Genomic DNA, 72,089 nt, shown 5'->3' on the forward strand with positions numbered 1-72,089 from the left:
TCCCTGGGAAACCGTACTGAAAACCGTCACCCGAACGGTTACAACGTCTCCTTCTCAACCGTCTTCCAACCCTTCTCATGCTGACACGTGTCCCCAGCAGACCAAAATTCCCTATATTTCACTCCTTGAGCCGACCACAGACCTTCCGCTCTTTTGGCCCGACTTCGTCCTTCGTCCGACCCCACTTGGGCCGACCTCCATATCAACCGCCCCCTGTCTTTGATCAAAGGCCTCCGCGTTTGTCCGACTCCTCCTTCTATCCGACCTACAGTTTACCCGACCTGCGGATATCCCATCTCGACGACTTTCCGTCTCGAGGACCTCCCGACTTGAAAACCTTCCGACTCATCGTCTTTCCGTCTTGCGGACCTCCCGACCTGAAGACCTTCCGACTTGAGGTCTTTCCGTCTTGCGGACCTCCCGACCTGAAGACCTTCCGACTTGAGGTCTTTCCATCTTGCGGACCTCCCGACCTGAAGACCTTCCGACTTGAGGTCTTTCCGTCTTGCGGACCTCCCGACCTGAAGACCTTCCGACTTGAGGTCTTTCCGTCTTGCGGACCTTCCGACCTGAAGACCTTCCGACTTGAGGTCTTTCCATCTTGAGGGCCTCCCGACCTGAAGACCTTCCGACCTGAGGTCTTTCCGTCCTGAGGACCTACCGACCTAAGAACCTTCCGTCCTGAGGTCTTTCCGTCCTGAGGACCTACCGACCTAAGAACCTTCCGTCCTGAGGTCTTTCCGTCCTGAGGACCTACCGACTTGAAAACCTTCCGACCTGTATTTTCCTTAGAAATAAATAAATAAATTTATTTTCCTTGATTTCCTCACGGTGTCCTTCAGCCAGTTCAATCAACCCTATTGCCAGGCCCATTCTTCTTTTTACCTTGGGCTTTTAACCTAATTCTAAATTTCGTACGTAACACTACCTAATATAATAAATATATCCTTTCAACTTACATTATATTACACAAATGACATTACTTTTATATTATACAATATTAATAGGAGTATTTTCGTCTTTTTCATTACAAACCATTATAATACTAATATTAACAAATTTACATACAAAAAGTAAACGACAATCTTGCACCGGGACGGAGGGAATATATATTTTTAATTATTTGTTAATTATACCATTGCCTAAATTCACGTATTTATAGAAAACCAAACAATTAAAATGAGATAAAAGAGAGTATTATTTATTGACCAATTTCCAATCAACCTTATGATTAAAAGTTTAAAATGCATAACTAAACTTGTAAAATTTAAGCGTCGTGTATTTGTTTTGTATTTTGGTTTAAATTTTTCTTTTTTTTTTTTTTAATATGGGATATAAGAAATTATGCAAATAATATAAAAATAATAACAATATGTACTATATTAATTTATTTTTTTAAAAAAAAATATGTTAGATTTGTTTTGAGTAAAAGAATATATACTGTTAATGCTTTGTTCTTCTGCATTTTTTAATGTTTGTATGCTAATAAAATAAATACTAAATTGCATAATATATCATTGTATTTTAGTATAAATGCATAAAATATTTTGTTATAAATATGCACTTAATTATGCAAATTTTATACAAATAAAAAAAAATAAAACATCTTAAATAGTCTTATTTGAATAAAACTAATAATTTATCAACCACCAATATATAAAAATTATACTCCCATCATCCCATATACGAAAGTATGCATTTGAGTTTTTATATTGATTGAGAAATAATACCGCTCCTCCCGTCTATCTCTAAATGTCACATTTACCTTTTGCATAATTGTACTTAACATTAAAAATATTCTTATATTTGTATAATTTTTATTTTGTACAAATGTCATTCTATTAGTATTATAAGACACTAATGAAAGTATTTTTGCAATTTCTTCTTAATTTGTACTATGTTTTGATATAATAATTAATATTTAAAGACACTACAAAAAAATAGTACATTTGTAATGGAATTCCGTTCCTAAAGTTCACGTAGTTAACGTAATTCCATCCCTCATTCCGTCTCTAATATCATTAGTAACGGAAAAAGTGGATTTAAGAACGAAAAAATCTCGTTATAAAATTGATATTTTTTTGTAGTGAGAGCAACACGAAAAAAAGTAAATGAGACCCTTAGAGCCGAACAAATGTAGTATTATTTTATTGATAATGTCTACGAAATCTTGACATTTTTGTCCTAAACACTTCTGTACTTTATATATATATATATATATATATGTAATTATGTTTTTAATTTATACAAAAATTAATATTTTATCCTTCATAATTTAAATATCATTTTTACTATTTTCATATGTTCCACTCAAAAGTACATATTTTTATTTTTAGTAAAAATAATTATACACTAATACCAAAATACCCGTAACTTTTATCTAAATTACAAACATAGCATTACACATACAATTACTTTATACAGTCAAAAGCAAACATGTTAAAATCTCTTACATACTTTTAATAATCAATAAAATACTATTATTTCTTAATTTACTATAAAACCCGTTTGTTTAGTTCAAATGAGGGAAGGGGAGTGGAGGGATTTTAATGGAAGGGATGGGAGGAGAAGTGAGGGGAAATAATACTATTAAAATTGTAATAGTGCGCGTTTGGTTCATAGAAGGAAATGGAGGCGAGACGAGGGAAAATACTATTCTTGTGTTTGGTTAAACAGCGGAGGAAAGAGAAAATATAATAATTTTACTATTTTGTCCCTATATTATTTAAATAAAGAATATTTAATAAAATTCGATTAATTTATTCATAAAATATGATACAAAATTTATTTGTCCAATATAATAAAAACAAAAGTTACATTATTAGGTATTAGAGGAACCAAATACTATATACATTATATATTTATTAAACTTACCAATAAAGATAGACAATATTTTACGTATAAATAATAACAATGTAACCAAAATTATATAAACTAAGTATACTATAAAAATATTACAAAATATACTTAAACTGGGTTACTTTGATTCATTTTAATCATAAACTAAATATTTATTGAAATCAAAATACATATAAATAATAACTTTCCGTCTTGAGGACTTCCCGACCTAAGGACTTCCGTCCTGACCATTTCCCGTCTTGAGGACGTCCCGACCTGACCACTTCCCGTCTTGAGGACTTCGGGACCTGACCACTTTCCGTCTTGAGGACTTCCCGACCTGACCACTCTCCGTCTTGAGGACTTCCCGACCAGATGACGTCCCGACCTGAGGATTTCCGGACCTGACCACTTTCCGTCTTGAGGACTTCCCGACCTAAGGACTTCCCGTCCTGACCACTTTCCGTCTTGAGGACGTCCCGACCTGACAACTTTCCGTCTTGAGGAAATCCCGACCTGACCACTTTCCGTCTGGAGGAAATCCCGACCTGAGGACTTCCCGACCTGACCACTTTCCGTCTTGAGGACCTCCCTACCTGAGGACTTCCCGACCTAAGGACTTCCCGTCCTGACCACTTTCCGTCTTGAGGACCTCCCTACCTGAGGACTTCCCGACCTAAGGACTTCCCGTCCTGACCACTTTCCGTCTTGAGGACCTCCCGACCTGGCCACTTTCCGTCTTGAGGACCTCCCGACCTGAGGACATCCCGACCTGAGCGCAAATTTTTCTACTTTTCTGCCCGACTTCGGGTCCTACCTTCGTTCAAGACCCTGCTATCCTTATTTTTATTATTATTATTATTTTTTGTGCGTAACAATTATCAAAGTTGAAATATCCTTGTTATTTTTTACATTTCAAAACCTCATAAAGAGATGCAGGGTCACCCTTCTTATCTCAAACATTTCATCTACATTCTCCTCTATTTTATTTTTTATTGGTGTTGATGCAATTTTTCAACAATAAAAAGTAAAATCTGAAAATAAAGTGTTGATGTATTTTTTCGACAGACAAAAAGTAAAATTCAAAGATATGGAAAATATCCTTAAATTTGATTATTTAGCGCATGAGATTAGGAATCTCTAATTCCTCCTTTATTGACACGTGCCTTGCACCGTCGCGCCAGATGCTTCCATCAGTTCCCGAACTCAACTTGCCCGACCGACCATTCCAGAGACCAATTGCTAGACCAGCCGACCTTCTTTATCCGACCTGCTGACCATCAAACCTGTATGTCCTACCTGCTGACATTCAGACCTGCAGACTTCCCGACCTGATCACTTTTCGTCTTGACGACCTCCCGACCTGAGGACTTCCCGTCCTGACCACTTTCCGTCTTGAGGACGTCCCGACCTGAGGACTTCCCGACCTGACCACTTTCCGTCTTGAGGACTTCCCGACCTGAGCGCAAATTTTTCTACTTTTCTGCCCGACTTCAGGTCCTACCTTCGTTCAAGACCCTGCTACCATTATTTTTATTATTATTATTATTTTTGTACGTAACACCTTAAATTTTATTTTTTAGCGTCTGAAAAGTCTATCCTGTCCTTCATTTCCAAAATAACAATTTCCCCTGGAACTGTGGTCGCCTCTGCATTTTTTGGTCGCCTCCCAATTTCTCCTAACCCTTATAGGTCTATTGGCTATGCCTTAGCCAGATTAACCCCGAACTCTTCCTGTCTAAAATCCTCCGACTCTATAATAACCCAAATTTTGACCGAAGATCGGAACAATTCCCGTTTTTTTGTATATACAACCTTAATACAATATTCGACCGATCTTTTCTTCCTTTATCCCGACCCTACCTATCCTTTAACTCGGCCAGATCCTCTCCCTCACCCGACCTTTATTTTTTCCTGGGACGCCGCAATAAAACCCCGATCTTTGTTTTCTAGCAGAAGGTCGGATAAGAAGAATCGTAGAACACTTTTCACTTACAATTACCAACCTCAATTTTTGTCGAGGCAATTTGGTTGCTGCCAGGGCATACCAGGGCCATTAGCCAGTCCTCACCTCATATTTCAAAGCCCCGAGGGTCTGGTGATTCCCGAACTCATCCCGACCTATATTTCTCAACTCACCACCTACATCACCTCGAATTCATATCTCCCGTTCTGCCCAAAATCTTCGACAACCGAAGATTTCCCTTCCTGGTGGTCGACCACCTGGTCTTTACTTGCCCCTTCGACTGACCAATTGGTCGGGAGACTTGCTCCACCCCCAGCTCTGGCTCTTGGCTCCGCCCGACTGGCAGTCATAGGAAGGAAAAGGCCAGCCCCTACGGCAGGTGGGTCGGGAGCAAAAAGACAAAAAGCAAAGGCCACTCCTGCTATCGATAGAGGCAGGCCATCGAGGAATATCTGGCTTCTCTGCCAATAGATACTAGCGGGATGCCAAAGTATCTAAGGCAACAATTTGGTAAGTTTTTGTTCCTTTCCTTATGTTATTTTCATGCTGCCCGTTTGTAACTCTAATATGTCTATTTCAGAAGATCCTTCAATGCTCCTGACCACTGGCCCTACCACGTCTCAACCGACCCACCAACAATCGCCCGAACCACAAGTTCCCATCAATTTATCTTCATCCCGATCGACAGCCGTCCCGATCATAGAACAATCATCTATGGTCCGGACCACCGATCGACTGGCCATAGTCCCGATTACCACACAACCGACCCACTGACAATCAGAGGTGAAAGATAGTTTCTGACATTCCTTAGAGACCAACAAAACAAAATATATTAATTTTAAACAACAACTTCGAACCTTTTATTGTAGGCACACCGACCAGGCGAATCGATGGGCAGGGTACCTCCTCCCCCAACGTCGGATATCGTTGCGGTGATGCCCGACCAACTTGTTGTCCTCCCCGACCAGGCTCCTATTGAAGATGTGGTAGTGCCCGACCCCGACCAGGTCGTGGCTTTACCCGACCCGCTTGTTCAGCAAGTTGATGAGGTTCCTATTGTTGGTCCCGAACCAGTCCAACCCGAACCAGTCCAACCACCCGATGAAGTAGAGGAAATTTCCTCCTCAAGATCGGGTGAAGCTTCTGTTAATTTATAGAACAATTAATTTAGATTAAGCTTTACGCATTGGGAATGCGAATATTAAATATTTAATAGCACCAACCATATTTTCACCATAAATGATTATTAATTACAATAAAACAGTACAAAATTCAATTTAAAGCTCTAATGTTATTTTTATTGGATTGGATCAATTTGGCCCAATTGCTTTGGTATTGGGCCTGTCTGGAGCCCAAAATATGGTTTAAGAAGCGTAAATCTAAGAGGAGTATGGCCGCCGAATTATTTTGAACTTATTGTTTCAATAACAGAAACCCTAGGCTCTGCTCTGTCGTCGTTTCCTACTGCGAGGGCGTCTGCTGTTGATTTCTCAGGAGCTTCGATTAGATTGAGATTTCAAGCTACGGAATTGTAGTTCTTCTATAGGAAGATGCCTCGCTTTCGGAATGTAAGTGTGAAGTTGTTAACGAGAGCGCATGTTTTCTCATTGTTTTGTATTTTGTCTGTCGCAAGTTGAGGAATGGGATTCGTTTTTTCGGTTTGCTGTTTTCTGAATTGTTTGTTGATGCAGAAGAAGAGGAAACCGTTTGTTAAACCGACTATAAAGAAACAACCGATCGTAGACCATGTAACCGGGGACAAGATCCCGAAGAGTTTTGTGTTTTCTCGGGGAAAGTCACCCGACGTTCTTCGAAAATTGCAGATGGATTTAAGAAAATTGATGCTTCCATTCACGGCTCTCAACCTCAAGGTGAGTATTTGTCGCGTGCTTTCTTTCTCCTCCTTCTTCTTCTTCTTTTAATTGTTTGTTTCTCTGGACTGTATTGCTCTCCACATGATTCAATTGATATTAAAAACTTACTATAAATTTGGATTGTTTACCAGTCCTCAGTTGACGCATCTACTTAGATTTAGATTGTGCATTAACCTTTCCCAATGCCTGAATCTGCTTTTATTTGTAGGAAAAAAAGAGGAACAATCTCAAAGATTTTTTGAACGTGGCAGGCCCAATGGGTGTTACACACTTCCTGATTTTATCGAAAACTGATTCTGCGCCGTACTTGAGGGTTGGTAGAACACCACAGGGCCCAACTCTAACCTTCAAAATTCTTGAGTATTCGTTGGTTGCTGATGTTGTCAAGTCTCAATTGCGTCCGAGAAGTCATAAAGATCTTTTTGATAACCCGCCTTTGGTAATGGCTGGTTTATGCCTTCTTCAAATTCTGAGTGTTTTACAAATGTTTGGATTGGCTTTAGCTGCTGCAACTATTCTGTTTAATGCGTTGTTTTAGCCACTTTAATTATTACACTAAATATGAATGCTGAAGTTTGTGAGTTAATTTGTAGATTGTCCTTTCTGGTTTCGGGACTGGGGAGCAGCATCTTAGGCTTACAACTATAATGTTTCAGAACATGTTTCCTGCCATTGATATAAACACTGTAAGTCTTGAAACCTAGCGTCAGGAGCTTTGCATGCCTAGTGGACCGCATCATATTGTTGGACTTGTTTCAGGTCAAGCTTTCTTCATGCCAAAGAATTGTGCTGCTAAATTACAACAAAGACACCAAACATATAGATTTCCGGCACTATTCAATCAGATTACAACCGGTTGGGGTGTCACGACGAATAAGAAAATTTGTACAGAGCCATCTGGCCCCTGATTTGAGAACTCTTCAGGATGTCAGTGATTATTTAACAAAGTACTCTCTCTAAGCCCTGAGCTCTTTACATCACACTTGCATGCACTTGAATATTTAGCATAAGAATCACTGGGTCATGGGAGCTATAGTTTTTCATTTTGTTCTGATATCTTTTATCTATGAGACATTATATTGGAAGCCTGTATTACAACGGGTGTATTTCTTGATTAACCTCCATCCTCTCCTGTTTCCAATGAACTAAAATGTAAAATTGTTTATGGGGTTACGATATGCAATCAAGTAGATGTTGAGGTTATTAGTCATGAGCTTGTATTGCTAGCATGTAATTCTCTTCTTAGGCTATCATAAGTAAGGTAGATGTAGTTGGCAAGTCTTTCGGGCCTTAGTATCTTATGAGTCTAATGCTTCTTATCATTCCTATCGGTATGTTCCATTATGTTCCTAATGTTTTGGTGGCTTCCATAATTTCATATTTTAGGGCTGGTTATGGATCAGAAAGTGAAGTGGACGACGAAGCAGCAACTGTAAGTCTACCAATGGATCTTGGAAGAGTTAATAAGGCATCAAGTAAGAGTGCTGTCAAACTTCAAGAAGTTGGACCTAGAATGACACTTCAGTTGGTAAAAGTTGAGGAAGGATTGTGCTGTGGAGGAATCATATTCGATGCATTCGGTAAATACAGTTTTTGCTTTGGCTTAGTTAAAATTCAATTTTTTGAAAGACTAGTTCCTGTTTTCTGTGGATGCATGTTTGGATGACAAGTCAAGTATAAAATCTGCTACTAGCAATTATTATTATACTTGGTGTGTTTGCTAAATAATCTCACCCGACCCAATTCCATTTAGCAAACAATTAAACATGCCCCTGTGTGTTTATTCGTGCCCTCGTTATAAATGAAAATGTACTAGAAGCCTAGATGGTTCCCTTGGTGTTATAGCTTACCAAGTTTCCCACCCATATCCGGTTTCATTTTCAGTTTAATTGTTTGCATCACACATTATGTCTCAGTTATTCATCTCATTTTTACGGATGTATTTGCATTAAATGAACTCCATTTCACGCACTTTCATCTTATTTTAATTTAGGAAATAATGCACCGAGCAAGAACAAGAAATCGGACGAGAACGACGAAGAAGGAGGTGATGGTCATGAAGAAACAGATCAAGACGAGGAACTAAGTGATGGTAGCGAAGGCAGCGATGAAGATAATGATGAATAGGTGTGAGAAGATTAAGATTAGTGTGTTATAAAGGGAATTGTTGTTAGCTTGCGCTGCCATGCATTGTAAACCGATGACTCTATATTATCTGATTCCTATTATTTTAAATTTAAAATGGCATAATTGGGCTTATGATAGTCTCTGAGAAAAGTAGGGCTGCCCATCGTAGGTTATTAATTAATCATATAATTTAATTATTCGTATATAGAAGCTGAAAAAACTTGGGCTGGGAAGCAAATTATTTTTTGTCCCAATATAATTAAAATTTATTAATTTTTGGTCTCAATATAAAAATTCTATCAATTTTGGTTTCAATATAATCAAAATTTATCATTTTTTGTTTCAATATAACTAAAATTCATCATTTTTTGTCTCAATATAAAATTTTTATCAATTTTAGTCTCAATATAACAAAGATTCATCATTCTTTGTCTTAGTATAATCAAACCTTATTTTTTTTGGTCTCACCGTCAACAAATTGACGAAAAATGCTAACGTGGACTTGCAAGATTGTGTAAATTCTTCGTAAAGTTTGCAACAGACAACAGTTCAACCTGTTGCAAGCCTTCCTGTATATTAAATAATTTATATTTGGACCAAAAATAATGATTTTTTGTTATATTGAGACCAAAATTGATAAGATTTTTATATTGGAATCAAAATTGATGAATTTTGGTTATACGAGGACCAAAAATAATTTTTTCAAAAAAAAAAAAAAAAGTTATTGATAATTCAACAGATTTGTTTTGCCCCCATTTAATTTCCTAGTAATATTTGGTAAGTTTTTTTATTTTTATTTGGTAAAGTTAAGATTTAGTTAATTAGTGATGACAATGAAGAATGAGTTGTATTGGCTGAGTTGGTTCAAATTTTTATTTTGTAAGTATATATAGATCCATTTTTGTATCATGGTAGCAACATAATAATTTCAATTTGACTAAAAATAAAAAAGTTCATATATACAAAGAAATTTCCATTTATACTTCTCTCAATGTTTTACATTCGTATTTTTTATTTATTTTTATTCCACATAATTTATTTTTTTATTTTTTAGAAAATAATTATGTATTTTAATTGCATTTTAAAATTTATAATTTATAATTTTTTTTAAATCTTAATTAAGTTTTTTTATTATTTATTTTAGTTTTAACCTATAGTTACTTGTATTATACAATAACTATTTTTATATATACTCCCTCCGTCTCATTGAAAGGTTACCATTTTTCATTTTCGTCCGTCCCAAAACAAGGTTATCATTTCCTAATTTAGTAATTGTACTACCTACCTAATATAATAAATACCCTTCCAACTTACACTATATTACACAAATAACATTATTTTTATATTACACAATACTAATAGGGGTATTTTCGTCTTTTTCATTACAAACCATTATAATACTAATATTAAAAAATTTACGTGCAAAAAGTAAACGACAACCTTGCACCGGAAAAAGTATATATTTTTATATTTACAATATTATTATTATTATTATTATTATATTATTATTTGAAAATCATTCCAATCATATCATATCACATCGTATGTTCCTCATTGTAAGAACATGTAAACTGAATTGTCATTGCAAAGACAAACTACATCTAGTCTACAAGATTTAATAGTATTTTGTTTGTGAAATTAAATTAATTGTCACATTCAGCATTAAGTTATTGTCCTCGTAAAATTTGTGTTCCTTTCATATATATATATATATGGACAAAAAAATCGATATCTGTATATGTAATGTATATAGAGAGGAAGCCCTTTGCCTTCTTCAAGAGACAACTTCATACTTAATTTTCGATTTCAAAATATGTTGTCATGTGTATAACAAAGGACCACTTCATAATATAAACAAATTATATCTTCAAATCTCATAAAATATATTTTTATAAAATAAGTATTGTAAAAGAAATGAAAACAAATTCCAAGTAGAAATAGTAAGGAAGGTACGGATGCATGCTTTGCTTGGAAGTGCCATAAACATAGGAATGTCAAATGGGGCGGGTTAGCCCGGACCCGTCCCGGACTCGGTCTTAATGGGAAGGATTCGGGTCTAAAAAATTTGGTTTGGGGCGGATTGTGGATTTTGAATTTTAAACCTGGACGGATTCGGAGCGGATTACGGGTTTTACTATAAAACCGGTCCACCCCGGACCCGGACCCGAATCCGGATATTTTATAATTATTATAATTTATTTATATTTTTATATAATATAAATTATATTATTTATTTATTTATTACATACCAACAAAAGAATTTTTATTTTTTTTTAAAAAGAATTGCAAATTAAATATTTATATTTATATTATACTAAAAATAAAATTTATATTAAAATATTATTTTTTTATTTATATTATATCAACGACTATTTAAATTTTATTTTATTTATTATTCAAAACACAAATATAAACTCCGTACTTTCAAGCAAATACAACCCAATATAATTCTATAAGAAATGACCTAATAATGTCAATATTGAATTTGTAACTATGAGGTTACATATTTAAATTTCATCCAACACCACTTAAAAAGATTCTAAATTCCCACGTTATTTAAATAATAATAATAATAAAATATATATTTTTCAACTCCATTATTATTGCTTAAAAAAAATTGTAAAGAACATTATATGTTCCCATAAGCAACATATATATATATATACTAGTACTCATGTGAGTGCGGTTAAGCCGCAAGTTTTTGCTATATGGTAGAATATTTTTTGTAATTTTTTTTATATAAATATGTTGTATGAGTTCATGCGGTGCATATTTTACATTTTTAATTTCTTGAAAAAAAAAGATAATATAAATATATTTTAGAAAAAAAAAATTGACCGATTTAGTTTTACGAAAGAGGAAGAGACCGACAGAAGGATAAAACGGCCGATACGGAGGTCGGGCAAAGAAAGGTATGTTAATTGGTCGCCCATTTAAGTGAATAATAGTTCAGTCGCTTGATTGGGGTGACCAATGAATCGCCTGGACGAATGGTTGTTCGGCATTTGAAGGGACCGTATGGTGGTCGCTTGTTTAGGCGACCAATTAATCATTTGGACGAATGGTTGTTCAGCCGATTGAAGGGACCAGATGGTGGTCGCTTGATTGGGCGACCAATGAGTCGTTTGGTCTAGAAAGATGATAAATAAATTATATAAATATATACTTTTTATATTTGTGTAACCAACCAATTTTAAAAAAATATATATTTTTCTTTAGATGATGTTTTTTTTTTATTTTATTAAAAAAATTATTCTCTACAAGATCATATATATACTGAATTGGTCGGATGACAAGGAGAAGAACCGTCTAGTAGGTATATTAAAAAAATTATTCTCTACAAGATCATATATAAAAAAAAATTTTAATTTTAAATTATATTAATTAGTTTTCTCAACCTTAATTTATAATTATTTTAACTAATACATTTTTAATTATTTACTAATCATACCTCTCGTAAATTTTTGTGTCTACAATAATCTTGACATTATACGCGGACGGGGAATATTATTATTATTATCACAAAATATTACCTACAAATAATTATTCAAACCAAAATTCAAAATTTAAATATAAAACAAATCCATGTATTTGATTTATTTTTTTTCCTATATGGCAATAATTTTGTCAATGTGTATGTTTCTCAAATATTATTTGTACTAGTATTGTAAAATAGTAAGGTTCTTTTTACATACATATTTTAGAAAATTTTGAGAATATCTATCAATAAAAATTATTTTTTTTTAAAAAAAAAATCACATCAAATGCATATTTTTCAGTAACAAGACACATTAAATGGCCAATCTTTATTATTTTCACAAATTTTCCAAATTCCAATTTCAAAACCTTCTATATAAACAGAGTCTAAAAATACTATGCATCTTGCATGTATTCATTTTGTGTTTTTAAATGAATGTTTGTGAGCATAGTTGTGTTAGGTGAAAAGAATCATTATAATTATGTAAATTTAAGAAAAATCATTCAAATAGCCTAATGATACTTTAGCATATGACACTCCAAAATAAACTAGATATGTTAAGTTATAGATTCAGTTAATTGAAGGGCTTGTCTCACATATTATTGTATCAAATTGTAAAGTTAACATTGATATTGTCAATAGTCACATCAAGTATTGAAATATATAGAAATTCTCATACTGAATGTACAAAATTCAACACACTGAAGACTAATCCTCATCCTTTATTGCAAAATAATATTTTAATTAACTTAATTATCCTTGATTAATTAATGGTCATGATTAAGCACACGCTGAATTAAAAATATACCTTAGTGATCCAAATGCATAGAATTATACTTTTTGCCAATGAATATTATGGAAATCATTTAATAAAATCCGTGACCAAGTTTTAAATGATTTGATACAAAAAACTCAAGAAACAGAATATAGCACAAATAAAACGGAAAGGTAAGAACAGAGCACAAAACGGGTATGTGGAATTAATCCTTTTTCATTGATTGAATGGAAGAGAGAAAACATAGATTATATATACTCCAGACTAATCTATAATAGCCGTACCAAGGGAATCAAATCTACACTAATGAAATCTAATCTATAATAGCCGTACCAAGGGAATCAAATCTACACTAATGAAATCTAATCTATAATAGCCATATCAAGGGAATCAAATCTACACTAATGAAATCTAACAACCTAACAAGGGTGAGGACCACTGAGATTGTGATCCTATGTACAAGGGTGCACTGCACCAATACACCCACCCCACGTTTGTTGCATAGAATGCATCGACATTCTTTTACGCCTCTCTTGACATAAACATGAGGATAAGCTGTCATGATCTTCATCTATTGTCAACACAGCCCCCTCAAAATGCACTGGAGGAAAGTCCAAGTGAAGTTTGGACCTAAGAGAATTGAAATGAGCATTTGACAGAGATTTTGTGAATAAATCAGCAGGTTGCACGGCTGAGGGTATGTAGACTGGTTGAATGAATCCTTTGGAGAAGTGATCACGAATAAAATGACAGTCAATATCCATATGCTTTGTGTGTTCATGATGAACAGGATTTTGGATCATGTGTATGGCGGACATGGTATCAGTAAAAACAGAGACAAGACAAGAAATTTGTATCTGGAAGTCCCTAAGGAGGTATAAGATCCACAAAAGATCAGTCACAGTTTGAGAAATGGCTTTATACTCTGCTTCAGCCGAGGATTTTGTAACTGTAGACTGCTTCTTTGTTCGCCAAGAGATCATAAAATTTCCAAGGAAAACACAATAACCAGTGGTGGATTTTCTTGTGATAATACAGTGACCCCAGTAATCATCACAAAAGGCTGAGAGAGAAAAGCAATCACCTTGTTTGAAAAACAGCTGGAAATGAAGAGTGCCCTTTAAGATATCTCAGCAATCTGTGAGCAATCTTGAAATAGAGAGATGTAGGAGTATGCATGAATTGAGACAACTGTTGAACATCGTACGTGATGTCAGGCCGAGACATGGTTAAGTAGAGCAGGCGACCAACCAATCTCCTATAATGATCAGGGTATTGAAATTGTTCTCCTCCATCTGAAGACATCTTCACACCCGGAGGTAAGGGAGTATAGCAGGGATTACAATCCTGCATATGTTCTTCATTGAGAATATCAAGGAGATATTTTGTTGAGAGATGTAAAGGCCATGTGAACTTTGGGTGATCTGGAGCCCAAGAAAATAATCAACATTACCCAGGTCCTTCACAATAAATTCAGAGTGAAGAAAGCCCCTAACCTCCTAGATAGTGGAAGGATGATTACCAGTCAAGAGAATATCAAACACGTAGACAATGAGAGCAGTGAACTGATAGCCATGGGTCTTGAGGAATAAGCAATGATCATGAGCTGATTGAAGGAAACCAATCGAAAAAAGCTTAGATGTAAGTTCTTTGTACCACTGGCGTGGAGCCTGTTTGAGACCATACAAAGATTTGTCCAGTTTACACACCAATCCAGGAGGATGACTGTAGCCTTGGGGTGGCATCATATAAACCTCCTTATCTAAGTGTCCATGGAGGAAGGCATTGTTGACATCTAGCTGGTGGATATGCCAATGTTTGGAGGTTGCTACAGCAAGAAGAACTCTAATGGTTACCATTTTTGCAACAGGTGCAAAAGAATCAGTGTAATCCACCCCAAACTGTTGAAGGAACCCCCTAGCTACCAACCGAGCCTTATATTTGTGAATGGAGCCATCAACATTCGTCTTGATCTTGTAAATCCATTTGCAAGTGATAGGCCGTTTTCCAGGAGGTAAAGCAACCAAATGCCAAGTTTGATTTCTTTCAAGAGCAGCAAACTCTTCTTTCATAGCTTGCCTCCACAATTCACTCTTACTAGCATGGTGATAAGAAGTAGGTTCCTGCAGTGTGATAGTTAGTGCATCATGCCAAATAGTATGTTCAGTCTTATGGATAGTGGGGGAAACATAATCTTGAAGATATCTGGGAGGCTGTCGGACTCTACTGGATCTAAGAGGTGGTGGATTTGAAAGTTGGGGAAGGATTAATGGTTATTGTGTAGAGGACTGGTCAGAGTGGTCAGGTTGAGAATAAGATTCTAATTCTGAGAAGGCCTGTTGCCAGGATGGAGAAGTATGAGCAGCAGGTGATTTATGGGTGTGACCTGGGCTAGAAGCAGAAGGTTCATCAATGGGATTATGGGTGAAGACAAAAGGTTGAGGAGCATTAAAGAAACCAGGGACATGATCAGAAGTTATAGAACAAGGAGGAGAAGTACCTGGAAGTGCTGAGGAACCTGAGTTCTGTTGATGATCTTGTGATTGCTTTGCCCAAGGGAATACATCTTCATAAAACACTACATCCCTGGAGGTAAAGACAGTAGAGGTATCAAGGTTGTACAATTTGTAGGCCTTTAGGGATGAGGAGTTTTCCTAGGAAGAGGCATTTAAAGGCCCTTAGGTCTAGCTTGGTTTTAGCAGGGGAAGTGTTGGTAGCATAACAAAGGCAACCAAACACTTTGATGGAGGAGAAGTCAGGGGTTTTACAGTATAAAAGTTCAAAGGGAGTTTTCCAATAGAGAACTGGGGTAGTCAGTCTGTTTATGATACATGTGGAATATAGGAGTGCTTTCCCCCAAAATTCTTGAGGTAAGTTGGCTTGGAAGAGTAATGACCTGGTTACTTGGAGAAAATGTCTGTGTTTCCTTTCAACCCTTCCATTTTGCTGAGGAGTGTAAGGACAAGTAAGCTGGTGCTGGATGCCGAGACTCTGGAAGAAAGTTTGACAATTTGTACTGAGGAATTCAACACCATTATCAGATCTGATGGATTTGATAGTGGTGTTGAAATGGGTTTGAACATACTTGACAAACTTGACAAATGCCTCAAAGATTTGGAAGAGATTAGCCTTAGAATGAAGTAAGAAAGTTCATACATTTCTGGTGTGATCATCTACAAATGTTAGAAAATACTTGCAATTATTTAAGGTGGGAACACTATATGGACCCCAAAGATCCATGTGGACAAGCTGGAAAGGAGAAGTGGCATGAGAGTAACTTTTATTGAAAGACATATGAGTTTGTTTAGCCTTGTGGCATATATCACAAGGTTTGGTTTTATAACTAGAATCAAAAGGTAGATGAGAGAGGACTTCAGCACTTGGGTGTCCTAGCCTGAGGTGCCACAACTGATCAAATTGAAGTTTGGGTGTGGAGAGAGTATGATGGAATCCAGTGAGTAAATAAAGATGATCCTTCTGCAAAGCAATCCCAAGAACTTCTTTAGAACTCTGGTCCTGCAGAACACATTTGTCAGGGAAGAATTTCAATGTCAGTTTGAAATCATTAGCTATGCAACTCACAAAAATTAAGTTAAATTTGAATTTAGGTAGGTAATAGACATTATGAAGGACAAGAGTTGGGGTAATTGAGACTGAGCCAATAAATTCAGGGTGGGATATTGTGCCATTAGGAAGACATACTCCTGCACATGAAGAGATTGATTGTAAGGATTGAAACATAGACTTATCAATACATATGTGGCATGATGCACCGCTATCTACCTAACCAGGACTTGTTGATCATATCACTGGGCAAATTCTGATGAATGTTACCTGAATACTCAATCACTGAGTTTGCAAAGGACACATGGGTCTTTGAGGTTTCCATCATCTTCTTCAATTCAACAAGGAGGAATTGCACATCAACCTTTGAAGAGGTGTCTGAAGGAGTTCCATCATGTTCTGGAACAACAACATCATTGACTTGAGTCCTTTTCTTTTCATTCATCTCTCTAAACCAGTCCGGAACACCATGTATTTTGAAGCATGTCTCCTTTGTATGCCCTTTCCTTTTGCGCACCTCGCATATCTGACTCATTTTGTCAATGAACAATTTCTTCTTGTCGTTTCTCTTAAAGTTGATAGCAGGTTGAGTGATTTTGTTAGCTTGTTGATGGACAACATTAAAGGCCTTAAGGTCCACAGGAACAATAGGAGTGTTTTGTTTCTCAACTTGGAGTAACATAACAAATGCCTTATTGACTGTTGGAAGAGGATCCATCATCAGGATCTGGTTTTTGATGGGCTGATAGATTTCATTCAGGCCGGTCAAGAATTAAACGAGGTAATCCCTCTCATAAATTCCTGCTAACACTTTGTTATTGTCACATCTACACTTGCCGCACTTACATTTAGCTCCAGGTTCAATTATGCGAAGCTCATCAACCAATTTCTCCAATTTGGTGCAATACGTTGTCAGCATACCACTTCCCTATTTGAGATCAACTATTTGAGCTTTCAACTGGTAGACTAATACTCCATTGGCCTGGACAAATTTCTCTTTGGCCCGAAGCCATAACTCCCTAGCAGAATTAACATAAACGAAGCCTTTTTGCAGGTTGGCAGAGATAGAGTTACGAAGCCAGGATCTGGTCATAGCATCACATGCACGCCACTGATTGAATTAAGGTGTTCCTACAAGAGGTTTAACAAGGGTTCCATCTATATACCTCACCTTAGATTTTGCCATTAGAGTTGTTTCTATATTAATGCTCCAAGAAAGATAATTGAAGTCATTCAGATGGACTGATGTAAAAATCATACCTAGATGATCTCCAACACCCAAAAACAATGTAAGGTTTGGAGAAGATCCATGGTGTGTGGTACTCTGTGAGCTGGTGTTAGGGCTCTGATCAGCCATATTATATTCTCACTAATCAAACACCATGAACAATCATTGCTCTGATACCATGATGCAAAAAACTCAACAAACAGAATATAGCACAAATAAGAAGAAGAGGTAAGAACATAGCAAAAAATAGGCCTGTGGAATTAATCTGTTTTTATTTATTGAATGGAAGAGAGAAAGTATAAATTATATATACTCCAGGCTAATTTATAATAGTCTTACCAAGGGAATCAAATCTACACTAATGAAATCTAACAACCTAACAAAGGTGAGGACCACTAAGTTGTAATCCTGTGTACAAGGGTGCACTGCACCAATACACCCACCCCAAGTCCGTTGCATAGAACGTGGACATTCTTTTACGCGTGTCTTGACATAGACATGAGGATAAGCTGCCATGATCTTCATCTATTGTCAACATGATTTTTTTGCATATTTTTATTAAAAAAGATATACGACCGTGATATAATAATTTTTTTCTATATTTAAAAATATATAGGAGACAATGATAATTTATACATTCCATTAGTTCATCGAAATTCAAAATATGTTACTGCTCACTTGTCTTTTAAACTTATTCTCAATCAATTTATAATAAATAATTTTAATCCCTCACAATTTTATTATTAATATTTTAATAAATAATAACTAATTTATTACTACTTTTTCTATTTATCCAATTATTTTTTCAATCAATCTTTTAATAAATTTTCTATAATACCTTCATTTTATTTTTTATTTATTTTATTTTAAAATTAAAATATTATTATTTCTAAATTTTCTGTTCAACCAAACCTTCATAATTTGATTAAAACTTGAAATTAACTAATGGTTGGATCTACCACTACATTAAACAGTTTTATATTTCTTACATACTATAGATGCTAGCTAGCGTAAAATTGAATATAGTTTGATGAATTAAAATATAATAAGATCTGTTTCTTAAATATTTACCAAAATATGGATTATGTTTGAAATTATAAAAATGCAGGTATTTTGTAGTCATAGAAGCATGACAAAATTGCAAAAAATATCACACATGTATACATCATTATTATTTTTATTCTCTATTTATACCATGACAAAATATATTCCACATGTTTGCAAAAGTCGCTATTTATATCCTTTGATCTCACTGTCACTGCACATGGTGGGAACGTCACGCGCGGCTAAAGGACATAAATAACGATTTTTGCAAACATATCCTACCATAGCAGCGACGGCGGTTTCCGATTCCTAGCCGACTGACCCGCACGCAAATTCCAAATACAAATAGTAGTACGAGAAAATTGCAAAAAATATCCTACACGTATATCCAATATCATTTTTATCCGATTTTTATCTATACCCCACGTGTTTGCAACAATCGCTATTTCTGTCCGCGTGACTTTCACACCAACATGCGGCCAGGCCAAAGGATGTAATTAGCGACTCTTTCAAATATGTATGATATATTTTGCGAGCGAGATAAATATATGACAAAAGTGATAATATGATATATGTATGGGACAGTTTTTGCAATTTTCCCGTAGTAGTATTTTGCATGAAGCTGATGGTAAGTTGGGAGATTCTGTGTCTGTCTGGATGAACAAGTTTCTGGTCATGGTTAACATTAGTAATCTGTAATCAAATCTGCAGCATGCATGCATAAGCTAGAAGTTTTTATAATATCATTCACAATTATCTAATCATTTTATCAACTTCCCTCTAAACATTTTCAATTAGAAAAACGCACCATGAATCTATAGAATTCCAGCATCAAATGCTCGATGATGCTTTGTAAACTACGATTGAGTACAAGTTTCGACAGTTGTTTCTTGATCCAACTCCTTGACAGCATTTATAAGACCCCAAGTTGTACCATTAAGAATCAAGCCATTCTTCCTCATCTTCTTATTGGTAGCCTCGATGCTTCCAATAAAATTACTCTAACACCACGTGTAGCAAGTGATGCCAAGGTCGATCCACAGGGACTGTGAAGTTCAATTTTTGTTTTGTCACAATTTTAAATATTGGGGGATGGATTAGCAATTCACTAAAATAATTAAAATAAACGATGGAAAATAAAATTTTGATTTCAAAGAGATTAACTTCTAGCCCAAGGAGTGAATAAGAAACCGGATTAAAGATTCGATCATTGATTTTAAATAATCTTGTTATTCAACTGATAAATTGGTTATAGGCATTAGATACGATCATAATACCCAATTTTTCCTTACTTTATTGACGGCAATGGTACGACCGATTAACCGCACCCCTAATCAAAGAAATAACCTAGGTACGACCATAAATTAATTTCTCCAATTGAAAATAGCATGAGAAAAACCCAATTCAAATATTTAATCAATTACGAAAAGATTAAATTATTTGATCATGCGATTCCTAGGTTAAGCTTGTTAACCTATTTACCACTTTATTAAACACATACACAATTACGGATGTAAATGTTCAATTGGCATACAATTGCTAAACCAATCTAAGATCCGGCCACGATAAAAGATCAAATAAAACAATTGCAGACATGAATCACAAAAATCACACAAATATCAATTTACTTAAACAAGATTCAAATTAACTCATAACACAATCTCACAAATCTCAATCCAAAATCTACATTCAACCTTGGACTAGACTAGGAATTTAACTACTCATACTTATAAATAAATAAAACAATAAACTTGATGATCATCCAAAAGTGCTTCCTCTCTAAACGGCCTTCTCAATCCTCCACTTAGACTATGAAAAGTGAGTATGAATTGTGATACCACATCCAATGTCTTGGCCCCCCTTTTATAGATGACCGGGTCCTCAATCACTCCCTTAATTGCTCCTTATTAATCACGATGTCAATAATCAAGCTTTAATTCCGTAATCCACCTCTTTCCTTACCATTGGAGCTTAATTCAAGTCTTTCCAAAATTCTTTGATCGAAAATATGGCATGGACGTGAATCGCTCAATTACCTCGCACAAATCAATACATGCCAAAAGTGAGTATGAATCTATCCAAAACATTAATTAAATCTTATAATTTATTTCTAGAAAATATATAATAATATATTTTTATCACTTCTCCAATTTTTCGGCAGTTTTCCAATCCACAGCCTCAAGGCAAAGACACTTGATCAGTTTATTAAACTCATCGTGTGATGGCTTAACACCATAATTCTTCATCTGTCCTAACAAATCGATAGCCTTGTCAAACTGTTCAATCTTGCAAAACCCGCGAACGAGTGTATAAAATGTGACGGGACTCAATTTACAGTGTCTCTGTTTCACTTCCTTGAATATCTTCCATGGTTCTTCCATTTCACCAATCCTTACATAATCACACTAATGACAAAATTGAATACATCATTTTCCGGGAGGCGGCCCGATTCAATCATCTCAACAAGTAACTTTTTCGCCCTGTCAACAAATTCAAATTCAATCCAACACAGCTTCTTTACAACATCCGATCTTCCACTGAATAATCATTCACCATCTCAAATGCCAATGACACAGGTTTCTTTTTCCGATTCCTTTTTTCTTACCTTGTATGTTCCTTCACCCGATTTCTCAATCGGAGCAAGAGATCTAATAAAAAATGTGACAGTTGATTGCATACTGATAAACCAAATGTACATCTTTTGACCTTCCTCCAATGCAGAAATATGAAATTATATTCTCAACTTTCTCTGCATTAGGCAATTCACCTACACTCAGCATTTTCTCACTAATCGAGCACACCTCAACAGTTAAATAATATGTATCGGCATTTGGTGACAACCAAACTCATCAAACTTATTGAACACCTCAAATGCTGCTTTCCCCTTCCCTAACCTTGAAAGTTCATCGATCAGTTTGTTTAACATCTTTGTGCTGACCGCCCCTCCTCCAGCCTTTTCCCCTTCCTCCTCCAGCAGTACTTATCGGTCAGACAGTCACCGCAGCTGAACAAGGTGAAGAAGGAGAAAGAAACGAAGAAAAGGGGAAGGTAGAAAAGGAAGAATTGGGGAACAAGAAGGAAGGGGAAAATGGGTGGCGGCGGCTGCGAATGTGTTATTTGGGGAAATTTTATTAACGTTATATATATTTTTTTAAATAATATAATAAAAGTGTGTAAGAAATTTTGACAATTTTGTCCTTTAATTTTATTTCTATAAATTATATATGTAATTATATATTTGTAATTTAAATAAAAATTAAAAGTATTTTTATATTAGTGTGTAATTGCTTTTATTAAAATCGGAAAGAAATTTTTTTAAATGAAACATACTTAAGTACTCTTTTTTTAAGATATTAGTGTATAATTAATTGTAAACATTATATGTCAATAATATACTCCCTTCGACCCATAAGTAAGTATCAGTTTATTTTTTTTTTATGGAGTTTAACGTATATTAGTATTATATTAATATGTAATATGAATAAAGTAGAAATGACTAAAATAACTTGTTAGTATTGTGTAATATAAAAGTAATAACATTTGTGCAATATATTGTAAATTGTAAGGATATTTGTAATTTTGGATAGATAGTACAGTTACTAAAAGAGAAAACAAATATTTTATTATGGGACGGACCAAAACGAAAAAATAAATATTTTGTTAAGGGATGAAGACAGTATATAATATGGATATCATTTTATAAAAAATAAAATTTATATAATAAATAAAAATATATATTTATTTATCTATAATTAAAATAAACTAATTTTATTAAAAAAAAATGAGAAATTTTAAATATATTTAAAAATTATTTGTTTATTGACGAAAGTGATATAAATAAAAGAGTTTAAGTGGATCCATGGGTAATATGTTTGTAATTTAATTAAATTGATTCATATTTGTTAATTATGTTTAAAATTGTTAAATTTACCAAAAATCATCATATGTGTTACTGGACTAAAAAGGAACATGAGTCATTCGTGGATGAAGTATATTTTTCAATATCCGTATAATTATAGATATATTCAAAATTTTGCAATCGAGATATCATTGATTAGTTCTTTTTGTAAAAAATATACTAATATATTTGCCTAAGAAAATGCTATCTCCGTTCCAGACCGGGTGTCTTGGTCACTGTAGAACGGAAATTTAGAATAATTATAAGTAGTAAATAATTAAGAATGTATTAGTGAAAATAATTAACTTATAATATAAATTATTATAGATTAAGATTAAGATAACTAATTAGTTTAATTAAAATTTAAAAAAATTTAAATTAGAAAATTTAAAATAAAATTAAGATGGGTAATCATTTTCCAAAAAATGAAAGTGACATGAGATGTGGGACGGACAGAAACGGAAACATAGACATGGTAAGTGGGACGGATGGAGTAATATATTATACATATTCATTATTTTATATTATGTACGCAATTTCTATAACTCACGTAAAAAATACTCCCTCCGTCCCAATACAATAGTCATGTTTACCATTTTTATTCGTCCCAAAACAATAGTCTCATTTCCATAAATAATCGTACCATTATAAAACTACCCTTACTTTTTTATTATTATTACACAATTGTCACTATTTTTTACACTAATACACTCACAAGGGCAAAAAAATCTTTTACTCGTACTTTTTACCCATTATCAATATAATATCAATATTCCTTAAATCCCGTATCAAACACAACCCAGACTATAGTTATGGGATGGAGGGAGTATTATTTTAAACCATTTCACAAAATAAGCTCAAATTAACACTATCTAGGACAAATAAAAATTAAAAATTGTATCTTTCTTATAAAGTAGATGGAGTAAAAAGTATGTGTTTAGTTTGAATTTTAAACTTAAGTTAAAACTATTTGATTTATTTTAACTTTTATAAAAATATACTCCCTCCGATCCAATACAATAGTCTTGTTTATCATTTTTGTCCGTCCCAAAACAATAGTCTCATTTCCATAAATAACTATATCACCATAAAATTATCTTTATCTTTTCATTATTATTACACAATTGCCACTATTTTTTACACTAATTGGGCAAAAAAGTTATTTATCCTTATTTGTTATCCACTGTCAATATAATATCAATATTTTTTTAAATCTCATGCTCAATACAATAAGCCTATACTTTTGAGACGGAGTATAACTTTTGTACAACATCACATCAAATTAGTATTTAAATCAAATTATGAATTTCTAACCAAACTAAACAAACATAATACTATATTAAATACAATAAAATGTTACCACTACTATTATTTCTAATTTGCTATATTCCAAAATATTTGTATGTTGTTTCTTTTTCTTTTAAACATAATATATACAATCATGTTAAAAAAAAAAAAAAAAACGTATAATTGTCAATAAAATAATAATAATAATAAAAAAAAGCAAAACAATATATATGTACACATGAGTAGTGGTACGAATGCCTACCTGATATGACTTTTGTACCATTTTTTCAATTATTTATTGTTTAGCTTTGTTGTGTTGGGTTGTAAAAATGCAAGTTTTCGAAGTTTTAGAGTGTCATTTTGCTTATATTTTGTACTTTTGGTTATTGATATTGTGTGTTCTTGGGCATTGTGTTTTTCCAATTCTATTTGTTATTTTATAGTGATTTACTTGTACAAAATATATTGATATGGATATCATTTTGTAGATCGTAACGTTTTTTCTAATACAATAACTTAGTTATAATATTCTAATGCTATGATATATAAAAAAATGCATTTGAAACTAACGGAGAGATTTTTGAATTTGTTGGGCACGCGAAACAAAAAAATTTTTGGTCCGACTGGTCAGCTGATCTCAAGTGGTAACCGACCAATTCCCTCAAATTCAAAAAATATTTAAAATAATTAAAAATTACTTTTAATAAATTAATTTTTTTAAAAAAATTAGTCAGTTGCAATAACTTGATTACAATATTTCTTTATTTCCTCTTTCTATCCCAACCGACTATCTATTGGACGGTTCACCTCCTCTTTGTCATTCGTCCAATTCAGTATATATATCATTTTGTAGAAAATAATTTTTTAATAAAATAGAAAAAAAAAATATCCAAAGAAAAATATATATATTTTTTAAAATTAGTTGGTTGCACACATATAAAATATATATATATATAATTTATTATATTTCTTTCTCTCATTTTTCTATCCCAAACGACTACTGTACGGTTCTCCTCAACTTTGTCTTCTGACCAATTCACTGTATATATCATTTTGTAGGGAATAATTTTTTAATAAAATATAAAACACTTATCCAAAGAAATATATATTTTATTAAATTGGTTGGTTGCACAGGTAAAAAAAAAATATTTATATAATTTATTATATTTTTGTCTCTACTCTCTCTATACCAACCGACTATCTAGACGGTTCTCCTCTTTGTCATCCGACCAATTTAGTATATATATCATTTTGTAGGGAATAATTTTTTAATAAAATAAAAAAAACTTATCCAAATAAATATATATTTTTTAAATTGTTTGGTTACACAGATATAAAAAAATATATATTTATATAAAAAAGTAGGGGTAGTTTTAGTAAATGTACTATTTACCTAATATTACAAATACCCTTACAACTTCCAATATATTACACAAACACCATTACCTTTATATCGCACAATACTAATAAGATCATTTTAGTCATTTCTACTTTATTCCTACTATATTCCAATATATACTAATATTTCTAAAATTCCGTCCAAAAAACAAATGGATACATAATCATGGGACGGAGGGAGTACATAAAATTCAAATATTTGTTTAGGTAAGAATTTTGAAAATTTTAAAAACAATAAAATCAAATATTTAATAGTATAATATTCATAAGAAAAATAAATATTTAATATAATTTTTAAAATAATTATTAATTAATAATGATTGTTAGTTTTTTTAAAAAAAGCTGAGTGCAAACTTCTATGGGAGAAAGGTCAATTACGCAAAAATTTTAAATGATGGAACACCTAATTGAAATGAATACAAACAAATAAGGAATAGAAGCCCAATATTAAAAATGGGCCCTAAGCCCAATTGAAATGTATGCTGGGCTGGACATATTAAAAGAATCCCACCCCATGTCCAGTGCTTAACCTTCCCTATCTCTCTGTATTTCATATCGAACAGCTCGGACACCTATATATATATATGACGTGCGGCTAGGGTTTCTGTCGTGTCGCCTCTGCCGATTCGAATGCTCCATTGACGGAGACGCTCTAGAGTGGACAAAAACCGCAGATCTTCGCATTCACTACCACCATGGTCAGTCTACTGCTCCTCGACTTCGACTTGTTTTCATCTTCAGCATTTTCCTTGTTATAATTTACTTTTTGTCGAAATTGTATTTGGTTTTGCGATCTCTGTAGTTAGCCAAGTGATTTATTTACCAATTTCCCTTATATTTGATACGATGGTGTTTTTTTTGGGACATGCTTCGTTAATACGTATACACGCTACTATCGTTAACCGCTATATCTTTATTGAAAAATCATATACGAATTTTACTAATTAATGCAATGGCGTATACTTGGGGTTTATGTTAACGATTGTTGATGAGTTCTAATATTTGAGCTGTTATTTCTTGTTGGAACGGGGTTAATCGGTAGAAGTGAGGCTGCATTTTTACTATAATATCTCATTTGATTTTTTATGTACAGTGGGTTCATCGCTCACACCTTAATTTTCATATTTTTATATGTACAGTTGAAATTAATATAAGTTTCATTTAAAAAATCTAAATATTACTGTTGTGGACAAAAAATAATAATAATCATAATGATAATGGTAGGAGAGTCTTAAAGGGTATAATTGCATCTGCACTTTCATTCTTACGTTGTTGCTGTTTACGCAAACTTCGATAGATTTGCAATCTTATCACTTCAATTCGCCTTGTTTTTTAATTGGTTGTTGTACTCTGTTTTAAATGTGTTTGTTGGATTTTGGTGTGTCAACTCAGTTGCTCAATGGCTTAACGTCTTTAATAATTATTTGGTTATTTTCTTAAATCTTTTATTTTTTCAATACTTTACGGTGCCAGCATGTATCATCTTTGGTTATCCGGGTGGAATTGAAGTATATGCAAGAGTGGTTAAGTGCTTTTATTAATCATCATATCTAGGTAAATGCTGCTGCTAATTTTGTTAAGATTTTGAACGGTGATTCGTGAGTGTAATGTGTCCGTGCGACTTAGGGTGCGAAGGATTATACAAACGGAAATCCAGAAGCAACTTACTTCAGTTGATACAGGATAATGGAACTCGGCTGCGCCGCGCCCTCAGGGCTTAAATCTTACTGAACAAAATGTTTATTCTCTTTTTATGTGTAAACAAGCATTTATTCTAAAGATCCTGAAGTTTGAAAAACTGTCATCATTTGTTGGGTAAAACATGCACTGGTGAGGATGAGTTGGGTATACTATGTGACTTGTTGCCAATGCTGTGTGATTGACATTTGTTGCTTATCAAATCTAGAAGCATCTTTTGTACTTTGTTTATGAATATTCAAATTTTAAATTCTAAAATTACTTTCCCACTTATCTGCCTTGTAGGGCTCTTGAGTTGGTTCTACTTGGAACAGTTTTGATGATAATTTTTCTTATTGCAGTCCGCCAATGGAAGAAGATACCCCTGTAAGTTCTGTTCCTTTTACTTATACATATATATATATATATTTTTTTTTTAATCTTCTTGCAGAGTTTCTACTTGTCCTAGTTCTAAATTCCATATGTATCATGGAATTTCCAATTGATCTCTTCACTATGCAGTAGTCAAGTAGTCAAGTGTATCATTAACATATTATAGGTTCTATGTTAACAAATATATTGATTTTCAGTGTTTGTTAAAATTGACTCTTAACCAAGTACACCCTCTAATTCACAACCTTACCAAAAAGGGGTTCATTAATAACTACTTAATTGACTATTAACCAAATAACTTGTCTTTTCTTTTTTAAAATATAATTATATATTTTAATTATATATAAAATTTTATATTTTATAACTTTTTAAATTTTAATTAAATTATTTAATTATTTTAATTTTAATTTATAATTATTTTTACCATATAATAATTATTTTTTTTAATATATTTCTTAATTACTTATTAATCTAACACGCTCAATTATCTAGGACGCTGGCAGCATTATTTAATTTATAGAACAATTAATTTAGATTAAGCTTTACGCATTGGGAATGCGAATATTAAATATTTAATTGCACCAACTATATTTTCACCATAAATGATTATTAATTACAATAAAACACTTTTACAAAATTCAATTTAAAGCTCTAATGTTATTTTTATTGGATTGGATCAATTTGGCCCAATTGATTTGGTATTGGGCCTGTCTGGAGCCCAAAATATGGTTTAAGAAGCGTAAATCTAAGAGGAGTATGGCCAGCGAATTATTTTGAACTTATTGTTTCAATAACAGAAACCCTAGGCTCTGCTCTGTCGTCGTTTCCTACTGCGAGGGCGTCTGCTGTTGATTTCTCAGGAGCTTCGATTAGATTGAGATTTCAAGCTACGGAATTGTAGTTCTTCTATAGGAAGATGCCTCGCTTTCGGAATGTAAGTGTGAAGTTGTTAACGAGAGTGCATGTTTTCTCATTGTTTTGTATTTTGTCTGTTGCAAGTTGAGTAATGGGATTCGTTTTTTCGGTTTGCTGTTTTCTGAATTGTTTGTTGATGCAGAAAAAGAGGAAACCGTTTGTTAAACCGACTATAAAGAAACAACCGACCGTAGACCATGTAACCGGGGACAAGATCCCGAAGAGTTTTGTGTTTTCTCGGGGAAAGTTACCCGACGTTCTTCGAAAATTGCAGATGGATTTAAGAAAATTGATGCTTCCATTCACGGCTCTCAACCTCAAGGTGAGTATTTGTCGCGTGCTTTCTTTCTCCTCCTTCTTCTTCTTTTAATTGTTTGTTTCTCTGGACTGTATTGCTCTCCACATGATTCAATTGATATTAAGAACTTACTATAAATTTGGATTGTTTACCAGTCCTCAGTTGACGCATCTACTTAGATTTAGATTGTGCATTAACCTTTCCCAATGCCTGAATTTGCTTTTATTTGTAGGAAAAAAAGAGGAACAATCTCAAAGATTTTTTGAACGTGGCAGGCCCAATGGGTGTTACACACTTCCTGATTTTATCGAAAACTGATTCTGCGCCGTACTTGAGGGTTGGTAGAACACCACAGGGCCCAACTCTAACCTTCAAAATTCTTGAGTATTCGTTGGTTGCTGATGTTGTCAAGTCTCAATTGCGTCCGAGAAGTCATAAAGATCTTTTTGATAACCCGCCTTTGGTAATGGTTGGTTTATGCCTTCTTCAAATTCTGAGTGTTTTACAAATGTTTGGATTGGCTTTAGCTGCTGCAACTATTCTGTTTAATGCGTTGTTTTAGCCACTTTAATTATTACACTAAATATGAATGCTGAAGTTTGTGAGTTAATTTGTAGATTGTCCTTTCTGGTTTCGGGACTGGGGAGCAGCATCTTAGGCTTACAACTATAATGTTTCAGAACATGTTTCCTGCCATTGATATAAACACTGTAAGTCTTGAAACCTAGCGTCAGGAGCTTTGCATGCCTAGTGGACCGCATCATATTGTTGGACTTGTTTCAGGTCAAGCTTTCTTCATGCCAAAGAATTGTGCTGCTAAATTACAACAAAGACACCAAACATATAGATTTCCGGCACTATTCAATCAGATTACAACCGGTTGGGGTGTCACGACGAATAAGAAAATTTGTACAGAGCCATCTGGCCCCTGATTTGAGAACTCTTCAGGATGTCTGTGATTATTTAACAAAGTACTCTCTCTAGGCCCTGAGCTCTTTACATTCACACTTGCATGCACCTTAATATTTTGCATAAGAATCACTGGGTCATGGGAGCTATAGTTTTTCATTTTGTTCTGATATCTTTTATCCATGAGACATTATATTGGAAGCCTGTATTACAACCGGTGTATTTCTTGATTAACCTCCATCCTCTCCTGTTTCCAATGAACTAAAATGTAAAATTGTTTATGGAGTTACGATATGCAATCAAGTAGATGTTGAGGTTATTAGTCATGAGCTTGTATTGCTAGCATGTAATTCTCTTCTTAGGCTATCATAAGTAAGGTAGATGTAGTTGGCAAGTCTTTCGGGCCTTAGTATCTCATGAGTCTAATGCTTCTTATCATTCCTATCGGTATGTTCCATTATGTTCCTAATGTTTTGGTGGCTTCCATAATTTCATATTTTAGGGCTGGTTATGGATCAGAAAGTGAAGTGGACGACGAAGCAGCAACTGTAAGTCTACCAATGGATCTTGGAAGAGTTAATAAGGCATCAAGTAAGAGTGCTGTCAAACTTCAAGAAGTTGGACCTAGAATGACACTTCAGTTGGTAAAAGTTGAGGAAGGATTGTGCTGTGGAGGAATCATATTCGATGCATTCGGTAAATACAGTTTTTGCTTTGGCTTAGTTAAAATTCAATTTTTTGAAAGACTAATTCCTGATTTCTGTGGATGCATGTTTGGATGACAGGTATAATCTGCTACTAGCAATTATTATTGTACTTGTTGTGTTAGCTAAATAATCTCACCCGACCCAACTCTATTTAGCAAACAATTAAACATGCCCCTGTGTGTTTATTCGTGCCCTCGTTATAAATGAAAATGTACTAGAAGCCTAGATGGTTCCCTTGGTGTTATAGCTTACCAAGTTTCCCACCCATATCCAGTTTCGTTTTCAGTTTAATTGTTTGCATCACACATTATGTCTCAGTTATTCATCTCAGTTTTACGGATGTATTTGCATTAAATGAACTCCATTTCACGCACTTTCATCTTATTTTAATTTAGGAAATAATGCACCGAGCAAGAACAAGAAATCGGACGAGAACGACGAAGAAGGAGGTGATGGTCGTGAAGAAACAGATCAAGACGAGGAACTAAGTGATGGTAGCGAAGGCAGGGATGAAGATAACGATGAATAGGTGTGAGAAGATTAAGATTAGTGTGTTATAAAGGTAATTGTTGTTAGCTTGCTTTGCCATGCATTGTAAACGGATGACTATCTTTCCTGACTCCTATTATTTTAAATTTAAAATGGCATAATTGGGCTTATGATAGTCTCTGACAAACGTAGGGCTGTCCATCGTAGGTTATTAATTATTCATATATAGAAGCTGAAAAGACTTGGGCCGGGAAGCAAATTATTTTTTGTCATAATATAATCAAAATTCATTAACTTTGGTCTCAATATAAAAATTCTATCAATTTTGGTTTTAATATAATCAAAATTATTATTTGTTGTCTCAATATAACTAAAATTTATCATTTTTTGTTTCAATATAAATTTTTTATCAATTTTAGTTTCAATATAATCAAAATTCATTATTTTTTGTCTTAGACGTGGACTTGTAAGATTGTGCAATTTCTTCATAAAGTTTGCAGCAGACAACAGTTCAACTTGTTGCAAGTCTTCTTGCATATTCGTATCCGATTTGTTGACGGTGTGACAAAAAAAAAAAAAAGGTTTGATTATATTATGACTAAAAATGATAAGTTTTGATTATTGAGACTAAAATTGATAAAAAAAATTTATATTTGGACAAAAATGATGAGTTTTGGTTATATTGAGACTAAATTAATAAGATTTTTATATTTGAATCAAAATTAATAAATTTTGGTTATACGAGGACCAAAAATGATTTTTTTTCCAAAAAAAAGTCATTGATAATTCTACAGATTTTTTTTTTGCCCCCATTTAATTTCCTAGTAATATTTGGTAAGTTTTTATTTTTATTTGGTAAGTTAAGATTTAGTTGATTAGTGATGACAATGAAGAATGAGTTGTATTGGCGAGTTGGTTCAAATTTTTATTTTATAAGTATATATATAGATCCATTTTTGTGTCATGGTAGCAACATAATAATTTCAATTTCACTAAAAATAAAAAAAGTTCATATATACTAAGAAATTCTCATTTATACTTCTCTCAACGTTTTACATTCCTATTTTTTATTTATTTTTATTCCATATAATTTATTTTTTCATTTTTTAGAAAATAATAATTGCATTTTAAATTTTATAATTTATAATTTGTTAAATCTTAATTAAGTTTTTTTATTAGTTATTTTAATTTTAACCTATAGTTATTTGTATTATACATTAACTATTTTTATATATATTCCCTCCGTCCCATTGAAAGGTTATCATTTTCCATTTTCATCCGTCCCATAACAAGGTTACTATTTCCTAATTTAGTAATTGTATTACCTACATGTTGATGTAATTTTTCAACAAAAATAAAGTAAAATTCAAAGATATAGAAAATATCCTTAAACTTGATTAATTAGTGTCTGAGATTAGGAATCTCTAAACACTGTATGGTACAGAAAATAAACTGGAAAATAAAAGACTGAAATTTAAAGTGGTGATCCCCAAATCTGACTTTGCTTTGTTGAAGTTGATTGAAGATGTCTTGCCAAATGATGATCCAAATCCTTAAATATTCCCTGGGAAACCGTACTGAAAACCGTCACCCGAACGGTTACAACGTCTCCTTCTCAACCGTCTTCCAACCTTTCTCATGCTGACACGTGTCCCCAGCAGACCAAAATTCCCTATATTTCACTCCTTGAGCCGACCACAGACCTTCCGCTCTTTTGGCCCGACTTCGTCCTTCGTCCGACCTACTTCTTCGCCCGACCCCACTTGGGCCGACCTCCATATCAACCGCCCCCTGTCTTTGATCAAAGGCCTCCGCGTTTGTCCGACTCCTCCTTCTATCCGACCTACAGTTTACCCGACCTGCGGATATCCCATCTCGACGACTTTCCGTCTCGAGGACCTCCCGACTTGAAAACCTTCCGACTCATCGTCTTTCCGTCTTGCGGACCTCCCGACCTGAAGACCTTCCGACTTGAGGTCTTTCCGTCTTGCGGACCTCCCGACCTGAAGACCTTCCGACTTGAGGTCTTTCCATCTTGCGGACCTCCCGACCTGAAGACCTTCCGACTTGAGGTCTTTCCGTCTTGCGGACCTCCCGACCTGAAGACCTTCCGACTTGAGGTCTTTCCGTCTTGCGGACCTTCCGACCTGAAGACCTTCCGACTTGAGGTCTTTCCATCTTGAGGGCCTCCCGACCTGAAGACCTTCCGACCTGAGGTCTTTCCGTCCTGAGGACCTACCGACCTAAGAACCTTCCGTCCTGAGGTCTTTCCGTCCTGAGGACCTACCGACCTAAGAACCTTCCGTCCTGAGGTCTTTCCGTCCTGAGGACCTACCGACTTGAAAACCTTCCGACCTGTATTTTCCTTAGAAATAAATAAATAAATTTATTTTCCTTGATTTCCTCACGGTGTCCTTCAGCCAGTTCAATCAACCCTATTGCCAGGCCCATTCTTCTTTTTACCTTGGGCTTTTAACCTAATTCTAAATTTCGTACGTAACAACTTGCCCGCCGCCAAGGGACTTTCAAACGCCATTTAACAATCAATGTTTGGAAGTTCATAAAGCACTACCTCCTTAGCAACTACACCAGTTACTGCAACACTCTTGGTTAACTTCCTTCTTCGCAATACAAGCCTGTGTGAATCACAATCCCAAAACATTCTAACTATGGCGAATCAATACATTCCTGCCCTTCCTTTCGACGGAACCCTTCCAGAAGGTCCATTTTCAGCCTCGAAAGTACTAACTCCGACGATCCGTCCATATTGCACTACTCCTGAAGATTCAAATCGGATGAGGGAAGTTTTGGAATCTCGCAACTCCTTGGCTATCAACAATCCCAACTACCAAGCAGTTCGCATCCGAGACAGCATCAAGACCCATCTCACAGACCCAAAAGATCTGTATCGTGCTTGGTATCGACGAGTAGCAGAACACTTCCAGACCCAATGGCGATCCCAAAAGATCGACCAAGCAATACTACTGTCCACCATGCCTATCAACCTGCATGAGAAGGTGCTGTTGGCCATGTCCGCCTTCTGGAATGCGGAAAATGGGACTTTCCTTTTGCCATCGGCCCCCTTTGGCCCAACTCTTATGGACGTGGCCATGATCGCACATCTCCCAGTCGTGGGTGAAGACCCTGTAATGGGAGCCCTAGATGGGCAGGAGCCATCAGAAGACCATCCGGGATGGTCTTTACAAGGTGTGAAGGAATGGGGTTGGACAAAGTTCGCAACCGACCAGCAAGGGGCTCCAGGGACTCCTGTAACCGACCGGGAGCATACTGCCTTTATCCTGTTCTGGCTTTGTAGGTACGTCATTGTTTCCCCTTCCAAAAGTGTTCTTCCTTCTCACCTCGACCAGGGTTAGCCTTCGTTTAATAGATAACGATAATAGGAAATTAGACACTGCCGCGTCGGGTCCTTTTTGGTTTTTAGAACTTTGGTTCCGTCTTTACTTCCCCAACGCGTTTAACTTAGGATCTCCGCCCCCTATGCCAACATCTGAAAAACACTTAGGATTAGTCCTCAACCGACTCTGCTCAGGACGCAATAAACTCCAATCTTCCGATCCCATAATAACCGCCATTTTAACAGATACCCGCAGTAACTCTCGATTTTCTATGTATAAAAAGTATGCGGGTTATGCTCCCGACCATTTTTGGCCCTTTCCAGTACCAAACCCGCTTCCGACTCCTGAGCCTTGTCCTCATCCCACCTATCCTTTCGCCTGGGACGTCGCCCTCAAACCCAGGTCTCTTTTTAGTAGCAAGAAACTTGATAAAAAAGGGCAGAAAACTTTTTACACTTTCAACTATGAACCTCAATTCATGGCGCGCCAGTTCGGCTGTTGCCAAGGTATCCCTGGACCCGTCGCGTGTCCCCAAATAATTTTTCAAAGTCCCGACCGACGAGTCCTTCCTAATTCAATCCCTTCTTATATCTCCCAGCTCACCACGTATATAATTTCCAATTCTTATATTCCTTTCCGCTCCAACCCTGAGATCGTAGATACTTTCAATGAATGGTGGTCGGTTGTATGGTCCCTGATATCCCCTGATGAGGGTCGGTTGCTGAACATACTCCTTCCCCCCCAAGGATTGGTTCTAGGGGCGGCGAGACATACTAGCACCCAACAACAAACAACCGCCCCGGGAATCGGATCTGGTGGTCCCACGCGCAAAAGAAAAACTTCCCAGCTGCAAACACCCCCGACCTCGGAGACCGACCAGCAAACACTAGCAGACCTTGGAATAAATAGGACGTCAGCAAGGACCCGACCCCGAATTGGTAATGTTTCTTAACACCGTGAACCAATTCACTATATCGTAACTTTGAATTTACTCATTTCATTCCCCAGAACCGACCTTGGTGACATCGACCATGCAACCGACGCCAGCCCCAACCGATCATTCAATCGGGCCTTTGGTCCAGACCAATTTGCCACTGAGCAGTCGGGCGGAGGACCCGACGCGGAGGCAAACTCTTCCTCCCGTACCGAGGAGTGGTCGGGCCAGGCCCCCGACCAGGAGACAATCTTTACCAGCAGTGCCTATAGAACCAGTAAGTTCCTTTATCAGCAAGACTTAGGATTCGAATGATCAACCTTAATATATTTAACAACAAACATCTTCATGATTTTTCCACAGACACCTTCACCCATCCCATCAGCAGCAGGGGTCTCTTCTGACAGCGAGGGAACTACTTCCCAGATGGGTCGACCGCCATACATAGCATCAGACTCATCCATGTCGAAGGAAACACCAGCTGCCCTTGCCGAAGCTGACCCTCCATACGACGTCCCGGAAGCTGCTGATCCCGAAACCGTCCAATCGGGTGCAGCCGTGCTGGAGACTGAAAATGCCTCAGCTGCAGTGGCTCTAGATGCAGCCGTCCACCCTGCAGCCGTCCAGCCAGCAGCGGCGCTCCCACCAGCAATCGAGGGGCAGGCAGAAGAACCACCTATGGCAGCCCAACCTCCAGAAATAGAAGAAGTTTCTTCATCCGATTCGGAGACTTCTGTGAACTTGGTAAGATTAAACCAATCCATGCTACAATGTTTCCTTCAGAAAACACTAACTGTTCTATATACTACTTTCCATAGGGACCCAAGTCGGCACCTCAGCGACCATTCGCAGCAGCCGACGAGTCGGCTGCTATTATACCAGCTGTCTGCCCTACTCGGCCGACCTCATTGCTGCCCCCTTCACTGACAGCAGTCCGCCCAGAGGTAACACATATCTGATCTGAATAAATTGGCACCTTCCTTGGAATACTTATCGACATTGTAGGACTTGCAGGGGCCTTCGGACTTAGCTGTCCTATCGACTGTTCCGGTTCCGGCGGAGGCCCGAACCATATTCACTGAGGCCATTAACCGTCCCCTATCAGAATTGAGATCCGATTTGTTGGACAAACTCATTCAGACGGTTGGTGGCCTTCTTTTTTACACTCCAACGGAATCGCCAGCCGTCCCCATTCTGCATCGGCTGATGGAAAGACTTACAGAGCTCAAGACTGAAGTATTAGTCATTGGACTCCTGTCAGCCGAAACCCCCCAGCCCGACTTCGATCAAACAGCGCTGGAGAATTCTTTGGCTAAGACCCGAGAATCCCTCCAGCAGACTACTGGAAGGCTGGGTGGTCTCCTTAACACGAAAGCTCAAGTTGATGAAGCTATTCAGAAAAAGGAGGCAGAATTGCGGGAGCTGAGGAAAGAACAGTCTACCCTGGATAAGCAAATTATCAATGAGCAGCGTCTGATTGAGCAGTACACCAAGAATGAAGCTGAATTGGATCAAGAGCTGAAAACCCAAGCCCGATCCCAATTCATCATAAGATATCAGACGGCTGCCAATACCAGAAGGCTATCCAGGGATGAAATCAAATGGACCCATATAAAAACTGCCCTAGGGGCACTGTTGTAATACTTCCCCCTTTGTAACAACAATTGACTTAGTAATCCATTTTTTCTTTCGTCTCACAAAACAAGGATCACCTTTCAATTTCCAACTTTGTAGGAATAGAAACAAACTCCTTCTTTAAAAGAACATTGTTTCTCACATTTTAAGAAACACTTTCCAAGGCATATTTTGAAAATCACAACACTTAAAGTATTAACAAACATGGCGAATGACCGACCTTATGTTCCATCAAACAATTGGCAGGGTGTTCTTCAACCCTTCTTTGTGGGTAATCACCCTATTGGAGGCCATGCAGAAGACTTGTTACATATACTCAAGCAACTAGACTTCAAATTCCGATTCTCCCAACGAGGAAGAAGAACCATTCATCGCGTCATCCGCCTGATGGAAAAAGTCATTGAGGGGTATGAACCTCTTCGTGACATCCTTAGCCGCATTCCTGATCTCCATCACCACATGGAAATGATAGAAAATCACGCAGCAACTATACTTCCAGATCTTGGTTGGGATAATATCTTTTCCAACCAACGAAAAGTCTTCTCAAGATTACGGACCATTGTTGATCGTGAACATCAAGCCATAACAGACATGCAAGCACGTACCCATCAAGATTTAGATGAAATGCAAAGCCAATGGGAAAGGTACCGACCAGATTTGGAAGATCTTATTGAAGAAGAACCAGAGCTAATATCCACTCACTGGGATGAAAAGTCTGATTCAGAGGCAGAAAATTTCCCACAACTACACGATGACTAACAGAAATGAACCTTTCCGTAGGTTCGAACCCCACAAATGGGTTCTGAATAATATTTTGTTTCAGGCAGTCTTGTTATCTGAAAAGGCAGGATAATACCTCTTCAGATATTTAGCATTGATACAATCATGTACTCTTCTACCTTCATGATTTACAATAATGAACGCGCCATTTCCAATATCTTTTTGAACAATGTATGGTCCTTCCCAATTCGGTGACCACTTTCCCAATTGATCAGTTTTCTTATATGTAGGAAGAATAGTCTTCCAGACTAGGTCTCCTTTTTGGAATGTCCTGTGAAGAACTTTCTTTCCGTAACTCCTTGCTCTGATTTCACTCTGTTTCACACTTCGATCTATTGCATGGAGACGGTTAACATCCAAATCTTCTAACTGCTGCAACATAAGTTGTTGGTATTCCTTTGTAAGATCACTATCAGTAAATTCTGTTCAGCCAGATGATACTCGAATTTCGGCTGGTAAAACAGCATCTTGGCCAAACGTAAGTTGGTAAGGTGAGAACCCTGTGGCCGTATTTCTGGTATTTCTATGTGCCCATAAAGCCTGAGACAATAACAAATCCACTTTCTTGGGTTCCCTTCAATCATCTTCTTTATAATCCCAATGATAATCTTATTTGCTGCTTCCGCCTGTCCATTGGCTTGGGGATAATAAGGTGAAGAATGATGTAACCGAACACCGAATTCTGCCAAGAAATTAGAGAACTTTTCCCCTGTAAAGACCAAGCCTTGGTTGGTTGTTATAGACTGAGGAATACCATATCTGTAAATAATTTGGTTCAAAACGAAGTCTATCACTTCTTTCTGATCCACATTTTTCAAAGCAACTGCTTCTACCCATTTGGTAAAGTAGTCAGTCGCGACCAAAATGAAACAATGATGTTTCGATGAAGCAGGATGTATTTTACCAATAATATCCATAGCCCATGATTTAAAAGGCCATGGTTTTGCCAAAAATTGCAATTCGGTTACTGGCAAATGGTTTAAGTTTCCATGTCTTTGACATTCCTGGCAGCCCTTGGCAAATTGTATGCAATCTTCAAAAATCTTTGGCCAGAAAAACCCCAAACGATGAATGGCCCATCTCATATTCAGACCTGCTCGATGAGCTCCACATATCCCACCATGTACTTCTGTCATCACTTCTAGAGCTTCTTTAGATCCCAAGCATTTCAAAAGTAAACCTTCAAATGATCTCTTGTACAAAATTCCATTTATCAATTGAAAACGTAAAGCCTTCAATCGTGTCGCAATTGAAACACTCGCACCTGGATTCTGTAAATACAGGATAAGCTCTGTTCTCCAATCGGGCACTGTTTCACCATCAGACTTCTGTCCGATAATAACTTCGCAATCGGGCTCCTGACCGACCGTCTCCTGCCCGACAGCCTCGCAGTCGGGCTCCTGTCCGACACTCTCCTGCCCGATCATAACTTCACAATCGGGCTCCTGTCCAATATCCTCTTGCCCGACCGTAACTTCGCAGTCGGACTCCTGACCGACCGTCTCTTGCCCGACCATTCGGTCACATATTGGGTCTGTCTTTTCTTCTATGCCCGACTTGACCTCCGACCACATATCCTCCAGAATTCCTTTACAGGCCCTTTGAGCCAACTCATCGGCACGTTGGTTTTCTTTCCTCGGAATGAACTCAATTATTACTTCTGAGATTTTCGTCAGTAACCGACCCACAATGTCCCTGTATCTGCGAAGATGAGGGTAATTGCAAACATATTGGTTGTTTACCTGGTTGATTACTAGTTGAGAATCCCCTCTTATGATTACAGACTGGACCTTCCTGGCTATTAAAGCCTCCAGACCCAAAATTAAAGCCTCATATTCTGCCGAATTATGGGTCATAGCTTCCAATCGTAATTGTAAGTTGATCTTTTGACCATCAGGTCCTTGCAAAAAGACTCCTGCCCCTGACTTGTTTCCAGAGGTAGAACCATCAAAGAACATCAACCATGTTCTGGTACTTATATAAGGCACACATCCGACCTGTAGATTATCCAGATATGATGAACAACTAAATGGTCGGACACTATCACAAAGAGAATACCCGACTTGTGAGAATTCTGCCAAGAAGTCGGCTACTGCTTGTCCCTTAATTGCCCTCAGCGGGGAATGTTGAAGATCGAAAGGAGCCAATTTGATGGCCCATTTCATGAGTCTGCCCTTCATAGTAGGTCTCTGTAAAATCAATTTGATGAGATCCACCTTTGATATGACCTCAACTCTTCTGGGCAGCAAATAATGCTCGAGTTTAGTGCAAGCGAAGACCAATGAATAACACATTTTTTCTGGCATAGTGTAATTCAGTTCTGGTCCTGTAAGGGTTTTACTGAGATAGTAAATTGCCCTTTCCTTCCCGTCATCACCATCCTGCGCCAATAAACAACTAACCACTTCATATGTATTTGCCAAATAAAGTTTGAGTGGCCGACCTTGTTTAGGAGGCATCAAGACTGGAGGGTGAACCAATGCCTGCTTGATAGCATCTAAAGCCATCTGTTGATCGGGACCCCATTCAAAGCATTTTTTCCAGCTTTCAACAATTTAGTGATGGGTCTGACCTTGCCAGCAGCATTAGAAATGAAACGCCTCAAATAATTCACCTTACCCAAAAGACTTTGGATTTCTTTAATCGTCCTGGGTGGCCGACTATCAAGAATGGCTTTAGCCTTATTGGCATCAATTTCAATTCCTCTCTCATGAACTAAGAATCCTAGAAAGCTCCCGGCTGATATTCCAAAAGCACATTTGGTTGGATTCATCTTCAACTTGTACTTCTTCATTCTTTCAAATGCCTCTTCAAGATCTCTCAAATGTTCGTCAAAACTGGCAGATTTAACTATAACATCATCAATATACACTTCCATAGATCTGCCAATTAAATCATGAAAGATTGAATTCATGGCTCTTTGGTAAGTTGCCCCTGCATTCTTTAACCCGAATGGCATGACTGTCCATTCATAAATACCCAAAGCCCCTGGGCATCTGAATGCTGTCTTAGGAATGTCTTCTTCTGCCAAGAATATTTGGTTATAACCTGCATAACCATCCATCAGACTAAGGATTTTATGCCCTGCTGCTGCATCTATCAGCATGTCGGCCATAGGCATCACATATTCGTCCTTAGGGGTAGCTAGATTCAAATCCCTGAAGTCGATGCATATCCTTATCTTACCATTTTTCTTGACCACTGGCACAATATTAGCCAGCCACTCCGCATAACGGCAAGGTTGAATGAAACCCACTTTGAGAAGTTTTTGGATTTCTTCCTTGATTTGAGGCATCAGATCTGGACTCATTCGCCTTGGAGGTTGTTTGTAAGGTTTACAACCTTCTTTGATGGGCAATCGATGCTCTATTAGACTTCTTGTCAAACCAGGCATCTCTGAATAATCCCACGCTAAACAATCAATGTTGTTTCTAATAACTTCAAGCATCATTGTTTGTTGCTCTTTAGACAAATAACCACTTAACCTGATCACTTTTGGAACCAATTCGGTTCCTAAATTAAACTCCAATAAGGGTCTTGTGATGAAGCTGTTGGTTGTTTTTTCTAATAAGTCGGGCCAACGAAATTGTTCATCTTCTTGGAGGTGAACATCCAGAATCTTTATTATTTTCTACTTTATGTAATAACTGCTTTAAATAGAACTTATTAATAAGAGAACTACATACTTCAAGCTTGTATCATCCATGACAAACAAATTATATGGAAATGGGTGTGGCTTTATCATGAGCCATACAATAAAGGTGTTCTTTTAATAGAACATCGAGTTCTGGCCAGTGACTTTATAACCCTTGAGTGGGTATTCCCTGGCCATATACAACTGAGACATCGGAGCCAAATGACTGGAATAAAACACTGACTCTTCAACTTGTTCTGTGATACATCGAATGGGTTGTCATTCGCTTCCATTTTGAAGACCTGATTTCCTTCCCAGAACATTAATTGTTGGTGCAGGGTTGATGGCACACATTGAGAGGCATGAATCCAGTCTCTTCCCAGCAAGAGAGAGTATGTAGTATCTGCGTCCACAATAAAGAAAACAGTGGAAATCTTCTTTGGTCCGACTTCAATGGTGGCAACCATCATCCCTTCAGGCTTAGTCGGCTGCCCTGTCTGTAAAACTTGTCATTTCGAATTCCACAGGAGACAGATCATGAATTCCTTTCCCTAGCTTCTTGAGAGTCTTCAATGGCATAACATTAAAGACTGCTCCATTATCCACGAAAACCTTTGTGATTGGTTTCCCACAAATGTGAGCATTAACATACAGAGGTTTCAAATGGGAGATCGCACCCTCTGGAATAGGAGGAAACACAATCGAAGGTGGCTCCGGCTGAGGCTCAGAATCTGAAGTCTTTGCCCACTCTGTTTCCTCTAATTCATCATCTGCCAAGAATGCCCATAATGGTTCGTCCATAGTATCATCTACCAGACTCGCCCATATCGGTTCATCACTCATCTGATTAATCTCTGTCATTCGACAAGGGATTCGTGGTCCCAGACGAGATTTAACAGATCTTGAACTTTCCTCTGTAGTTAGAACTTCTTCCTTCGTCTTGTTCTGAGTTGAAGCGTCAAAGATTCTATACGGAAATCTTCAAGAGATGGGATTGATGTTGATTCGTTCACAATGTTGGCATCTAAAACCTTTAATTATTTCATCTGCCACACCCTTACCTTTCCCCAGTCCCGACGAACTTCTTTTGGTATGGTCGGAAGCGCCTAATCCGTCATTCGGTTGCTTTCCTGACCAGACCCGACTGGACCGACCAACTGGAGACTGAATGGTTACTCCCTGCTCGTTGGTCGTTTGTTCTGTAAAGATCCGAATGGACTGATCTCCTGCCAAGTGGTCGGCTGCTTTTTGTTCGTCGGTTAGTTGTTTTGCTGAAGGACCTCTTTTCCCATACTTTGCAGCATACCTGCGTTTGGCATTGCGAATCTGTGTACGATTCATACCGGGAAACGAGGGTCTATATCAACTGGTAAAGGCTTTTTATTTCGAGCCCAATTGCTCCCGACCGACCCTGTTTTTCTGGTCGGGTGATCACGTATCAAAACCTTTTCTTTCCTCCACATTAAAAGAACCATCTGGATGGTCCCACTTTTCAGCAACTGGCTTCTCACAAATTTTGAGTCGTTCTTCCGGTCGGCTGCTGTTTGGCGACTTCCTTTTTTGTTCGGGGCTTGGCTGGTTCGTTCCCCTTTTGTCCATCGTTGGCCGAACTTTTCCTTGTTTCCGAACTTGGTTGGATGTCAACCATTGCCGTTGTTACATTCGGAAACGGTTGCTGGTCTACACCTAGAGTGATGTATTTGAGCCGACCTGTCTTGATGGCCTTTTGAATTTCCTTCCTAAAATGAGTACACTGACTTGTAGTGTGTGTGAAAGAATTATGCCACTTACAATATGGTCTCCCTTTGATTTCTTCTTTAGTGGCAAGTCTTTGGCCCTTTGGAATACGGATCTGCCCATCAGTCAGTAGGATATCAAAGATTTCATCAGCTTTCGAACTATCAAAGGTCGGTTGCTCCTTTCCTTCAGATCCTGGTACTGGCTTCAATTTAGGACATACATACGGTTTTCCAGAAAGGATTTCGGCTGCCATCTCTTCTGACTGATTAAAATCAAAGTCGCATGTTTCTGTTCCCATACTCGCCATATGTTGGCCTCTATTACGCCTGTTATGCTGATCTTCCTCTCTGAACAAAGACTCTAGACGTCCTGCCTTGGATGCAAGACTTGCCAAATCCTCAACATCCAGGGCAGTGAGTGCCTTTCTTAAACGATTATGCATATTCCGGACCACTAAATTGGTCATCTCTTTCTCACTGATTACCGTAGGACATCGTCCCTTCATCAATCGCACCCTTTCTATAAACTGTGAAGCAGTTTCTTCTGGATACTGTCTCAATTCAAGTAAATCAGTTAAAGAAACAACTGGTAAAGGATTAAAGAATCTAGCGTGAAATGCCATCTCCAGTCCTTCCCATGTCTGAATTTGTCCTGGAGGCAAACTTACAAACCACGAAAACGCCGTTCTAGTAAGAGATAAACCAAACAGCTGTAACTTATAAAAAGGGTTATTGCCAACTTCTCCTAATTGTGCTGTGAACCGACCAACATGTTCTATGGTGGAAGATCCGTCCTCCCCTGAGAATGCATGAAAGTAGTCGGGTGGTCGAAAATTCCTTGGGAGAGGGTGTTCATTAATGATCCTTTCTGGGAAAGGTCTCTGATATGCAGGGCGGTTAGCCATCTGAGGAGTTAATCCATACTGATCCCTTAATATATGTGCAATCTCGTCAGGATCTACATGAAAGCGTTGATGATCAGGAACTGGAACGGATCCTGCACAGGAATATGAATAGGATCATGTATATATCCTTCAGGCCTGTCCTCCCTTGTATTGCTCGGCTGCGGATTGGTAACCCTTGGTCCCAGTGGAACATTGTTGGGAAAAGTCAAAGGGATTTTCCCCTATCCATTCGGTTGGGATTTGTGGCACTTGGGAATGTACTATCCACGAATGATGGCCCTGCGAAATTTGCCTGTGGTCTGGACGGTGACACTCCTGGTGGCGTTTGAGTGGGTTGAAGACTAACCCTTGACAGTGCTTGATCTATCATGTTCTGCAACTGACTCTGTTGCTCACGCAACATGTTCGTTTGTTGCTCACGCAACATATTCTGCATAACCAAGGTATGCTGGTTGTTCATTTGTTGAACATAAGACCACCAATCAGTTGGTGGTTGTGGGATTTCCCGGCATTTGGCACAATGGGTGGTGGAACGGATTCTCCCACCGGGTGTCGAAGATGATTGCGGTTGTGAACCTGCCATAACCCTTCCGATGATTCGGCCGGATCTAAGACGTATGAAATTATCGCCGGAATTGGAATGAGCAATTTTGTCTTGCTCCCACTGTGGTCGCCAATTTGTTGATGTAATTTTTCAACAAAAATAAAGTAAAATTCAAAGATATAGAAAATATCCTTAAACTTGATTAATTAGTGCCTGAGATTAGGAATCTCTAAACACTGTATGGTACAGAAAATAAACTGGAAAATAAAAGACTGAAATTTAAAGTGGTGATCCCCAAATCTGACTTTGCTTTGTTGAAGTTGATTGAAGATGCCTTGCCAAATGATGATCCAAATCCTTAAATATTCCCTGGGAAACCGTACTGAAAACCGTCACCCGAACGGTTACACGTCTCCTTCTCAACCGTCTTCCAACCTTTCTCATGCTGACACGTGTCCCCAGCAGACCAAAATTCCCTATATTTCACTCCTTGAGCCGACCACAGACCTTCCGCTCTTTTGGCCCGACTTCGTCCTTCGTCCGACCCCACTTGGGCCGACCTCCATATCAACCGCCCCCTGTCTTTGATCAAAGGCCTCCGCGTTTGTCCGACTCCTCCTTCTATCCGACCTACAGTTTACCCGACCTGCGGATATCCCATCTCGACGACTTTCCGTCTCGAGGACCTCCCGACTTGAAAACCTTCCGACTCATCGTCTTTCCGTCTTGCGGACCTCCCGACCTGAAGACCTTCCGACTTGAGGTCTTTCCGTCTTGCGGACCTCCCGACCTGAAGACCTTCCGACTTGAGGTCTTTCATCTTGCGGACCTCCCGACCTGAAGACCTTCCGACTTGAGGTCTTTCCGTCTTGCGGACCTCCCGACCTGAAGACCTTCCGACTTGAGGTCTTTCCGTCTTGCGGACCTTCCGACCTGAAGACCTTCCGACTTGAGGTCTTTCCATCTTGAGGGCCTCCCGACCTGAAGACCTTCCGACCTGAGGTCTTTCCGTCTTGAGGACCTACCTACCGACTAAGAACCTTCCGTCTGAGGTTTCCGTCCTGAGGACCTACCGACCTAAGAACCTTCCGTCCTGAGGTCTTTCCGTCCTGAGGACCTACCGACTTGAAAACCTTCCGCCTGTATTTCCTTAGAAATAAATAAATAAATTTATTTCCTTGATTTCCTCACGGTGTCCTTCAGCCAGTTCAATCAACCCTATTGCCAGGCCCATTCTTCTTTTTACCTTGGGCTTTTAACCTAATTCTAAATTTCGTACGTAACAATTATCTACTGTCATATATTTATTGTCTGTTTTATAAACATTGACTGACGGGATCAAATCAACATCGTAATCAAAATGAATTGTAAAACATGGAAATGTAAATATAATTAAAAAAAAATCGAAAACTGTAGTAGTATATATTCTCTTTGTTTTATAAAAGTGTATTAACTTTATCAATATAGTCTGTTTAACAAAAGTGTAACCATACCATATTTAGTAAAAAGAAAATAGAATCCTTAATTAAATTTATTCATACCATTTTTTTCATCTATTTACATAAATTTCACTAATGAACCTCACATATTTATTATAGTTATTTTACTTTAATCTAAAATTGCATTACAAAGCTTATGAAGTTTCAATTCTACATGTACAAAAAGTATATAAATAATATTAGAATATTAAGTTTCTTAATCTTTGTATCAAAATATTTTGAGCATAATTTTATAATATTGAGGATATATATTCCGTTCAAAATAATTATGTCATTTTTTTTTTGTTATTACTTAAATTTATGTATAATCTATCTATAGTAAACATTTTTATCCATTTATAATTTAATCATTCTTACTCTAACAAATACTAGTAATAACTATTTTGTCACGATTTTTTCAATTATTCCACTATTTTATTAATAATTCTATAATACATAGTTTATGATATCATCATTTCATCATTTTACTTTTTATATATTTTATTTTTGTATTAAAATGGCACTCCTTTCAGTCTCACATATAACATCATACTTTTCATTTGTGTCTATCTCACATCTAATGTTACTTTTTTACTTTTGGAAAAAAAAAATTATTCACTTTAATCATATTTTAAATTTTGTAATATATATATTTTTAATTTTAATTAGATTAATTAGTATCTTAATTTTAACATATAACTATTTGTGTTATATTTTAATTAATTTTAATATTAAATTTCAAATTTCGTTTCTACAATAACTGTAACATTATATCCTGTTGAGATATTTTAGTTATCTTGTTTTAAATTGAATTTAAATGTTTTATATTTTGGTTTTATCCATTATGTTCAAGTCTATCGAGTCTGTATATTATGATATAACCTACTAATCCACGTTTCTCCGGGTACGTTCAACCTGAAATGTGCCTGGAAGTCTCTCAAATTTGAGATTATTTTGTTTTTGTTTTATTGCGTAAATATAAATCTTTCATTTTTTGAGATTGTGACTATAGTTTCCAGTCTTTTAATTTATGATTTTAATTCTTTTTTTAGTCATGATTTCGTCTATGATTGAAGTCATGTCTGCATATTTGTGTGCGATTTGTCTGTCATGTTTCTGACTGCATTGGGAGTGTCGTTATTTTCGACTCCATCGAGAGTCTCGTTATTTCTGACTCTATCGAGAGTTTTGTTATTTTCAAATTCATCGAGAGTGCTGTTGTTTTCAATTATTTTGAGAATTCCGTTGTTTCCAGTTCTTTCGAGAATTCCGTTATTTCCGATTCTAATTCAGTTGACAACGCTACTTCTGATTGTACGGTGGACGATTGTGGCTATATTATCTTCGATTTCTATTCGCAAACTCAAGTTGTTTCGGCCAGCCACTTGAGTTTGAGGGAATGTCGAGATATTTTAGTTATTTAATTTTAGATCAGATTGATTTGTTTTATATTTTGGTTTTATCCATTAAATTTAAGTCTCTGTATATTATACTTCTTTATAGATTTCTATTTTTGTTATGAATAATAATATAATTTTTAAGTTGTTTGATGGTTTGGATTTTGGGTTGGGATTTGAATAGTAAAAATTTTAAATTTGAATAGTTGTATGATGTGATATAAATAAGAATTGATGTGATGTTTTAAATGTAAAATTAATTTTTATTATAATATAAAAAATAAAAAATAAATATTTAATTTGATATTTTTTGAGATAAAATTTTATAAGAATAGTAAAAATTCCACAAAATCTCTCGAATAAACAAACCCTAATTTATTTCTCATATAAAAAAGTATTATTTTTAATCTGCCTATTCGAGCATTTGGAATAATTAGAGGGACTAATAAAAAGAAAGCGAAGGGACATGTTTGTCCTCAAAACAATGTGTTGTCAATCAGTGCAAAAAGTGTCTTGATTTCTAATGGAACAAAATCATTTTATTCCCTCACCCCCACATTATTTATTTATTTTAATTTTAAATATATATATATACATATAATCGTACAAACAAACACACCTTTATGCTGTCTCCTTCAGTCATTTTCTACGTCTCTTCAAGCCTCTTTTTATTTTATTTTTTTATTTTATTTTTTCCTTTCAAAAGCCCTACCATTTACCTCTGCTGTCCCCTCTCTCTCACTCATAGTCTCTCTCTCTCTCTCCTCATACTCACACTGTCTTGTAATTTCTTTTCTCTGACACTGCCATCCAAACACCTCCTTAGTTGCTCATTTTCTAGGATTATTACATACTTCCCCCGTTCAGATACCATATCCACGTTACCGTTTCTGTTCATCTCACATATCATGTTATTTTCCTTTTTTTTTGGAAAATAATTACACACTTTAATCTCATTTTAAATTTTTTAAATTTTATTTTTTTTAATTTTAATTAAACTAATTAGTTATCTTAATCTTAATTTATAATTATTTATATTATAGAATAATTATTTTCACTAATAAATTCTTAATTATATACTAATTACACACCTACTAAAATACCGTGTCTACAGTGTAACAGACATGGAACAGATAGAGTAAATGTATATATATATATATATGTATATATGCACACACATAAGTAGACAGAAGCTTCAATAATATTTTGAGGAAAACAAAGGCCATAAAAGCTAACAGCCATATGGATCCGCTGGTTTGCTTGTAAAGTTTGGGTGTTTTCTTTATGTTTTTTTTTTGTTTTATTAATATTTTTCTTAAAATATTAATATACTGCCTCCGTTCGGTTATAAAATTTTTATTTATTTTTTGCATGTTGATATTTCAATATTAATTATTATATCAGTACGTAGTATAAATTAAGAAAAAATTGCAAAAATATTTTCATTAGTATCTTATAATACTAATAGAATTATATTTGTACAAAATTATACAAATATAAAGATACTTTTAATGCTAAGTACAATGACGCAAAAGATAAATGTGACCCTCAGAGGCGGACGGAGGGAGTATTATATATATTTATTATTTTTATATATTTATACAAGTTCCTATAAGGTTTTTTTAATTAAAAAATTTAAATAGTACTCCATCCGTCCGGTTAAAAAGTATACGTTTACTTTTGACGTGAAATTTAAGAAATAATAGAATAATAATATTTTAATTATAGTGAGTAGTTAAAAATAGTATAATGATATTTTTGTCCTTACTTTTTTGTATTAAAATAATATTATGATAGTAAAATAACGGTATTTGTGGAAAAAAATAAGATATTTAATGATATAATTACTTTGTAATTGGACGTTCCAAAATAAAAATATATATACTTTCTAACTGAACGGAGTAAGTATTTTAATGTAATAATATGTTTTTATTGGTAATTGTGCATATCAAAATAATACTAGTAGTATATATATTTTTATGTTTGAAATACAAAATAAACACACTTATAAGATTTTGAATTAAAATATTTATTTGATGTAACATGAATTATACTTTCACCGTCCCACTTAATTCGTCTCATCTTTCTATTTTTGAAAATACAATTATATATTTTAATCACATTTTAAAATTCATAATTAATAATTTTTTTTACTTTAAGTAAACTATTTAGTCATCTTAATTTTATCTATAATTATTTTTATTAAATCATAATTATTTTTACCAATATATTTTTAATTACTCATTAATTAAACAATACCTAAAACTTTATGCCTAAACTAAATTGTATAATTTAGCTGAGACGGATGGAGTATTGATTAATATTTTAAGTTAAATTTATTGTTTAGCAATAAAAGGTATTTACTCTTCTTGTCACTTAAATTTGTGGTCACTTTTCATTTTAGGTAAATTATATAACATTCCCTTATATTTTAGTAAAAGTGCACAAAACACTATGTGTTTTATTTATTGCGTGAAACTCCTTATATTAATATAAACTTTACACGAAACACTTTTCTTGTCCAAAATTGATACTTGGTTCTAAATAAAAATCTAAATTACGCAAGTTTTATACAAATAAAAAATGCAAAGTATCTTAAATAATTTTTTAGAATAAGGTAAATAAATAAATAATTGAATAATTCTTCATTTTTATAGTTATTATAAAAATCAAATAACAATTTGTCTCCACAAACTATAAAATGGATGATTATTTATTTATTTATTTTATTCTAAAAATTATTTAAGAGTATTTTATATTTTTTATTTATATAAAACTTGCATAATTTAGGTCTTTATTTAGAACCAAACATCAATTTTTGACAAAAAAAGTGTTTCGTGTAAACTATATATTAACACAAAAAAGTTTCACGTAATAAATAAAATATAGGATGTTTTGTATAGTTTACTAAAATACAAGGGATAATTTACCTTTTCTCATTTTTTGTCATCTAAAAGTGTTTTTATTTTTTTATTTACTAAAAAGTTTACTATTTTTCGTATTTATTTTACTGTATAAGGTAAAACATATCATTATATATATATATATTCGTCCTTAATCAAAGTAATTTTATTGTATGTTTTAATAGAATTATTATTTTCCTATTTTAAAAAAGTAATCATATACTAATACTAAAATATTTTGTTTTTTTTTTATTTAAATTACAAACATACTGTTACATATATAATTATTATATACATAAAGTCAAAGTGCAAAAATATCAAAATTTTTTACACACTTTTACTGACCAATAAAATATTATCATTTTTAAATTTACTACAAAATTCCAAAAAACTCATTTAAACAGGGCAATATATAAATAGTAAGAAATCTACAAATCCATAGCTAAAAATTTGTATATTTAACAATGTTTTTCATTTTTGCTACTTTTCAGGTTTGTTGGTTTTAAACATGAAATGATAATTGAAGGATTTTTACGAAGAAGATGGAAGCCTAACAGGGGACATAAAATATTAAAATTGTAATATTATACTCTTTTGTCTTAAACTCAAATTATTAATTTTGACAGCACATCTTGTGTTGATCTTGTCTATCTAGTATTATATTAATTTGACGGGATTAACATAAATTATAAGGGTGACTATCATATCTTTATACATACCTCAGTATACGTTTGTTATAAGATAACATATGTTAAGTTATGATATAATATATGTTATGTTATAAATATGTTGAGATATATACTCTCCTCGTCCCATAACAAAATATTCATTTTTTCATTTTAGTTCGTCCCATAATAAAGTATCAATTTTATTTTCTAGTAACTGTACTATCTACCTAACCTTACAAATACTCTTACAACTTACAATATATTGCACAAATGTCATTATCTTTATATCACACATACTAATAAGGTTTTTATTTTATTTCTACTTTATTCATACTACATCCCAATATAATACTAATATTTCTAAAACTACGTGCAATAAGCAAATGAATATCTAGTTATGGGACGAAGGGAGTATAAATATATGTTGGTCACCCCTCTAACATATGCTAATTCGATCAAATCAGTACTTGACCGGACCAACAACTGATTCATGTCTTATTATTTTTATCATTTTTGTTCATCTCACTCCAAATTATCTCTTTCATTATTTAGTAAAAGTAATTATACACTAATACTAAAATATTTTTATCTTTTACCTAAATTACAAATATACCATTATACATACAATTACTTTATACATAAAATTAAAGGACAAAAGTGTCAAAACATCTTACACATTTTCATTACTTATAAAATAATATTTTTTATATTATTACAAAATCCTAAATAGCTTATTTGGAATGGAACCGAGAAAATATACATAATAAGAAGGATATAATAGTAAATTTTTCCCCTTCCCCTTCCCTTACATTCCTTCATTTCTCTCAAACCAAACAAACCCTATAAAATGTATTTCCTCTGTCCACAAACTAATGTCATATTTTTTTATTTGGGATGTCCAATAACTATTGTCCTATTTCTTTTTTTAAATAAAAATTTTATATTTTTACCCTTTATTCATTATTTATTACTTTTAATCTCTACCATACAATTAAGAGCAAATTTGTCAATTCATAAAAAAAATACAATCACCTAAAAAACTGTGCAAATATACTTTAGAATAATAGAAATTGAACGGAGAGAGTATTATTTTCTCTAATAAATATTACATTTAAATTACATTATATTCAAATAAAAATCTAAAAAAAGAAGCAGCAGCAATTAATTAAACATGCACACCGTGGATTCGTTGAATTTTATTTTATTTAAAATTTACTATATTATCTTTTATGATTTTTCTATAAATTATTATTTTCAATAATATTTTTTATCTAAAATAATTACATATTTCTAATATTTAAATTCTGTGTTTTCTAAAAAAGATATACTTTTTATTCTTACAAAACATCCTATCATATACTTTTAATACCAAATTCAAACAAACAAAAAAAAAAAAACACTAGATATTTATTCAAGAAATTTCAATTGATATAACAAAATGTCATATACAACAAATATATATCTCACTCAAGGGTTTGTTATTTGTAATTTTAAATTGAAATTAATAATATTTATCTGTACAATTTTTAATAAAAATAAATTATTATTTGTAATAAAATATCATATCAAAATATTATTTAAATAAAAATTTAAATTAATATCTTATTTCAAACAAGCTCTGTACACTATCTGAACGGAGTCAATGAGTGATCAAAAAAGCCCATGGCTTAGATTGATGACCTCCATTGCGCTTTGAAGGAGCGTCCGTCTAAGGTCAGCCCCAAGCAGTCAAGTTTACGTCATAATTTATGTTTTATTTATTTGTTAGTATTGATGTTTTTAGAATAAAGAGGGTTTTTTTTTTTTTTTTTTTTTCAAGTTTAGAATTTTAAGTTTCTTTTGATTAAAAAAAAATGAATATTTGATGCGATATTTAATTAAATAAAGATATCTTTGATGCCATTTTATTTTTTATTTTAAAATAATATTAATGTTAATATATATTGTTAAAACTTCTGTTGTATCCGATCATAGTTATTTGATATGATATTTAAAGAAATGATAATGTTGAATTATAAAAAGAATTAAAAAGTAGGACTGTATCCCATTATAGTTATTCGATATGATATTTAAAGAAATGAAAATGTTGAATTATAAAATAATTGAAACAAGCCCATTAATTTTCTTTTTAACTTATTATTATTATTATTATTAATTCTACAAAACTTTAGTATGATTAATTTTGAGACAAATAGGCTATAGTTTTATAATTTTAATCAACAACAATATTTATCTTCAATTTTTATTTTTGGATGAATTTATTTTTTATGGTAGACATGAAAATTATATGGATAATATGAAAAATAATATTTTATTAAAAATTATTTTTTATGAACGAATAAAATGTATATTATATTTTTTTAATAACATATATGAAGACTTATCTAACTTAGAAATACAATACAAATTAAAGAAACCCATTGTTTACAAAATCAATATATTATCTTATAAAATACCATATCAAATATTTTATTTTTGTAACTATTTCTAAAACTTGTAGTATTTAAAGAGTTGTAAGTAATAGTTTAAAGTTAAAGAGAAGTTGCAATTAAGCTCTAACTATTTGTGACACAAAGACAATAATGTGATGAGCTCTAATAGTAATTCATCATATCCGAATAAGAATCCCACATTAATATTTAATGGGGCCGAAGCCGATCCATATATGATTAAATAAAATCATTCACCTTCGAGTGAGAAATAATAAATAAATTAATATTAATAATATATATAAAACCTCGAATTCTGCTATCCTTAGATTCCATGAAACAGTAATTCAAAGAAAACCCTACAACCAATACTCATTCAAAATATATATATATATATAGCTCAGTAATTTATTTCTTGAACCCTAGTTTTGCTTTCAACCCTCACTCTCTCACTCCTCCACTCTCTCTCTCTCTAGATCACAAATCATATATATATATATATATATAATTAGATCGGGCAATAATTATCAAAAAAAAATCAATCGATCAATGGACCCAATAGCCCAACAAATGTTGTCCCCAACCACCACCGAAACCGCAGGTTTCACCATCACCACCGTTCCTCCGGCGACAATCGCCGCCGCGTCGTCGTCGTCGGCGACGGAATCTCCACCCAGATCCTCCACCGGCGGCGGGTCCCTGAGCCGGTACGAGAACCAGAAGCGGCGCGACTGGAACACGTTCGGACAGTACCTCCGCAACCACCGGCCGCCGCTGTCCCTCGTGCGGTGCAGCGGCGCGCACGTGCTGGAGTTCCTCCGGTACCTGGACCAGTTCGGCAAGACGAAGGTCCACAAACCGGTCTGCCCGTTCTTCGGGCACCCGAACCCCCCCGCCCCCTGCCCCTGCCCGCTCCGCCAGGCCTGGGGCAGCCTCGACGCCCTCATTGGCCGCCTCCGGGCAGCCTACGAGGAGAACGGCGGCGATCCCGAGGCCAACCCTTTCGGGGCCCGCGCCGTCCGCCTTTACCTCCGGGAGGTCCGGGACTCGCAGTCCAAGGCCAGAGGAATCAGCTACGAGAAGAAGAAGCGGAAGCGCCGCCCCCCGCCACCGCCGCCGAATTAACACTATTCAGCTCGCCCAGCCCTTTCTATTAATAGTAATCTTCTAGAAGCCGTCTGGTTTCTGAATTAGGTAACCTTTGTAATTTGCGAATTAGATTTATTGCAGTCAGTTTATGCTATTTTTAGTGAAAATTATGGTTACTAAATGTTGGGATTTTGTCGCCAGGCAATTTTATTGAATGGAGACTCTATTTTAATATAATTATAATTAAATAAATATATATATATATGTTATGTGCCCTAAATTATTATCCCTATCTATATATCTTCTTTGAAGATTTTGGTAGGTTTTGCTTTTGCTTTTGCACCCCTATTTTTGGTAAGTCTTTGGTAAGAATTTATTTGGAACGCAGCTCTGATTTTTCAAGGCGATGATGGAAATAAAAGTAAACTTCCCATTTTTAGAAGAAATCAATTTCTTACACACATATATATATATACATACAGATCTCTCTCTCCCTCTCTCTCTCTCTCTCTCTCTGGCATTTGCATATAATATACTAAGTGACAGATGATTCTGACTGAGATTTTTGTCACAGAGTCATGTATGTGTCATTCTGATCAAAAGCCATTTATGACCACAAGAATACATTTCTTGCTTTGCTTCTATATATATATATATATAAGTAGAGAGAGAGAGAGACAGAGAGAGAGAGAAGGGGTTCAGTGCTGAACTTTTCTTACATGTTCTTCGAGTAAATTTTTTTTTTAAAAAAAAAAGAAAATGGGAAATGGGTATTGGCAAATTATAAATAATAGAGATAAATTTGAAAAGCAAAAGGATGTTACACTTTTGCAAGAATAACTTGTCAGCGTTGTCTACCATAGCACTAAAGCTTGTCACCATTATTATTATTATTATAATATAAAAAATAAGTTATACTATCTCCCTCGTCTAATTTTATACTAATTTATTATTGTCTACTTATGTTGAAAGACAAGGTAGTGATTACAGAATTAAATGACGAAAAATATATAATATTTTGTAAAAAAATGTAATAATATTATATAAAAGTTATATATATATATAAAAAAAAAAAAAAGAAGTAAATTGAGCTTGTTTATCCCTTTCCTTTATTTTTTCCCTTTCATCCATAGACATATACTATAATGATAAAGTTCTCAATTATGTACATATATTATATATTTATATACAAAGTTTTTTGAATTAATTAATGGGATGAGTGTAGAAAGAGTAGTAGATTCTTACTTAATTTATTTAATTATATATATATATATATGCTGTAATCAACAGATCCAAATCTATTATGAATTAAGCAAATCTTCTTGAAAAATCTGTAATTAGATTCAGGAAAGTAGATTCGTTCGATATATGCACAAGACAAAAAAGATTTTTCTAGTTTAATTTAAAAAATAAAAATAAAAATTGCAGCATTAACTGTTTCTCAACTTATTTTTTAATTTACTTATAGGGTATGTTCAGTTGAGTGTTTGGATTTTGATATTTGAATAGTAAAATATGATGTAATATAATTAAGTATTGATGTGATGTTTTGAATGTAAAATTAATTTTTAGTGTAATATAAAAAATAAAAAATAGATATTTAATTTGATATTTTTTGGAAAAAAAAAAATTAATGAATAGTAGAAATTGGGAAGAAATTTTCAAACAAACACACCCTATTCATTCTTCTTTAATAGCACTATAGTAAATATATTCATTCAATCTCATAAAATGTTCACTTTTATTTTCGTATGTCCTACATAATTTATTTCATATTTTTTTTGAAAATGATTATACAATTTAATTATATTTAAAATTTTTTAATTTATAATTTTTTAATTTCAAGTAAACTATTTAGTAATCTTAATTTAATATATAATTGTTTGTATTATACAATAATTATTTTTATTAATATATTTTTTAATTAATTACTAATTATACTCGTATTTACCATAGCACTAATATGGACAATTTTAGTAGAATGGAGGAAGTATTATTTTTATTAAAAATAATATAATACTTCCTCGTTCATCTCTAAGGGTCACATTTACCTTTTATATAATTGTACTTAACATTAAAAATATCCTTATATTTGTATAATTGTTTGTACAAATGTCCTTCTATTATTATTATAAGACACAAATTAAAATATTTTTGTATTTTTTTTCTTAATTTATACTATATTTTAATATAATAATTAATATTCAAAGATCAACATGCAAAAAGTAAATGAGACTCTTAAAGTCGGACGGAGGTAGTATTATTTAAATGTTTTACTTCAAAAATGTAATATATATATATATATACATGTAATAATAATAATAATTATTATTATAATAATAATAAAATTGCAAGTGTACAAACCCTACTTTTCAATCAGTTAATTCATTAGGATTAAGTTTACCGCAAAACATGTTGTTAAGGCTCTAAAAAATAAGGTCTGCTTGTTTGTATTTTCATCAAACCCAATAATATTTATGTTTAATTTAAAATATCACATGAAACTTATTAATATTCAAAATATCGTAGACAAATTTTTCATTAAAAATATTATAGTACTCCCTCGGTCCCACGTTGGATATCTGGGTCACTGTAGATACGGGAATTTATGATAAATATAACTAGTAGATAATTAAAAATGTATTAGTGAAAATAATTATCCTATAATATAAATAATTGTAGATTAAGATTAAGATAACTAATTAATTTAATTAAAATTAAAAAAAATTAAATTAAAAAATTTAAAATGAAATTAAAGTGTATAATCATTTTCTAAAAAAGAAAAGTGACATGAGATATGAGATATGAGACGGACAGATAAACGACAATATATACATGGTAGGTGGAATGGAGACAGTATAAAATATTTCTTCTTCATTCAAATTCGTATTATTTTTAAAACAACAAAATATATCCAAAACATCTTAAAACACAAGTGTGTTTGTTTGTTTCTTCATTCTTATTATTTATGTACTATGCAATTTGTAGTAAAATTATTTTTCATTGGAAAAATCATATCATAAATTTATATTTTATTTACAGTATTATTTCAAAAACATTTTTTCTTTTTTAGCATTGAGGGTTTGTTTACTTATATACTCCCTTCGTTCCAATATAATAGTCTTGTTTACCATTTTTGTCCGTCTTAAAACAATAGTCTCATTTCCATAAAAAACCATATCACCATAAAATTATCTCTACTTTTTCATTATTATTACACAATTGTCATTACTTTTTACACTAATTGTTACGTATGAAATTTAGAATTAGGTTAAAAAGCCCAAGGTAAAAGAAAAAATGGGCCTGGCAATAGAGTTGATTGAACTGGTTGAAGGACACCGTGGGGAACTCAAGGAAAATAGGTTTATTTCTAAGAAAAATACAGGTCGGGAGGTCCTCAGGACGGAAAGACCTCAGGTCGGGAGGTCCTCAGGTCGGGAGGTCCTCAAGACGGAAAGTCATAAGGACGGAAAGTCCGTAGGTCGGGAGGTCCTCAAGTCGGAAAGTCCGCAGGTCGAAAAGTCCTCAGGACGGAAAGTCCTCAGGTCGGACAGGTCGGGAGGTCCTCAGGTCGGGACTCTGCGGCTGGACCAACAAGTCAGATGGTTTGCAAGTCGGGAGGATTGGCAGTCGGGCCAAAAGGGCGGAAGGTCTGTGGTCGGCTCAAAGAGTGAAATATAGTGACAAATTTTGGTCCGCTGAGGACACGTGTCAGCAGGAGAAGGGTTGGAAGACGGTTGGAAAGGAGACGTTGTAACCGTTCGGGCGACGGTTTTCAGTACAGTTTCCCAGGGAATATTTAAGGGTTTGGATTTTTCTGGAGAAGGCATCTTCAATCAACTTCAACAAAGCAAAGTCAGATTTGGGGATCACCACTTTAAATTTCAGTCTTTTATTTTCCAGTTTATTTTCTGTACCATACAGTGTTTAGAGATTCCTAATCTCAGGAACTAATTAATCAAGTTTAAGGATATTTTCTATATCTTTGAATTTTACTTTATTTTTGTTGAAAAATTACATCAACAAATTGGCGACCACAGTGGGAGCAAGACAAAATTGCTCATTCCAATTCCGGCGATAATTTCATACGTCTTAGATCCGGCCGTATCATCGGAAGGGTCCATATGGCAGGTTCACAACCTCAATCATCTTCGGCACCGGTGGGAGAATCCGTTCCACCACCTATTGTGCCAAATGCTGGGGAAATCCCACAACCACCAACTGATTGGAGGTCTTATGTTCAACAAATGAACGACCAGCAAACTTTGGTTATGCAAAACATGTTGCGTGAGCAACAGAATCTGATGCAGAACATGTTAGATCAAGCACTGTCAAGGGTTAGTCTTCAACCCACTCAAACTCCACCAGGAGTATCACCATCCAGACTACAGGCAAATTTCGCAGGGCCATCATTCGTGGATAGTGCATTTCCAAGTGCCACAAATCCCAACCGAACGGATAGGGGAAAATCTCCTCTGACTTTTCCCAACACTGTTCCGCTGGGACCAAGGGTTTCCAGTCCGCAGCCGAACAATACAAGGGAGGACAGGCCTGGAGGACATATACATGATCCTATTCATATTCCTGTGCAGGATCCTTTCCATGTTCCTGATCATCAACGCTTTCATGTAGATCCTGATGAGATTGCACATATATTAAGGGATCAGTTTGGGCTAACTCCTCAGATGGCTAACCGCCCTGCATATCAGAGACCTTTCCCAGAAAGGATCATTAATGAACACCCCCTCCCAAGGAATTATCGACCACCCGATTTTCATGCATTCTCAGGGGAGGACGGATCTTCCACCATAGAACATGTTGGTCGATTCACAGTACAATTGGGAGAAGTTGGTAATAACCCTTTTTATAAGTTGCAACTGTTTGGTTTATCTCTTACTAGAACAGCGTTTTCGTGGTTTGCAAGTCTGCCTCCTGGACAAATTCAGACGTGGGAAGGACTGGAGATGGCATTTCATGCCAGATTCTTCAATCCTTTACCAATTGTTTCTTTAACTGATTTACTAGAATTGAGACAGTATCCAGAAGAATCTGCTTCACAGTTTATAGAAAGGGTGCGATTGATGAAAGGGCGATGTCCTACGGTAATCAGTGAGAAAGAGATGACCAATTTAGTGGTCCGAAATATGCATACTCGCTTAAGAAAGGCACTCACTGCACTGGATGTTGAGGATTTGGCAAGTCTTGCATCTAAGGCTGGACGTTTAGAGTCTTTGTTCAGAGAGGAAGATCAGAATAACAGGCGTAATAGAGGCCAACATATGGCGAGTATGGGAACAGAAACATGTGACTTTGATTTTAATCAGTCAGAAGAGATGGCAGCCGAAATCCTTTCTGGAAAACCTTATGTATGCCCCAAATTGAAGCCAGTACCAGGATCTGAAGGAAAGGATCAACCGACGTTTGATAGTTCGAAAGCTGACGAAATCTTTGATATCTTGTTGACTGATGGCCAGATCCGTATTCCAAAGGGGCAAAGATTGGCCACTAAAGAAGAAATCAAAGGGAGACCATACTTTAAGTGGCATAATTCTTTCACACACAATACAAGTCAGTGTACTCATTTCAGGAAGGAAATTCAAAAAGCCATCAAGACAGGTCGGCTCAAGTACATCACTTTAGGTGTAGACCAGCAACCGTTTCCGAAAGTAACAACGGCAATGGTTGACATACAACCAAGTTCGGAAACAGAAAGAAAAAATTCGGCCAATAGTGGACAAACAGGGGAACGAACTCAGGCAAGCCCCGGAACAAAAAGAGGAAGTCAGCCAAACAGTGGCCGACCGGAAGAAAGACTCAAAGTTTGTGAAAAGCCAGTCGCTGAAAAATGGGACAATCCAGACGGTTCTTTTAATGTGGAGGTGAAAGAAAAGGTTCTAGTGCGTGACCACCCGACCAGAAAAACAGGGTCAGTCGGAAACAATTGGGCTCGAAATAAAAAGCCTTTACCAGTTGATATAGATCCTCGTTTCCCAGGTATGAATCGTACACAGATTCGTAATGCCAAACGCAGGTATGCTGCGAAGTATGGGAAACGAGTTCCTTCAACAAAACAACTAACCGACGAACAAAAAGCAGCCGACCACTCGGCAGGAGATCAGTCCGTTAGAGTCTTTTCAACAGAACAAACAACCAACGAGCAGGGAGCAGCCATTCAATCTCCAAAAAATCGGTCCATTCGGGTCTGTTCAAGAAAACAACCGAACGACGGATTAGGCGTTTCGGAGTATACCAAAGGAAGTTCGTCGGGACAGGGGAAAGGTAAAGGAATATCAGATGAAATAATTAGAGGTTTTAGATGCCAACATTGTGAACGGATCAACATCAATCCATCTCCTGAAGAATTCCGTATAGAATCTTTGACGATTCAATCTCAGAGTAAGACAAAGGAAGAAGTTGTAACTGCAGAGGAAAATTCGAGATCCGTTAAATCTCGTCTAGGGCCACGAATCCCTTGTCGAATGACAGAGTTTAATCAGATGAAGGATGAACCGATGTGGGCGAGTCTGGTAGATGATCCTACGGACGAACCTTTATGGGCAGTCTTGGCAGATGACGAATTGGAGGAAACAGAGTGGGCAAAGGCTTCAGATCCCGAGTCTCAGTCGGAGACACCTTCGATAGTGTTTCCTCCTATTCCAGAGGGTGCGATCTCCCATTTGAAACCTCTGTATGTTAATGCTCACATTTGCGGGAAACCAATCACAAAGGTTTTTGTGGATAATGGAGCAGTCTTTAATGTTATGCCATTGAAGACTCTCAAGAAGCTAGGGAAAGGAATTCATGATCTGTCTCCTGTGGAATTCGAAATGACAAGCTTTACAGGGCAGCCGACCAAGCCTGAAGGTATGATGGTTGCCACAATTGAAGTCGGACCAAAAAAGATCTCCACTGTTTTCTTTATTGTGGATGCAGATACTACATACTCTCTCTTGCTGGGGAGAGACTGGATTCATGCCTCTCAATGTGTGCCATCAACACTGCATCAACAATTAATGTTCTGGGAAGGAAATCAGGTCTTCAAAATGGAAGCAAATGACAACCCATTCGATGTATCAGAACAAGTTGAAGAGTCAGTTTTTTATTCCAGTCATTTGGCTCCGATGTCTCAGTTATATATGGCCAGGGAATACCCAAACAAGGGTTATAAAGTCACTGGCCAGAACTCGATGTTCTATTAAAAGAACAACTTTATTGTATGGCTCATGATAAAGCCACACCTATTCTCGTATAATTTGTCTGTTATGGGTGATACAAGTTTAGAAGTATGTAGTTCTCTTATTAATAAGTTCTATTTAAAGCAGTTATTACATAAAGCAGAAAATAGTAAAGAGATTCTTGATGTTCACCTCCAAGAAGATGAACAATTTCGTTGGCCTGATTTATTAGAAAAAACAGAACCAACAGCTTCATCACAAGACCCATTATTGGAGTTTAATTTAGGAACCGAATTGGTTCCAAAAGTGATCAGGCTAAGTGGTTATTTGTCTGAAGAGCAACAAACAATGATGCTCGAAGTTATTAGAAACAACATTGATTGTTTAGCATGGGATTATTCAGAAATGCCTGGTTTGAAAAGAAGTCTAATAGAGCATCGATTGCCTATCAGGGAAGGTTGCAAACCTTATAAACAACCCCCAAGGCGAATGAGCCCGGATTTGATGCCTCAAATCAAGGAAGAAATCCAAAAATTTCTCAAAGTGGGTTTCATTCGGCCTTGCCGTTATGCGGAATGGCTAGCTAACATTGTACCAGTGGTCAAGAAAAATGGTAAGATCAGGATATGCATCGATTTCAGGGATTTGAATCTAGCTACCCCTAAGGACGAATATGTGATGCCTATGGCCGACATGTTGATTGATGCAGCAGCAGGGCATAAAGTCCTTAGTTTGATGGATGGTTATGCAGGTTATAACCAAATATTTCTGGCAGAAGAAGACATTCCTAAGACAGCATTCAGGTGCCCAGGGGCTTTAGGTATTTATGAATGGACAGTCATGCCATTCGGGTTAAAGAATGCAGGGGCAACTTACCAAAGAGCCATGAATTCAATCTTTCATGATCTAATTGGTAAATCTATGGAAGTTTATATTGATGATGTTATTGTCAAATCCTCCAATTTTAACGAACATTTGAGAAATCTTGAAGAGGCATTCGAAAGAATGAAGAAGTACAAGTTGAAGATGAATCCAACCAAGTGTGCTTTTGGAATATCAGCTGGGAGCTTTTTAGGATTTTTAGTTCATGAGAGAGGAATTGAAATCGATGCTAATAAGGCTAAAGCCATTCTTGACAGTCGGTCACCCAAGACGGTTAAAGAAATTCAAAGTCTTTTGGGTAAGGTGAATTATTTGAGGCGCTTCATCTCTAATGCTGCTGGCAAGGTCAGACCAATTACTAAATTGTTAAAAGCTGAAAAAAATGCTTTTGAATGGGGTCCAGATCAACAGACGGCTTTAGATGCCATCAAGCAAGCATTGGTTCACCCTCCAGTCTTAATGCCTCCTAAACAAGGTCGGCCGCTCAAACTTTATTTGGCAAATACACATGAAGTGGTTAGCTGTTTATTGGCACAGGATGGTGATGACGGGAAGGAAAGGGCGATTTACTATCTCAGTAAAACCCTTACAGGACCAGAACTGAATTACACTATGCCAGAAAAAATGTGTTATTCATTGGTCTTCGCTTGCACTAAACTCGAGCATTATTTGCTGCCCAGAAGAATTGAGGTCATATCAAAGGTGGATCTCGTCAAATTGATTTTACAGAGACCTACTATGAAGGGCAGACTCATGAAGTGGGCCATCAAATTGGCTCCTTTTGATCTCCAACATTCCTCTTTGAAGGCAATTAAGGGACAAGCAGTAGCCGACTTCTTAGCAGAATTCTCACAAGTCGGATATTCCTTTTATGATAGTGTCCGACCACTCAGTTGTTCATCATATCTGAATAATCTACAGGTCGGATGTGTGCCTTATATAAGTACCAGAACATGGTTGATGTTCTTTGATGGTTCCACCTCTGGAAACAAATCAGGAGCAGGGGTCTTTTTGCAAGGACCTGACGGTCAAAAGATCAACTTACAACTACGATTGGAAGCCATGACCCATAATTCGGCAGAATATGAAGCTTTAATTTTGGGTTTGGAGGCTTTAATAGCTAGGAAGGTCCAGTCTGTAATCATAAGAGGGGATTCTCAACTAGTAATCAACCAGGTAAACAATCAATATGTTTGCAATTACCCTCATCTTCGCAGATACATGGACATTGTGGGTCGGTTACTGACAAAAATCTCAGAAGTAATAATTGAGTTCATTCCAAGGAAAGAAAACCAACGTGCTGATGAGTTGGCTCAAAGGGCCTGTAAAGGAATTCTGGAGGATATGTGTTCGGAGGTCAAATCAGACATAGAAAGAAAGACAGACCAAATATGCGATCGAATGGTCGGACAAGAGACTGTCGGACAGGAGCCCGACGGCGTAGTTACAGTCGGACACAAAGATACTAGTGAAACAGCGACCGATTGGAGAACAGAACTTATCATGTATTTACAAAATCAAGGTGCGAATGTTTCAATTGCGATACGATTGAAGGCTTTACGTTTTCAATTGATAGATGGAATTTTGTATAAGAGATCATTTGAAGGTTTACTTTTAAAGTGTTTGGGGTCTAAAGAAGCTCTAGAGGTAATGACAGAAGTACATAGTGGGATATGTGGAGCTCATCGGGCAGGTCTGAATATGAGATGGGCCATTCATCGTTTGGGTTTTTTCTGGCCAAAGATTTTTGAAGATTGCATACAATTTGCCAAAGGCTGCCAGGAATGTCAGAGACATGGAAATTTAAACCATTTGCCAGTAACCGAATTGCAATCTTTGGTAAAACCATGGCCTTTTAAATCATGGGCTATGGATATCATTGGTAAGATACATCCTGCTTCATCGAAACACCATTGTTTCATATTGGTCGCGACTGACTACTTTACCAAATGGGTAGAAGCAGTTGCTTTGAAAAATGTAGATCAGAAAGAAGTGATAGACTTCGTTTTGAACCAAATTATTTACAGATATGGTATTCCTCAGTCTATAACAACCGACCAGGGCCTGGTTTTCACAGGGGAAAAGTTCTCTAGTTTCTTGGCAGAATTTGGTGTCCGATTACACCATTCGTCACCTTATTATCCCCAAGCCAATGGACAAGCGGAAGCAGCAAATAAGATCATTATTGGGATTATAAAGAAGATGGTTGAAGGGAACCCAAGAAAGTGGCATTTGTTATTGTATCGGGCTTTATGGGCACACAGGAATACCAGAAATACGGCCACAGGGTTCTCACCGTACCAACTCACTTTTGGCCAAGATGCTGTTTTACCAGCCGAAATCCGAGTATCGTCTGGCCGAACAGAATTTACTGATGGTGATCTTACAAAAGAATACCAACAGCTTATGTTGCAACAGTTGGAGGATTTGGATGTTAACCGACTCCATGCAATAGGTCAAAGTGTGAAACAGAGTGGAATCAGAGCAAGGAATTACGGAAAGAAAGTTTTTTGCAGGACATTCCAAAAGGGAGACCTAGTCTGGAAGACCATTCTTCCTACATATAAGAAAACTGACCGATTGGGAAAGTGGTCACCGAATTGGGAAGGACCATACATTATTCAAAAAAATATTGGAAATGGCGCTTTCATTATTGTAAATCATGAAGGTAAGAGAGTACATGATTGTATTAATGCTAAATATCTGAAGAGGTATTATCCTGCCTTTTCAGATAACAAAACTGCATGAAACAAAATATTATTCAGAACCCATTTATGGGGTTCGAACCTATTTTAAGGTTCATTTCTGTTAGTCGTCATGTATTTGTGGGAGGTATTCTGCCTCTGGATCAGAATTTTCATCCCAATGATTGGATATTAGTTCTGGTTCTTCATCGATAAGATCTTCCAAATCTGGTCGGTACATCTCCCATTGGCTTTGCATTTCGTCTAAATCTTGATTGGTACGTGCTTGCATATCTGTTATGGCTTGATATTCACGGTCAACAATGGTACGCAATCTGGAAAAGATTTTTCGTTGATCGGAAAATATATTATCCCAACCAAGGTCTGGAAGTATGGTTGCTGCGTGATGTTCAATCAATTCCATGTGATGATGGAGGTCAGGAATGCGGCTAAGGATGTCACGAAGAGTTTCATGCCCCTCGATGATTTTTTCCATTAGGCGGATGACGCGATGAATGGTTCTTCTACCTCGTTGGGAGAATCGGAATTTGAAGTCTAGTTGCTTGAGTATATGTAACAAGTCTTCTGCATGGCCACCAACAGGGTGATTACCTACAAAGAAGGGTTGAAGAACACCTTCCCAGTTGCTTGATGGAACATGAGGTCGGTCGTTCGCCATGTTTGTTAACACTTCAAGTGTTTTGGTTTTCAAAATATGCCTTGGAATTTGGTGTGTTTCTTAATATGTGAGAAACATTGTTCTTGTAAGGAAGGAGTTTGTTTCGGTTCCTCAAAAGTTGGAAATTGGAAGGTGATCCTTGTTTTGAGAGAAGAAGGAAAAATATATTACTAAGTCAAATTATATTACAAAGAGGGAAGTATTACAAAAGTGCCCCTAGGGCAGTTTTTATATTTGTCAATTTGACCTCATCCCTGGATAGCCTTCTGGTATTAGCAGCCGTCTGATATCTTCTGATAAATTGAGATCGAGCTTGGGTTTTCAGCTCTTGATCCAATTCGGCCTCGTTCTTTGTATACCTCTCAAGCAGACGCTGCTCATTGGCAATTTGACTATCCAGGATGGACTGTTCTTTCCTTAGCTCCTGCAATTCTGCCTCCTTTTTCTGAATGGATTCATCAACTAGAGCCTTCGTGCTAAGGAGACCGCCCAACCTTCCAGTAGTTTGCTGAAGAGATTCTCGGGTCTTAGCCAAAGAATTCTCCAGTGTTGTTTGATCGAAGACAGGCTGAGGCGTTTCGGCTGACAGGAGTCCGATAACTAACACTTCAGTCTTGAGCTTAGTAAGTCTCTCCATCAGCCAATGCAGAATGGGGACGGCTGGCGATTCCGTCGGAGTGTAAAAAATAAGGCCACCAACCGTCTGAATGAGTTTGTCCAAGAAGTCGGATCTTAATTCTGGAAGGGGACGGTTAATGGCCTCGGTGAATATAGTTTGGGCCTCCGCTGGAACCGGAACAGTCGATAGGATAGCTAAGTCAAAAGGCCCCTGCAAGTCTTACAGTTTCAATAAGTATTCCAAAGGAGGTGCAAAATTATTTAGGAACGATTGAGTAAGATATATGTTACCTCTGGGCGAACTGCTGTAATTGAAGGGGGCAACAATGAGGTCGGTCGAGTAGGGCAGACAGCTGGTATAACAGCAGCCGATTCGTCGGCTGCTGCGAATGGTCGCTGAGGTGCCGACCTGGGTCCCTATGGAAAGTAGTATATAAAACAGTTAGTATTTTTAGAAAGAAATATTATGGCATGAATTGGTTTAATCTTACCAAATTCACAGAAGTCTCCGAATCGGACGAAGAAATTTCTTCTATTTCTGGAGGTTGGGCTGCCACAGGTGGTTCTTCTGCCTGCCACTCGATTGCTGGAGGTAGGGCAGCTGCTGGTTGGGCGGCTGCTGGTTGGGCGGCTGCATCTAGGGCCACTGCAGCCGGTATCTCAGGAGCAACTGGGATAGCCGCAGCTGAGGTACCTTCGGCTTCCAGCGCGGCCGCATCCGATTGGACTATTTCAGGATCAGCAGCAGCAGGGATGTTGTCTTGAGGGTCAGCTTCGGCAAGGGCAGCCGGTTCTTCATTCGAAATGGGTGAGTCTGATGCCATGTATGGCGGTCGACCCATCTGAGAGGTAGTCCCCTCGCTGTTTGAAGAGACCCCTGCTGCTGATGCGATTGGCGAAGGTGTCTGTGAAAAAGTATGGAAATGTTGTTGTTAAACACACCAAGGTTGATCATTAGAACCCTAAGTATTGCAGATGAGAGGACTTACTGGTTCTATAGGCAGTGCTGGTAAAGATTGCCTCCTGGTCGGGTGCCTGGTCCGACCGCTCCTCGGCACAGGAGGAAGAGTTTGCCTCATTGTCAGGTCCTCCGCCCGACTGCTCATTGGCAAAGCGAGAGGTGGAGTATGGGTTTGGAGAGGAAGTGCCTGAAGTCAAATGGAGATCAACATTTAAAGTTTTGCAGAAAAAATGACAAGTTAAAGTGCTAATTGATTACCTGAGACTGGACCAAAGGGACAATTGATTGGTCGGCTGGGGCTGGCGTCGTTTGTGTGGTCGGTGCTACCAAGGTCGGTTCTGGTGAAAGAAATGAGAGAAATCAAAGTTAAGATATATTGAAATGGTTCAAGGTTTTCAGAAAAAATTACCTATTCGGGGTCGGGTCCTTGTTGACGTCCTAGTAGTTCCAGGGGCCGTCGGAGCTTGCTGGTCGGCCCCAGAGGTCGGAGGTGTTTGAAGCTGGGAAGTTTTCCTTTTCCGCATTGGGACGCTAGATCCGACTCCCGGGGCGGCTGTTTGTTGCTGAGTGCTGGTATGTCTAGCTGCCCCTAGAACCAATCCTTGGGGGGGAAGGAGTACGTTCAGCAACCGATCCTTATCAGGGGAAATCAGGGCCCATACAACCGACCACCATTCATTGAATGTATTCACAGTCTCAGGGTTGGGGCGGAAAGGAATATAAGAATTGGAAACTATATACGTGGTGAGCTGGGAGATATAAGAAGGAATTGAATTAGGTAGGACCCGTCGGTCAGGACTTTGAAAAATTATATGAGGACAAGTGACGGGTCCAGGGATACCTTGGCAGCAGCCGAACTGGCGCGCCATGAATTGAGGTTCGTAATTAAAGGTGTAAAAAGTTTTTTGCCCTTTTTTATCAAGTTTTTTACTGCTAAAAAGAGACCTGGGTTTGAGGGCAACGTCCCAGGCGAAAGGATAAGTGGGATGAGGACAAGGCTCAGGAGTCGGAAGAGGATTTGGTGCCGGAAAGGGCCAAAAGTGGTCGGGAGCATAACCCGCATATTTTTTATACATATAAAATCGAGAGTTATTGCGGGTATCTGTCAAAATTGTGGTTATTATTGGGTCGGAGGATTGGAGTTTACTGCGTCCTAAGCAGAGTCGGTTGAGGGCTAATCCCAAATGTTTCTCGGATATTGGACTAGTGGGCGGAGATCCTAAGTTGAACGCGTCGGGGAAGTAAAGACGGAACCAAAGTTCCAAAAACCATAAAGGACCCGACGCGGCAGTGTCTAATTTTCTATTATCATTATCTGTTAAACGAAGGCTAACTCTAGTGAGGCCTTCAAAAAGATTGGCTAAAAACAGAGTGCCGAGGGAAAAGAACCGACCTGACGCGATATGAATGGCCAGGTCGAGGTGAGAAGAAAGGACGCATTTAGAAGGGGAAACAATGACGTACCTACAAAGCCAAAAAAGAATGAAGGCAGTATGCTCCCGGTCGGTCACGGGGGTCCCTGGAGCCCCTTGCTGGTCGGTCGCGAACTTTGTCCAGCCCCATTCCTTCACGCTTTGTAAAGACCACCCTAGATGGTCTTCTGGTGGCTCCTGCCCATCTAGGGCTCCCATCACAGGGTCTTCACCCACGACTGGGAGATGAGCGATCATCGCCACATCTATGAGAGTCGGACCAAAGGGGCCCGACGGTAAGAGAAAAGTCCCATTTTCCGCATTCCAGAAAGCCGACATGGCTAGGAGCACCTTCTCGTGCAGATTGATCGGCATGGTGGACAATAGAATCGCTTGGTCGATTTTTTGAGATCGCCATTGGGTCTGGAAGTGTTCTGATACCCGTCGATACCAATAGCGATAAGGATCTTTTGGGTCTGTGAGATGGGTTTTGATGCTGTCTCGAATGTGAACTGCTTGGTAAGTAGGGTTGTTGACGGCCAAGGAATTTCGGGATTCCAAAACTTCCCTCATCCGATTTGAGTCTTCGGGAGTGGTGCAGTATGGTCGGATGGTCGGAGTTAGCACTTTCGAGGCTGAAAACGGGCCCTCTGGGAGGGTTCCGTCGAAGGGAAGGGCAGGAATGTATTGATTCGCCATGGTTAGAGTGGTTGAGATTGTGATTCACAAAGGCTCGTATTGAAGAAAGGGAAGTTAATCAGGAGTGTTGCAGTAACTGGTGCAGTTGCTAAGGGAATTTTTCAAGAGGGTTGTGATTTATGAACTTCCAAACGACGATTGATAAATGGCGTTTGAAAGTCCCTTGGCGGCGGGCAAGTTGTTACGTATGAAATTTAGAATTAGGTTAAAAAGCCCAAGGTAAAAGAAAAAATGGGCCTGGCAATAGAGTTGATTGAACTGGTTGAAGGACACCGTGGGGAACTCAAGGAAAATAGGTTTATTTCTAAGGAAAATACAGGTCGGGAGGTCCTCAGGACGGAAAGACCTCAGGTCGGGAGGTCCTCAGGTCGGGAGGTCCTCAAGACGGAAAGTCATCAGGACGGAAAGTCCGTAGGTCGGGAGGTCCTCAGGTCGGAAAGTCCGCAGGTCGAAAAGTCCTCAGGACGGAAAGTCCTCAGGTCGGACAGGTCGGGAGGTCCTCAGGTCGGGACTCTGCGGCTGGACCAACAAGTCAGATGGTTTGCAAGTCGGGAGGATTGGCAGTCGGGCCAAAAGGGCGGAAGGTCTGTGGTCGGCTCAAAGAGTGAAATATAGTGACAAATTTTGGTCCGCTGAGGACACGTGTCAGCAGGAGAAGGGTTGGAAGACGGTTGGAAAGGAGACGTTGTAACCGTTCGGGCGACGGTTTTCAGTACAGTTTCCCAGGGAATATTTAAGGGTTTGGATTTTTCTGGAGAAGGCATCTTCAATCAACTTCAACAAAGCAAAGTCAGATTTGGGGATCACCACTTTAAATTTCAGTCTTTTATTTTCCAGTTTATTTTCTGTACCATACAGTGTTTAGAGATTCCTAATCTCAGGCACTAATTAATCAAGTTTAAGGATATTTTCTATATCTTTGAATTTTACTTTATTTTTGTTGAAAAATTACATCAACACTAATATACTCACAGGGCAAAAAAATCATTTATCCTTATTTTTTACCAACTATCCATATAATATCAATATTTTTTAAATCTTGTGCCCAACATAATAAAACTATACTTTTGGGACGGAGTGAATATTTTTTTTTTCTTATTTTTTACTATCTATTCTAATTTGCTATTTTTATTAAAGGAACATTACTTTCAACCCCAACTCTTTTTTATAATGATTATTTTAATAAAAATTATATAAATAAAAGTACAAAATAAAAATAAAAACACAAGTAAAAAAGCCCTTGTAAACATCCAAAACACTGAAAAACACACCCTTAGAGAAGACTCGGTTTAAGTTTTATATTTAAATAATATTTTATGCCATGTTTTGTGAGAAAACTTTTTTTTTTTTTAATTAAAGAAACATACCGTGAGAATTTGTTTACTTTGTGTTTTATTTTTATTTTGATTTTTTTTTTAGGTAAAATCATTATTAAAATATATTTCCTTCGTGCACAAACTAATGTTCTACTTTCCTATTTAGGACGTCCAACAACTATTGTCTTATTTCCTTTTTTAAACACAAATTTTACATTTTTACCCTTCATTCATTTAATTTCTACCGTAGGTAAATTTGTCCATTCATAAAAAAAGACAATCACCTAAAAAAACCGTGCTAATATACTTTAGGACCATATAAATTGGACGGAGGAAGTAATATTTTATATTAAACAAATATTTAATATAATGTTCTTTAAAGAAAATTCAAATATTGATAAATAAAAAATTGAAAAAGAATATCAATTCAACGTGTATTTGTGAGATTTTATCCCGATTTTACTATTCCAATTTTCTTTTCTCTCTAAAAACATCAAATCAAATACTTATTTTTTATTTATTTTCCTACACTAAAATCTAATTTTATATTCAAAACATCACATCAATACATATTTATACCACATTAAACAACAATTTCAATTCAAAATTTTATTATTCAAAATCAAAATCCCAAAACCAAAACTTCACAAGTAAACACACTTTATTATGTATACATATATATATTTCCTCTCAAAATAATCAAATTTAACTCTTTTTTTAAAATTTAAAATATTATATCAATTTATTATTATTATTTTTTAATTCTAATTCTCATATATATCAACATCTACTTATATTACATTAAACACATATTTTTAATTTAATTTTTTACAATTTTCAAACCCCAAACTACAAGTGTGTATTCTTTTTGCATTTTGTTTTTTCTAACACATTTTTTCAAAAAACTAATATATTGCACACATTCATTATTTTTATATTATTTATAGAATTTCTTATGCCTCACATAAAAAAAAAAAAAAATTATATCATTTTAAACTATTTCACAAAACAAGCACACCTCAGAAATCTCCGTATTCTTATGTGCATTGCGTGCTATGGCTGCAAAATTAAAATTTGATCATAATTTTTTAATATTGGTATAAAATTTGTCAATTCTCCTCGTGTATTCGCACAACTTGCTATATATGTGTTAATTATGTGAATGCGACTATTTTTCAACGGTTCGAGATCAACATATTAAATAGAAGCAAACAACACATAATAATATAATATGTAGTATATATTCTGACAACACATAATATAATTCTACATAGTACAATATGTTATTAATTTTAACATAATAAATT

At 36.0% G+C, this 72,089-nt stretch overlaps 3 protein-coding genes and 1 long non-coding RNA gene across 7 annotated transcripts; 3 read left to right on the forward strand and 1 right to left on the reverse strand.

The window, feature by feature from the left end:
- Positions 1-338: 338 nt before the first annotated feature.
- Positions 339-33,461, reverse strand: LOC127266456 (uncharacterized). 3 transcript variants are annotated; one of them, XR_007842145.1, is made up of 4 exons: positions 33,221-33,461; positions 33,069-33,188; positions 32,813-33,004; positions 339-465 (listed from the first exon to the last, which is right to left on the reverse strand). It is a non-coding gene; the product is annotated as an uncharacterized LOC127266456 (long non-coding RNA). The 3 variants fall into 3 exon arrangements; XR_007842146.1 differs by lacking the exon at positions 339-465 and having other exon boundaries at positions 32,404-33,004; positions 33,069-33,140; XR_007842144.1 differs by lacking the exon at positions 339-465 and having other exon boundaries at positions 32,404-33,004.
- LOC127266455 (peter Pan-like protein) lies at positions 6,197-8,935 on the forward strand. Its single transcript, XM_051296719.1, has 7 exons — positions 6,197-6,372; positions 6,496-6,675; positions 6,887-7,117; positions 7,272-7,364; positions 7,438-7,625; positions 8,065-8,258; positions 8,672-8,935. The coding sequence occupies exons 1-7, from the start codon at positions 6,355-6,357 to the stop codon at positions 8,803-8,805; spliced, it is 1,038 nt and encodes a 345-aa protein (XP_051152676.1). The 5' UTR covers positions 6,197-6,354; the 3' UTR covers positions 8,806-8,935.
- On the forward strand, positions 26,054-31,035 carry LOC127266454 (peter Pan-like protein). Of its 2 annotated transcripts, XM_051296717.1 has the most exons (9): positions 26,160-26,175; positions 27,461-27,541; positions 28,345-28,481; positions 28,605-28,784; positions 28,993-29,223; positions 29,378-29,470; positions 29,544-29,731; positions 30,172-30,365; positions 30,772-31,035. In XM_051296717.1, the coding sequence occupies exons 3-9, from the start codon at positions 28,464-28,466 to the stop codon at positions 30,903-30,905; spliced, it is 1,038 nt and encodes a 345-aa protein (XP_051152674.1). In that variant the 5' UTR covers positions 26,160-26,175; positions 27,461-27,541; positions 28,345-28,463; the 3' UTR covers positions 30,906-31,035. The 2 variants fall into 2 exon arrangements, with proteins under 2 accessions (XP_051152675.1, XP_051152674.1); XM_051296718.1 differs by lacking the exon at positions 28,345-28,481 and having other exon boundaries at positions 26,054-26,175.
- Positions 33,462-53,705: 20,244 nt separating the features above from the next.
- On the forward strand, positions 53,706-54,640 carry LOC127266553 (protein LIGHT-DEPENDENT SHORT HYPOCOTYLS 4-like). Its single transcript, XM_051296826.1, has one exon. The coding sequence runs from the start codon at positions 53,817-53,819 to the stop codon at positions 54,390-54,392; it is 576 nt and encodes a 191-aa protein (XP_051152783.1). The 5' UTR covers positions 53,706-53,816; the 3' UTR covers positions 54,393-54,640.
- The last annotated feature ends 17,449 nt before the right edge of the window (positions 54,641-72,089 follow it).

This window comes from Andrographis paniculata, unplaced genomic scaffold (genome assembly GCF_009805555.1).
Source record: "Andrographis paniculata isolate CXL003 unplaced genomic scaffold, ASM980555v1 Contig76END, whole genome shotgun sequence".
In the NCBI taxonomy this organism is placed as follows: domain Eukaryota; kingdom Viridiplantae; phylum Streptophyta; class Magnoliopsida; order Lamiales; family Acanthaceae; genus Andrographis; species Andrographis paniculata.

Coding starts and splice junctions, on each gene's coding strand:
- LOC127266455 (XM_051296719.1), top strand. Junction 6,676..6,886: donor TCACGGCTCTCAACCTCAAG/GTGAGTATTTGT, acceptor TTTTATTTGTAG/GAAAAAAAGAGGAACAATCT. Junction 7,365..7,437: donor CTGCCATTGATATAAACACT/GTAAGTCTTGAA, acceptor GACTTGTTTCAG/GTCAAGCTTTCTTCATGCCA.
- LOC127266454 (XM_051296718.1), top strand. Junction 29,471..29,543: donor CTGCCATTGATATAAACACT/GTAAGTCTTGAA, acceptor GACTTGTTTCAG/GTCAAGCTTTCTTCATGCCA. Junction 30,366..30,771: donor AATCATATTCGATGCATTCG/GTAAATACAGTT, acceptor ATTTTAATTTAG/GAAATAATGCACCGAGCAAG.
- LOC127266553 (XM_051296826.1), top strand. CDS start 53,817: ATGGACCCAATAGCCCAACAAATGTTGTCCCCAACCACCACCGAAACC.